At 39.7% G+C, this 72,089-nt stretch overlaps 1 long non-coding RNA gene and 1 pseudogene across 4 annotated transcripts; one reads left to right on the top strand and one right to left on the bottom strand.

Moving 5' to 3' along the window:
* Positions 1 to 58,103: 58,103 nt before the first annotated feature.
* Positions 58,104 to 59,137, top strand: LOC117091117 (annotated as a pseudogene).
* A 6,788-nt stretch (positions 59,138 to 65,925) lies between these two features.
* Positions 65,926 to 70,970, bottom strand: LOC117090579. 4 transcript variants are annotated; one of them, XR_004440066.1, is made up of 3 exons: positions 70,744 to 70,970; positions 69,741 to 69,867; positions 65,926 to 65,979 (listed from the first exon to the last, which is right to left on the bottom strand). It is a non-coding gene; the product is annotated as an uncharacterized LOC117090579 (long non-coding RNA). The 4 variants fall into 4 exon arrangements; XR_004440064.1 differs by lacking the exon at positions 65,926 to 65,979 and adding an exon at positions 67,764 to 68,066; XR_004440065.1 differs by lacking the exon at positions 65,926 to 65,979 and adding an exon at positions 68,861 to 69,219.
* Between the last annotated feature and the right edge of the window lie 1,119 nt (positions 70,971 to 72,089).

Below are 72,089 nucleotides of genomic sequence, written 5' to 3'. Positions count from 1 at the left end.
AAGGAAAGATCTGTAGATATCTATCAGGTCAACTTGGTCCAGAGCTGAATTCAAGTTATGAATATCTTTATTAATTTTCTGTCTCAAAGATCTGTCTAATATTGATAGTGTGGTGTTAAAGTCTTCCACCACTATTGTGTAGGAGTCTAAGTCTCTTTGTAGGTCACTAAGAACTTGCTTTATGAATCTGGGTGCTCCTGTATTGGGTGCATATACATTTAGGATAGTTAGATTTTCTTGTTGAGCTGACCCCTTTACCAATACATAATGCCCTTTTTTGTCTTTTTTGATCCTTGTTGGCTTAAAGTCTATTCTGTCAGAAACTAGGCTTGCAACCCCTGCTTTTTTCTGTTTTCCATTGCTTGGTAAATTTTCTTCCATCCTTTTATTTTGGGTCTATGTGTGTCCTTGCATTTGCAATGGGTCTCTTGAATATAGCACAGTGATGGATTTTGACTTTATTTAGCTTTCTACTCTATGTCTTTTAATTGGGGCTTTTAGCCGTTTTACATTTAAGGCTAATATTGTTATGTGTAAATTCGATTCTGATATCATGATGCTAGTTGGTTATTTTGCAGACTTGTTTACATGTTTGCTTCGTAGTGTCACTGATCTGTGTATTTCAGTGTGTTTTTGTAGTGGCTGGTAATGATGTTTCTTTTCCATATTTAATGCTTCCTTCATGAGTGCTTGCAAAGCAGGCCTGGTGGTGAAAAATTTCCTCAGCATTTGCTTGTCTGAAATATATTTTATTTTTCTTTCATTTATGAAGCTTAGTTTGGCAGGGTATTAAGTTCTAGGTTGAAAATTCTTTCTTTAAGAATGTTGAAAACTGGCCCCCAATCTCCTCTGGCTTGTACGTTTTCTATTGAGAGGTCTGCTGTTAGTCTGATGAGCTTCCCTTTATAGGTGACCTGGCCATTCTCTCTGGCTGGCATTAACATTTTTCCCTTCATTTCAATCTTGGAGAATCTGATGATTATGTGTCTTAGGGTTGATCTCATGGAGTATTTTACTGAGGTTCTCTGGATGTCCTGAATTTGATTGATAGCCTGTGTTGCTAGGTTAGGGAATTTCTCCTGGATTATATCCTGAAGTGTGTTTTCCAACTTGGTTCCGTTATCCCCATCTCTTTCATGTATACCTATCATTTGTAGGTTCAGTCTTTTAACGTAGTTCCATAGTTCTCAGAGGTTTTGCTCATTCCTTTCCTTCTTTTTTCACTAAGTCTGCCTTATTTCAGCAAGATAGTATTCAAGCTCTTACATCTTTCACTTGGTCTATTCAGCTATTGATACTTGTGTTTGCATTATGAAGTGTTCATGGTGTGTTTTTCAGCTCCATTGGGTGATTTATGCTCCTCTCCAAACTGATTATTCTGGTTAACAGCTCCTGTAATGTTTATCATGGTTCTTAGCTTTTTTGCAGTGCATTAAAACATAATCCTTTAGCTCAGCAAAGTTCATTATTACCCATCTTTTGAGTCCTACTTCTGTCAATTCATCCATCTCAGCCTTAGCCCAGTTCTGTACTCTTGCTGGAGACATGTTACTACCTTTTGGAGGAGAAGAGGCACTCTGGCTTTTTGAGTTCTCATCATTTTTGCAATGATCCTTTTTCATCATCATGGGTTTCCCTACCTTTGATCTTTGAGGCTGCTGATTTTTGGAAGGGGTTTTGGTGGCATCTTTTTGTTGATGTTGTTACATTTTGTTTGTTTTTCTTTTAGTAGTCAGGCATCTCTTCTTTAGGGCTGCTGCAGTTTTCTTGGGGTCTACTCCAGCCCCTATTCACTTGGGTCCTTCCTGTCCCTGGAGATATTGTCAGTGAAGGCTGCAGACTAGCAAAGATGTCAGCCTGCTCCTTCCTGTGGGAGCTCTGTCCCAGAGGGGCACTGGCCTGATGCCAGCCAGAACGCTCCTGTACGAGGTGTTCTGGAGACTCCTTTTGGGAAGTCTCACTCAGAGAGGAGGAGCAGAGTCAGAGACCCACTTAAATAAGCAGTGTGTCTGACCCTTGACAGGGTGGGTGTAATGAACTTGGAGAAATTACCTTCATCTGGGCTGCCCTGACTCTCCAGACCCAGCAAACAGAAAAGACTAAGATAATTGATCCATGATACTGCAGCTGCCCCTCTTCCTAGGGGCTCCCTTCAGAGTTGCCAGTGTTCTGTCCATAAATCACTGGCTGGGGATGCTGAGATTCCCCACAAGGAGGCCCCACCCAGTGAGGAGGAGTGGATCTTCCCCATCTCACTTGTGCCAGTGGTGAGGGAAAGCAGCTGACTGGAGCCACATGGTGGCAGCTGCCCCTCTCCCTGGGGAACTCAGTCTTCTTAGGCAGTTTCTAGCTGGCAGTGCTGGCTGAGGGAGGATTCTAAGCTAGCAGGTTCTGGCTTGCTTCTATGGAAGCAAGGCCACTTGGCTCCTTGGCTTCGGTCCCTTCCTTATGAGAGTGGACAGATATCTTCCTCATGGGATTTCTGAGAGCTGGAGTATGCTAACACTACTGTGTCTCAGTGCCTGTTCAAAGTGGCCACCTACCCGAGCAGCTGCCATGATTCTGCATAGCTTTGTGCTTGGGATCCAAGGCTTTGGTAGCATGTGCTCAGGAGAGGACTTCTTCATCTGCAGGTTGCAAGGATCTGTAGGAAAAAACTCATTTTCAGTGAGGGAAAAGACAGTTCCTCACTGTCTCCCTTGGTAGCGGGAGGGAACTCCTTTTGCATGTGCAGCTCCTGGGTGGGATCTTGCTTCACCCTGTTGTTGCTTGCTCTCCACCCAGCCAGTCCCAATAAGAGAAGTTTAATACCTCAATTCAAGATGCAGAGTTCACTCACAGTTTCCATCTTATATGGTTTGGCTATGTCCCCACTCAAATCTCAACTTGAATTGTATTCCCAGAATTCCCACGTGTTGTAGGAGGGACCCAGGGGGAGGTAATTGAATCATGGGGACTAGTCACTCCCATGCTATTCTCATGATAGTGAATAAGTTTCACGAGATCTGATGGGTTTATCAGGGGTTTCTGCTTTTGCTTTTTCCCATTTTTCTCTTGCCACTGCCATGTAAGAAGTGCCTTTTGCTTCCCACCATGATTCTGAGGCCTCCCTAGCCATATGGAACTGTAAGTCCAATTAAACCTCTTTTTCTTCCCAGTCTCAGTTGTATCTTTAACAGTAGCACGAAAACAGATGAATACAATAAATTTCTGCTGGTGGAGTGGGGCATTGCTGAGAAGATACCAAAAAGTGTGGAAGTGAGTTTGGAACTGGGTAACAGCAGAGGTTGGAACTGTTTAGAGGGCTCAGAAGAAGACAGAAAAATGTGGGAAAGTCTGGAACCTCCTAGAGACTTTTTGAATGGCTCTTCCCAAAATGCCAATAGCAATATGGACAATAAGGTCCAGGCCGATGGAGATGAGGAACTTGTTGGAAACTAGAGTACAGGTGATTCTTGTTATGTTTTAGCAAAGAAACTGGAGGCATTTTGCCCCTGTCCTAAAGATTTGTGGGACTTTGAACTTAAGAGATTATTTAGGGTATATTGTGAAAGAAATTTCTAAGCAGCAGGGTTCCAGTTCCAAGATGGCTGAATAGGAACAGCTCCAGTCTACAGCTCCCAGCATAAGTGATGCAGAAGATGGGTGAATTCTCCATTTCCAACTGAGGTAGTGGGTTCATCTCACTGGGGCTTGTCGGACAGTGGGTGCAGCCCACGGATTGTGAGCCAAAGCAGGGTGGGGCATCACCTCTCCTGGGAAGTGCAAGGGGTCGGGGAATTCCCTTTCCTAGCCAAGGGAAGCCAAGACAGATGGTACCTGGAAAATAGGGAGACTCCCTCCCAATACTGCACTTTTCCAACGGTCTTAGCAAACGGCACACCAGGAGATAACATCCTGCACCTGGCTCGGAGGGTCCAATGCCCACAGAGCCTCACTCACTGATAGCACAGCACTCTGAGATCGAACTGCAAGGTGGCAGTGAGGATGGGGGAGAGACACCCACCATTGCTGAGGCTTGAGTAGGTAAACAAAGCAGCCGGGAAGCTTGAACTGGGTGGAGCCCACCGCAATTCAAGGAGGCCTGCCTGCCTCTGTAGACTCCACCTCTAGGGGCAAGGCATAGCTGAACAAAAGGCAGCAGAAACTTCTGCAGACTTAAACATCCCTGTCTCACAGCTTTGAAAAGATAGTGGTTCTCCCAGCATGGAGTTTCAGATCTGAGAACGGACAGACTGCCTCCTCAAGTGGGTCCCTGACTCCCAAGTAGCCTAACTGGGAGACACCTCCCAGTAGGGGCCGACTGACACCTCATACAGCTGGGTGTGCCTCTGAGATGAAGCTCCCAGAAGAAGCTTGAGGCAGCAACATCTGCCATTCTGCAATATTTGCTGTTCTGCAGCCTCCACTGGTGATACCCAGGCAAACAGAGTCTGGAGTGGACCTCAGCAAACTCCAACAAACCTGCAGCTGAGGGTGCTGATGGTTAGAAGGAAAATTAACAAACAGCAAGGACATCCACAACAAAACCCCATCTGTATGTCACCATCATCAAAGACGAAAGGTAGATAAAACCACAAAGATGGGGAGAAACCAAGGAGAAAAGCTGAAAATTCTAAAAATCAGAGCACCTCTTCTCCTCCAAAGGAACACAGCTCCTCACCAGCAATGGAACAAAGCTGGATGGAGAATGACTTTGACAAGTTGAGAGAAGAAGGCTTCAGATGATCGGTAATAAGAAACTTCTCTGAGCTGAAGGAGGATGTTTGAAACCATCGCAAAGAAGCTAAAAACTTTGAGAAAAGATTAGTCGAATGGCTACCTAGAATAAACAGTGTAGAGAAGACAAATGAACTGACAGAGCCAAAAACTATGGCATGAGGACTATGTGATACATGCACAAGTTTTAGTAGCCAATTGAATCAAATTGAAGAAAGACTATCAGTAATTGAAGATCAAATGAATGAAATGAAGCGAGAAGAGAAGTTTAGAGAAAAAAGAGTAAAAAGAAATGAACAAAGCCTCCAGGAAACATGGGACTATGTGAAAACACCAAATCTACATCTGATTGGTGTACCTGAAAGTGACGGGCAGAATGGAAGCAAGTTGGAAAACACTCTTCAGGATTTTATCCAGGAGAACATACCCAACCTAGCAAGGCAGGCCAACATTCAAATTCAGGAAATACAGAGAATGCCACAAAGATACTCCTCAACAAGAGCAACTCCAAGACACATAATTGTCAGATTCACCAAAGTTGAAATGAAGGAAAAAATGTTAAGGGCAGCCAGAAAGAAAGCTCGGATAACCAACAAAGAGAGGCCCATCAGACTAAAAGTGGATCTCTCAGCCAAAACTCTACAAGTCAGAAGAGAGTGGGGGACAATATTCAACATTTTTAAAGAAAACAATTTTCAACCCAGAATTTCATATCCAGCCAAATTAAGCTTCATAAGTGAAAGAGAAATAAAATCCTTCACAGACAAGCAAATGCAGAGAGATTTTGTCACCACCAGGCCTGCTTTACAAGTGCTCCTGAAGGAAACACTAAACAAGGAAAGGAACAACCAGTACTAGCCACTGCAAAAACATGCCAAATTGTAAAGACCATCAATGCTAGGAAGAAACTGAATCAACTAATGAGCAAAATAACCAGCTAACATCATAATAACAGGATCAAACTCACACATAACAATATTAACCTTAAACATAAATGGGCTAAATGCTCCAATTAAAAGACACAGACTGGCAACTTGGACAAAGAGTCAAGACCCATCAGTGTGCGGTATTCAGGTGACACATCTCATGTGCAGAGACACACATAGGCTCAAAATAAAGGGATGGAGGAAGATCTATCAAGCAAATCAAAAGTAAAAAACAAAACAAAACAAAACGAAAAACAAAAAACAGGGTGTTACAATCCTACTCTCTGATTAAACAGACCTTAAACCAACAAAGATCAAAAGAGAAAAAGAAGGTCATTGATAATGGTAAAGGGATCAATTCAACAAGAAGCGCTAACTATCCTAAATATATGTACTCAATACAGGAGTACCCAGATTCATAAAACAAATCCTTAGAGACCTACAAAGAGACTTAGACTCCCACACAATAATAATGGGAGGCTTTAACACCCTACTGTCAACATTAGACAGATCAATGAGACAGAAAGTTAACAAGGATATCCAGGAATTGAACTCAGCTCTGCACGAAGTACACCTAATAGACACCTACAGAACTCTCCACCCCAAATCAACAGAATATACATTCTTCTCAGCACCACATCGCACTTATTCCAAAATTGACCACATACTTGGAAGTAAAGCAATCCTCAGCAAATGTAAAAGAACAGAAATTATAACACACTGTCTCTCAGACCACAGTGCAATCAAATTAGAACTCAGGACTAAGAAACTCACTCAAAACCACTCAACTACATGGAAACTGAACAACCTGCTCCTGAATGACTACTGGGTGCATGACAAAATGAAGTCAGAAATAAAGATTCTTTGAAACCAATGAGAACAAAGACACAACATACCAGAATTTCTAGGACACATTTAAAGCAGTGTGTAGAGGGAAATTTATAGCACTAAATGCCCACAAGAGAAAGCAGGAAAGTCTAAAACTGACACCCTAACATCAAAATCAAAAGAACTAGAGAAGCAAGAGCAAACACATTCAAAAGCTAGCAGAAGGCAAAAAATAACTAAGATCAGAGCAGAACTGAAGGAGATAGAGACACAAAAAACCCTTCAAAAAATCAATGAATTCAGGAGCTGGTTTTTTGAAAAGATCAACAAAGTGACAGACCGCTAGCAAATACTTATAAAGAAGAAAAGAGAGAAGAAACAAATAGATGCAATAAAAAATGATAAAGGGGCTATCATCACAGATCCCACAGAAATACAAACTACCAACAGAGAATACTATGAACACCTCTACGCAAATCAACTAGAAAATCTAGAAGAAATGGATAAATTCCTGGACACATACACCCTCCCAAAACTAAACCAGGAAGAAGGCGAATCCCTGAATAGACCAATAACAGGCTCTGAAATAGAGGCAATAATTAATAGCCTACCAACCAAAAAAAGTCCAGGACTAGACGGATTCACAGTGGAATTCTACCAGAGGTACAAAGAGGAGCTGGTACCATTCCTTCTGAAACGATTTCAATCAATAGAAAAAGAGGGAATTCTTCCTAACTCATTTTATGAGGCCAGCATCATCCTGATACAAACGCCTGGCAGAGACACACACAAAAAGAGAGAATTTTAAACCAACACCACTGATGAACATCGATGAAAAAATCCTCAATAAAATACTGGCAAACCGAATCCAGCAGCCCATCAAAAAGTTTATCCACCACCATCAAGTTGGCTTCATCCCTGGGATGCAAGGCTGGTTCAACATATGCAAATCAATAAACGTAATCCATCATATAAACAGAACCAAAGACAAAAACCACATGATTATCTCAATAGATGCAGGAAAGGCCTTTGACAAAATTCAACAGTCCTTCATGCTAAAAACTCTCAATAAACTAGGTATTGATGGAACATATCTCAAAATAACAAGAGCTATTTATGACAGACCCACAGACAATATCACACTGAATGGGCAAAAACAGAAAGCATTCCCTTTGAAAACCAGCACAAGAAAAGGGTGCCCTCTCTCACCATTCCTATTCAACATAGTGTTGGAAGTTCTGGTCAGGGCAGGACAATCACGAAGGAGAAAGAAATAAAAGGCATTCAATTAGGAAAAGAGGAAGTCAAATGGCCCCTGTTTGCAGATGACATGATTGTATATTTAGAAAAATCCCATCGTTTCAGCCCAAAATCTCCTTAAGCTCATAAGCAACTTCAGCAAAGTCTCAGAATACAAAATCAACGTGCAAAAATCACAAGCATTCTTAAACACCAATAACAGACAAGCAGAGAGCCAAATTATGAGTGAACTCCCATACACAATTGCTTCAAAGAGAATAAAATACTTAGGAATCCAACTTACAAGGGATGTGAGGATCTCTTTAAGGAGAACTACAAAACACTGCTCAATGAAATAAGAGGACAAAAACAAATGGAAGAACATTCCATGCTCATGGATAGGAAGAATCAATATTGTGAAAATGGCCATACTGCCCAAGGTAATTTATAGATTCAATGCCATTCCCATCAAGCTACCAATGACTTTCTTCACAGAATTGGAAAAAACTACTTTGAAGTTCATATGGAACCAAAAACAGCCCACATTGCCAAGAAAATCCTAAGCCAAAAGAACAAAGCTGGAGGCATCATCACTACCTGACTTCAAACTATACTAGAGGGCTACAGTAACCAAAACAGCATGGTACTGGTACCAAAACAGAGATATAGACAAATGGAACAGAGCAGAGCCCTCAGAAATAATACCACACATCTACAACCATCTGATCTTTGACAAACCTGACAGAAACAAGAAATGGGGAAAGAATCCCATATTTAATAAATCATGCTGGGAAAACTGGCTAGCCTAAGTAGAAAGCTGAAACTGGATCCCTTCTTTACACCTTATACAAAAATTAATTCAAGATGGATTAGAGACTTAAATGTTAGACCTAAAACCATAAAAACCCTAGAAGAAAATCTAGGCAATACCATTCAGGACATAGGCATGGGCAAGGACTTCACCAAAAGCAATAACAATAAAAACCAAAATTGACAAATGGGATCTAATTAAACTAAAGAGCTTCTGCACAGCAAAAGAAACTACCATCAGAGTGAACAGGCAACCTATAGAATGGGAGAAAATTTTTACAATCTACCCATCTGACAAAGGACTAATATTCAGAATCGATAAACAACTTAAACAAATTTACAAGAAAAAAATCAAACAACCCCATCAAAAAGTGGGCAAAGGATATGAACAGACACTTCTCAAAAGAAGACATTTATGCAGCCAAGAAACACACAAAAAAATGCTCATCATCACTGGCCATCAGAGAAATACAAATCAAAACCACAATGAGGTACCATCTCACACCAGTTAGAATGACGATCATTGAAAAGTCAGGAAACGGCCGGGCGCGGTGGCTCAAGCCTGTAATCCCAGCACTTTGGGAGGCCGAGACGGCGGATCACGAGGTCAGGAGATTGAGACCATCCTGGCTAACACGGTGAAACCCCGTCTCTACTAAAAAAAATACAAAAACTAGCCGGGCGAGATGGCGGGCGCCTGTAGTCCCAGCTACTCGGGAGGCTGAGGCAGGAGAATGGCGTAAACCCGGGAGGCGGAGCTTGCAGTGAGCTGAGATCTGGCCACTGCACTCCAGTCCGGGCAACAGAGCGAGACTCCGCCTCAAAAAAAAAAAAAAAAAAAAAGAAAAGTCAGGAAACAACAGGTGCTGAACAGGATGTGGAGAAATAGGAACACTTTTACACTGCTGATGGGATGGTAAACTAGTTCAACCATTGCGGAAAACAGTGTGGTGATTCCTCAAGGATCTAGAACTAGCAATACCATTTGACCCAGCCATCCCATTACTGGGTATATACCCAAAGGATTATAAATCATGCTGCTATAAAGACACATGCACAGATATGTTTATTGTGGCACTATTCACAATAGCAAAGACTTGGAACCAACCCAAATGTCCATCAATGATAAACTGGAGTAAGAAAATGTGACATATACACCATGGAGTACCATGCAGCCATAAAAAAGGATGAGTTCCTGTCCTTTGTAGGGACATGGATTCAGCTGGAAACTCATTCTGAGCAAACTATTGCAAGTACAGAAAACCAAACACTGCATGTTCTCACTCATAGGTGAGAACTGAACAATGAGAACACTTGGACATGGGATGGAGAACATCACACACCGGGGTCTGTCAGTTGGGGGCAGGGGATGGATAACATTAGGATATATGCTTAATGTAAATGACAAGTTAATGGGTGCAGCACACCTTCATGGCACATGCATACATATGTAACAAATCTGCATTTTGTGCACATGTAGCCTAGAACTTAAAGTATAATAATTAAAAAAAAATTCTAAGCAGCAAAGCATTCAAGAGGTGACCTGGGTACTGATAAAGGCATTCAGTTTTATAAAGAAAGCAGAGCATAAAAGTTTGAAAAATTTGCAGAAAAAAAAAAAACAATTTTTTGAGAAGATATTCAAGCCAGCTGCAGAAATTTGCCTAAGTAGCATGGAGCCTAATATTAATACTGAAGACCTTGGGGAAAATGTCTCAAGGCCATGTCAGAGGCCTTCATGACAGACCCTCCATCACAGGCCTGGAAGCCCAGGAGGAAAAAAGTGGTTTTGTGGGCCAGGCACAGGGTCTCCATGCTGTGTGCAGCCTAGGGACTTGGTGTCCTGTGTCCCAGCCACTCTAGCCATGGCTGAAAGGGGCCAACATAGAGCCCAGGCTGTGGCGTCGGAGGATGCAAGCCCCAAGCCTTGGCATTTTCCATGTGGTATTGAGCCAGTGGGTGCAGAGAAGTCAAGAATTGAGGTTTGGGAAGCTCTGCCTAGATTTCAGAAGATGTGTGTAAATGCCTGGATGCCCAGGTAAAAGTTTGCTGCAGGGGTGGGGCCCTCATGGAGAACGTCTGCTAGGACAGTGTGGAAGGGAAATGTGGGGTTGGAACCTCCACACATAGTCCTATAGTACCATCCTACAGGGTAGCACCTGGTAAAATGGTGACAAGAGAGCCACCATCCTCCAGACCCCAGAATGGTAGATCCACTGACAGCTTGCACCGTACACCTGAAAAATCCACAGACACTCAATGCCAGCCCATGAAAGCAGCCAGGAGGGAGGCTATACCCTGCAAAGCCAAAGGAGCAGAGCTGCCCAAGACCAAGGGAATCCACCTCTCGCATCAGCATGACCTGGATATGAGACCTGGAGTCAACAGAGATTATTTTGGAGCTTTAAAATTTGACTGCCCCACTGGATTTTGGACTTACGTGGGCCCTGTAATCCCTTTGTTTTGGCCAATTTACGCCATTTGGAATTGCTGTATTTACCCAATACCTGTACCCGCATGGTGTCTAGGAAGTAACTAGCTTCCTTTTGATTTTGCAGGCTTATCAGCAAAAGAGACTTGCCTTGTCTAAGATGAAACTTTGGACTGTGGCCTTTTGAGTTAATGCTGAAATGAGTTAAGACTTTGGGGGACTGTTGGGAAGACATGATTGGTTTTTAAACATAAGGACATGAGATTTGGAAGGGTCGGGGTGGGAAGATATGATTTGGCTTGTCCCCACATAAATCTCAATTTGAATTGTATCTCCCAGAATTCCCACATGTTGTGGGAGGAATCCAGGGAGAGGTAGTTGTATCATGGAGGCCAGTCTTTCCTGTGCTATTCTCGTGATAGTGAATAAGTTTCATTAGATCTAAAGGGTTTATCAGGGGTTTCTGGTTTTGCTTTTTCCTCAGTTTTCTCTTGACATTGCTGTGTAAGAAGTACGTTTTCCCTCCTGCCATGATTCTGAGGTCTCCCCAGTCATGTGGAACTGTAAGTCCAATTAAACCTCTTTTTCTTCCCAGTCTTGGGTATGTCTTTATCAGCAGCATGAAAACAGACTAATACACCATCCTTCTCAGTGGGAGCTTTAGAGCAGATATGTCTTTATTTGGCCATCTTTGCTCCATCCCCTTTTATTACCTTTTTTCTACTAATTTTGAGGTTGGTTTGCCCTTGCTTTTCTAGTTCTTTATGGTGCACCATTAGATTGTTTATCTGAAGTTTCCTCTCTTTTTTTAATGTAGGCACTTATAAATTTCCCTCATAGTACTTCTTTTGCTGTATCCCATAGGTTTTGGTGTGTTGTGTTTCCGTTATCTTATGTTTCAAGAAAATTTTACATTTTCTTAATTTTTCCATTGACCCACTAGTCATTAAGGAACACGTGGCTTAATTTCCATGTATTTATATGGTTTTCAAAATTCTTCATTATTGGTTTCTGGTTTTATTCCTTTGTTGTCAGTGAAGATGCTTAGTATTATTTCAATCTTTAAAAAATTTTTAAATTCTTATGTTGGAAGAAATGTTCTGTAAATATATTTTAGATCCATTTGGTCTATGGTGCAGATTAAGTCTGATATTTCTTTGCTGATTTTCTGTCTGGACGATCTGTCCAATGCTAAAAGTGAGATTTTGGTCTCCAGCTATGATTGCATTGGAGCTTATCTCTCCTTTTAGTGCTAATAATATTTGCTTTATATATCTGACTACTCCCATGTTGGGTGCATATATATTTAAAATTTTTACATCCTCTTGCTGAATTGACCACTTTGTCATCATATAGTGACCTTCTTTTTCTCTTCATACAGTTTTTGCCTTGAAATCTATTTTGTCTGGTATAAGTGTAGCTACTCCTGCTCCTTTCCAGTTTCCAGTGGCATGAAATATGATTTTCCATTTCTTTATTTTCAGTCCTCTGGTGTCTTTACAGGTGAAGTGCATTTCTTGTAGACAACAGATCAATAGGTCTTGTTTTTTCATCTATTCAGCCAGTCTATGTCTTTCAATTGGAGAGTTTAGTCTATTTACATTCAATGGTATTATTAATAAGTGAGAACTTACTCCTGCCATTTTGTTGTTTTCTGGTTATTTGTGGCCTTTTCTTTCTTCTTTCTTTCCTTTAATGAAGATAATTGTCTCTGGTGATAGGATTTAGTCTCTTGCTTTTCTTTTTTTTTTTTTTTCTTTTTCTTTTTTTCTTTTTCTTTTGGTATTGCTTGTGTGTTTTCTTGTTTGAAGTTACCATGAGGCTTGCAAATACTCTTATAACCCATTATTTTAACCTGATAATAACTTACCACTGTTTGCATAAACAAGCAAGCAAAAAGAAAAAAAATTCTATGTCTTAACTTCATCCCCCAACTTAACTTTTTCTTGTTTCTATTAATATCTTTTCGTCTTGACTATGTCTTGAAAAGTTGTCATAGTTATTATTTTTGATTGGTTCATTGTTTAGTCTTTTTAATAAGGATAAGAGTAGTTTACAAAATACACTTGCAGTGTTATAATATTCTGTGTTTTTCTGTGTATTTACTATTACCAGTGAGTTTTATACCTTCATATGATTACTTATTTCTCATTATGTTTTTTTTCTTTCTGATTGAAGTACTGTCTTTAGCATTTCTTATAAGACAGGTATATCGTTGATTTAAAAAACCTTAAACTTCTCAAAGTTCTGTTTTTCTAATTTAAAAAACTGATAAAGATGACATTGGAAAATTATCCTGATAAAATGTAATTTTTTTTATTAGGCTGGTTACCAAAAAAGCTTAAAAAAATAAAAAAGAATTTGAAAAACTAAAACAAAAACTCCTTCACTGTGATTGCTTCTCCTTATGGGAAGCCCATTTAGATATCCTTGAGGTTGAATCTGACGAAGAAGGCACTTGATTTTAATCAGATGTGGGAATAATGATGTTCAAAGCTATGAGTGTACCACGTATTATAGAGGAATGTAAACAAGGAAACTATTATCTTGAGCAGGGGGATACATGGATTTTCAGAACAGTATGGGAAGTATCCTGGATACATGGAACAATTTAAACATTTTTTTAAAAAGCCACTAGTACTGAATCAAATTGAGGAAAAACTTTGAGATTTTGGCTTTTTTATACAATTCAGTCAGTTCTAGCTAAAATGTAAACATTAAAAATGTAACCCTATAGTTATTTAAAATTGAAAAAAAGCATAAAAATAGGCTGCTAAAAATCAAACAGCTATGGAATCTGCTTTACCCCAAATTTTGGTCCATTAACTTAATTAGGACAACTGATGTTTTCCATGTGAACAGGCCCCATTTTGTCAAAAATATAAATTGGATCCAACTGCTTTTCTTTTCTTTTTTTTGAGAAAGGATCTCACTATGTTGGCCAGACTGAACTCAAACTACTGGGCTCAAGGGAGATGCTCATCTCAGCTTCCTTAGAAGCTGAGACTATAAGCATGAGCCACTATATCCTATATCCAGTTTTTTTATCCAACTGCCTTTTGTAAACCAGTAAGTTTGTTTTACTGTCTTGTGGCTAAAATTCTAAAATAAAAGCTGTAATATATTTGTGTGAATGTATGTGTGTTTAGGTGTGTTTATCCATGTGTACATGTATTATGTCATATATTGTGTTTACATGGTAAAATCTGATATAGTCAGCCAGAAATATCTTAAGAAATTTTACTCAGATTGTCTTAGATAAATGATTGCTCATATAAAGGCAAACATTTTAGCATCAGTCCATAATAGCAGAGTTAGAACTGGAGAAAAATAGTTGCGGGAGCTGACAAAAAAGTTGAAGGGGAGATTTATCACCCCAGCTAATTAAAACAAACATCTTTTCAAGGGGAGAAAGAGAAAGAGCAAAAGGCAGTGAGGCATCCAAATCATATGCAAGGAGGTACTTTATGTTTGGTTGACTAGTCAATGCAGATGGAGAAGCACTTTAAAAGTTATGTTTGTCTGTTTGTTTGTTTGTTTTGCTTTGTCTGTTAGTCCCTGTGTGGCAGACAAAGCAATTTTTGTGGCAGACAGATACAGTTTACATTATTTCTCTGAGCTCAAGATTTTGATCTGTTTAATCTGAGAGCCTAACTTTTTGTAAATGTTTGTCTGGTTCTTTTTTTTTTTTTTAGAGCATTAATTATTCAACTAACTGTTCCATCACCCTGTCATACATTGGTCATACAAGCCTAACTAAATATTTACATTTTCAAAAGGTGTTTAGATTGTTGGTTATAGTGAAGCTGTTGTAATTTGTAGAGCCATTAAGTTGAAAGCTTTTTAAGACTTTTTAAAAAGTCTTGGCTGGAGCACCATAAGCCATCCATTTTATCTCAACACCAATAGAAGAGTTATCAGATTCAAAGTAGGCAGGAAAAAAAAGTAGAGATAGACACAAAATTTAGAAAGCTTTACATGTTTGCTCCATAGTTGTGGAGTTTGCTTGTTGTTTGTTTTTTGTTTCTTGAGAGAGTTCAAATAATGAACATTTGACCTCAGAATTTTTCTTGCTGCTCTCTTCTCTCTGGGATCTGTAAGTAATACACTGCTTCTGTTATTTCATGTGTTTTGTTGTGTTGGCTCCTCTGTTTCTTACCTGACCAATACACCTGAACTGAACACTACTCCCAGGCAGGGCTCTCTTAGGGAGTTGCTATCTTAGTAGGAATAAACTGGACACAGATGAGAGAAGTGTGCAAGAACATCTGCTAGCTTAAAAAAGTTTCCTGCCGGGCGCAGTGGCTCAAGCCTGTAATCCCAGCACTTTGGGAGGCCGAGACGGGCGGATCACGAGGTCAGGAGATCGAGACCATCCTGGCTAACACGGTGAAACCCCGTCTCTACTAAAAAATACAAAAAACTAGCCGGGTGAGGTGGCAGGCGCCTGTAGTCCCAGCTACTCGGGAGGCTGAGGCAGGAGAATGGCGTAAACCCGGGAGGCGGAGCTTGCAGTGAGCTGAGATCCGGCCACAGCACTCCAGCCTGGGCGACAGAGTGAGACTCCGTCTCAAAAAAAAAAAAAAAAAAGTTTCCTGTGAGAGGAACACCTGGTGAAGGGACAGACATTTAGGCAATGAGTTGCTTTCCAGGATAAAAAAGTGTCTCATGAAAGACACACTGTAAACACCCACTGCAACCTCTTCTGGAACAAAAATTTGAGGAAAATCACAACAGCTGGTCTTCAATGGCAGTTGAAAATCAAAGATATCAAAGAGATCACCTACCAGGATCTTTCTTTTCAAAAGAAACATAGAAGGAATAGCCAGATCTATGTAAGAAAATCCAGGAGGAGGTGAGACCCCATAGCCAAAAAAAAGAAATATTCAAAATGTTAATTCAAATCATATTAACACATCAGATAAAATAAAGATTGAAAAGACTCATTTGGATTTGTAGAGTGCAGGTCAATAATGAACTTGGTGAGAAGAGTTTCAGTGAAGCTATTTTTCCTTTTTGTGAAATATGAATAAATGATGTATTACAGATTGTGATATTGTGAGCTGAAGGACAGCACTGAGGGCCCAGGTGAGGATAGGGAGAGTGATTTAAAGTGTGTTCTATCTGCTCAGCTGTGTTGTTTTATCCAGCAGTGATCACAGCCAAAGGAGGAAAGCAGAATGAGAAACAGGATCCCAGTGAAATTTAGCTATGATGTCTCTCTGGGTCACCCACTCACAACTTCCCCATCATTGTGTAACAGTTCATCATTCTTATTAATTCCAGAAAAAAGTATACTGTAACCCTGCCAAGAAAGAGCTACTTCCCATTTTTTCTGTTCCACTTTACTGTCTGAAAAGATTTCTAGTCCCTGTGAAATATTCTAACAGGAATGCTATAGATGACAAGTTCTTCTGGTACTCTTAACCATTCACTGCAGTTCCCAAAAGCAGAGACAGTAAAAGTTTTCCTAAAATGAAAGTCAAATGTCAGTGTTTTCAGAAAGAGGAACAGTATGTTTCTTAAAGGAATGTCAGATTGTTTACTTTGTGTCAACTCAGAAATTAAAAACAAGAAAGATAACTTTAACATAACCTACCATAAGAAAAGCAAACAGAGAAAAACAGCAGTGCAGACCAACAAGAGTTCCTACATCCTGTGATGATTTCAGTCCTCCATAATCACAGCACGCCTGTATATAGTTCCAAGGAGCAGTGAAAAACAAGAAAGAATGTATTGATTTACCCAATGCTCTTTGCTGAAAATTAAATGAAATCTCTATGAACATGAGTTTGAATTCTGGCCCTGCTAGGTTGAACTGATAAAGTGGAAGAAGGAGAAGTGTGGGCCTTGCTGTTCTGTCATAGTATTTGAAAGAGCATTCAAATTATTTGCATCTCAACAAAATATCTTGGAGAACACTTCCAAGATGGCCGAATAGGAACAGCTCCGGTCTGCAGCTCGCAGCAAGATCAATGTAAATGACGGATGATTTCTGCATTTCCAACTGAGGTACCTGGTTCATCTCACTGGGACTCGTTGGACAGTGGGTGCAGCTCATGGAGGGTGAGCTAAAGCAGGGCAGGGCATTGCCTCACCTGGGAACTGCAAGGGGTCGAGGGAGTTCCCTTTCCTAGCCAAGGGAAGCTGTGACAGTCTGTACCTGGAGAAATGGTACACTCCTGATGAAATACAGCATTTTCCCCACAGTCTTACAACCAGCAGACCAGGAGATACCCTCCTGTGCCTGACTCAGTGGGTGCCATGCCCATCGATTCTTGCTCACTGCTAGCGCAGCAGTCTGAGATTCACCTGCGATGCAGCAGCTTGATGTGGGGAGGGGCGTCTGCCATTGCTGAGGCTTGAGTAGCTTACAGTGTAAACAAAGAGGCCAGGAAGCACGAACTGGGTGGAGACCACTGCAGCTCAACAAGGCCTACTGCCTCTATAGATTCCACCTCTCGGGATGAGACATAGTAGAACAAAAGGCAACAGACAGTTTCTGCAGACTTAAACGTCCCCGTCTGACAGCTCTAAAGAGAGCAGTGGTTCTCTCAACACAGTGTTCGAGCTCCAAAAATGGACAGACTGCCTCCTCAAGTGGGTCCCTGACCCCTGTGTAGCCTGACTAGCAAACACCTCCCAATAGGGACCGACAGACACTGCAAACAGGTGGGTGCCCCTCTGGGATAAAGCTTCCAGAGGAAGGATCAGGCGACAATATTTGCTGCTCTGCAGCCTCCGCTGGTGATACCCAGGAAACAGGGTCTAGAGTGGACCTCCAGCAAACTCCAACAGACCTGCAGCTGAGGGATCTGACTGTTAGAAGGAAAATTAACAAACAGAAAGGATTAGCATCACCAACAAAAAGGACATCTACACTAAAACCCCATCTCTAGGTCACCAACATCAAAGACCAAAGGTAGATAAAACCACAAAGATGGGGAGAAACCAGGGCAGAAAAGCTGAAATTTCAAAAAAAATAGAGTGCCTCTTCTCCAAAGTATCGTAGCTCCTCGCCAGCAAAGAAACAAAACTGGACAGAGATGAGTTTGACAAGTTGACAGAAGTAGGCTTCAGAAGGTTGGTAATAACAAACTTCTCTGAGCTAAAGGAGCATATTCTAACCCATTGCAAAAAAAAACCAAAAACGTTGAAAAAAAGGTTAGACAAATGGCTAACTAGAATAAACAGTGTAGAGAAGATTTTAAATGACCTGACAGAGCTGAAAACCATGGCACAAGAACTTCGTGATGCACGCACAAGCTTCAATAGCTGATTTGATGAAGTGGAAGAAAGGATATCAGTGATTGAAGATGAAATTAATAAAATAAAGTAAGAAGACAAGATTAGAGAAAAAAGAGTAAAAAGAAATGAACAAAGCCTCCAAGAAATATGAGACTATGCGAAAAGACCAAATCTATGTTTGATTGGAGTACCGAAAAGTGACAGTGAGAATGGAACCAAGTTAGTTAATATCCAACTCTTCAGGATATTATCCAGGAGAACTTCCCCAACCTAGCAAGGCAGGCCAACCCTCAAATTCAGGAAATACAGAGAACATCACAGAGATACTCCTCAAGAAAAGCAACCCCAAGACACATAATTGTCAGATTCACCAAGGTTGAAATGAAGGAAAAAATTTTAAGGGCAGCCAGAGAGAAAGGTCAGGTTACCCACAAAGGGAAGCCCATCAGACTAACAGTGGATCTCTCTACAGAAACTCTACAAGCCAGAAGAGAGTGGGGGCCAATATTCAACATTCTTAAAGAAATTGCAACCCAGAATATCATACCTAGCCAAACTAAGCTTCATAAGTGAAGGAGAAATAAAATTCTTTACAGACAAGCAAATGCTGAGAGATTTCATCATTACCAGATGTCGGGAGAACCCGCTCCTGATGTTTAATGTGGGTTCCTTTCTATTTCCTAAGTGTCTTGGCTGGTTTGAGAAATAAAGGGAAAGAGCACAAGAGAGAGAAATTTAAAGCTGGGTGTTCGGGGGAGACATCACATGTTAGCAGGATCCATGATGTTCCCCAAGCCGTAAAACCAGCAAGTTTTTATTAGCGATTTTCAAAAGGGGAGGGACAGCATGAATAGGGTGTGGGTCACAGAGATCACATACTTCACAAGGTAATAAAATATCACAAAGCAAGTGGAGGCAGGGCAAGATCACAGGACCACCAGATGGGGTGAAATTAAAATTGCTAATAAAGTTTCGGGTACGCATTGTCATTGATAACATCTTATCAGGAAACAGGGTTTGAGAGCAGACAACCTGTCTGACCAAAATTTATTAGGCGGGAAATTTCCTCCTCCTAACAAGCCTGGGAGTGCTACAGGAGACCGGGGCTTATTTCATCCCTTTGGCTTTGACCATATCCTTGCTGAGAAAAAGAATTCAACGACATTTCTCCTATTTGCTTGTGAAAGAGGAGAAATACGGCTCTGTTCCGTCTGGCTCACCGGTGGCCAGAAGTCTTATCTCTTTTGTTTCTTGAACATTGCTGTTATCCTTTTCTTTTTTCAAGATGCCCAGCTTTCATATTGTTCAAACACATGCGCTCTACAAACAATTTGTGCAGTTAACACAATCATCACAAGGTCCTGAGGCGACATTCATCCTCCTCAGTTTACAAAGAAGATGATGGGATTAAGAGATTAAAGATAGGTATAGGAAATCATAAGGGTATTGATTGGGGAAGTGATAAGTGTCCATGAAATCTTCACAATTTATGTTTAGAGACTGCAGTAAAGACAGGCATAATAAATTATAAAAGTATTAATTTGGGGAACTAATAAATGTCCATGAAATCTTCACAACTTATGTCATTCTGCCACAGCTTCAGCCGGTCCCTCCATTCAAGGTCCCTGACTTCCCGCAACAACCAGGCCTCCCTTACAAGAGCTCCTGAAGGAAGCACTAAACATGCGAAAGAACAACTGGTACCAGCCACTGTAAAAACGTGCCAAATGGTAAAGACCATCAATGCTATGAAGAAACTGCATCAATTAACAGGCAAAATAACCAGCTAACATCAAAATGACAAGATCAAATTCAAATATAACAATATTAACCTTAAATGTAAGTGGGCTAAATGTCCCAATTAAAAGACACAGACTGGCAAATTAGAAAGAGTCAAGACCCATCTGTGTGCTGTATTTAGGAGACTCATCTCACGTGCAGACACACATAGGCTCAAAATAAAGGCATGGAGGAATATTTACCAAGCAAATAGAAAGAAAAAAAAAAAGCAGGGGGGTGGTTGCAATCCTAGTCTCTGGTAAAACAGATTATAAACCAACAAAGATCAAAAGAGACAAAGAAAGCCACCAGATAACGCTAAGGGATCAATGCAACAAGAGCTAACTATCCTAAATATATCTGCACCCAATACAGGAGAACCCAGATTCATACAGCAAGTCCTTAGAGACCTACAAAGGGACTTAGATTCCCACACAATAATAATGAGGGACTTTAACACCCCACTATGAATAGTAGACAGATCAACGAGACAGAAAGTTAATGAAGATATCCAGGACTTAAACTCAGCCCTGCACCAAGTGGAACTAGCAGACATCTACAGAACTCTCTACCACAAATCAAAAGAATATGCATTCTTCTCAGCACCTTATCACACTTATTCCAAAACTGACCACATAATTAGTAGTAAAACACTCCTCAGCAAATGTAAAAGAACAGAAATCACAACAAACTGTCTCTCAGACCACCGTGCAATCAGATTAGAACTCAGGATTAAGAAACTCACTCAAAATTGCACAACTACATGGAAACTGAACAGCCTGTTCCTGAATAACTACTTGGTAAATAGCGAAACGAAGGCAGAAATAAAAATGTTCTTAGAAACCAATGAGAACAAAGACACAACATACCAGAATCTTGGAAACATTTAAAGCAGTGTGTAAATGGAAATTTATAGCACTAAATGCATACAAGAGAAAGCAGGAAAGATCTAAAATGACACCCTAACACTACAATTAAAAGAACTAGAGAGGCTGGGCATGGTGGCTCACATCTGTAATCCTAGCACTTAGGGAGGCCGAGGTGGGCAGGTCATGAGGTCAGGAGTTCACAAGCAGCCTGGCCAACATGGTGAAACCCCGTCTCTACTAAAAATACAAAAATTAGCCAGGTGTGGTGGTGGGCACATGTAATCCCAGCTACTCGGGAGGCTGAGGCAGGAGAATCACTTGAAATGGAAGGTGAGTGTCACAGTAAGCCCAGATCACACTACTGCACTCCAGCCTGGGTGAAAGAGCAAAACCCCATCTCAAAAAAATAAATAAATAAATAAAAAGTAGAGAAACAAGAGCAAACAAATTCCAAAATTAGCAGAAAGAAAGAAATAACTAAGATCAGAGCAGAACTGAAGGAGATAGAGACACGAAAAATCCTTCAAAAAATCAATGATTCCAGGAGTTGGTTTGAAAGGATCAACAAAATAGACCACTAGCAAGACTAATAAAGAAGAAAAAGAAGAATCACATAGATGTAATAAAAAATGATAAAGTGGATATCACCACCAATCCCACAGAAATACAAACTACCATCAGAAAATACTATAAACACCTCTACTCAAATAAACTAGAAAATCTAAAAGAAATGGATAAATTCCTGGGCACATAGCCCCCCCAAAAAAGCCTGTGTAGCCAAGACAATTCTAAGCAAAAGGAACAAAGCTGGAGGCATCATGCTACTTGACTTCAAACTACACTACAAGGCTACAGTAATGAAAAGAGCATTGTATTGGTACCAAAACAGATATATAGACCAATGGAACAGAACAGAGGCCTCAGAAATAACACCACACATTTACAACAAATCTGACCAAAACAAGCAATGAGGAAAGGATTCCCTATTTGATAAACGATGCTTGGAAAACTGGCTAGCCATATGTAGAAAGCTGAAACTGGATCCTTTCCTTACACCATACAAAAAAATTAACTCAATGTGTATTAAAGACTTAAATGTAAGACCTAATACCATAAAAACCCTCGAAGAAAACCTAGGCAATACTATTCAGGACATAGGCATGGACAAAGACTTCATGACTGAAACACCAAAAGCAATGACAACAAAAGCCAAAATAGACAAATGGGATCTAATTAAACTAAAGAGCTTCTGCACAGCAAAAGAAACTACCATCAGAGTGAACAGGCAATGTACAGAATGAGAGAAAATCTTTGCAATCTATCCATCTGACAAAGGGCTAATATCCAGAATCTACAAGAAACTTAAACAAATGTACAAGAAAAAAACAACAACCCCATCAAAAAGTGGGCAAAGGATATGAACAGACACTTCTCAAAAGAAGACATTTATGCAGTCAACAGACACTTGAAAAAATGCTTATCATTACTGGTCATCAGAGAAATGCAAATCAAAACCACTATGAGATACCATCTCATGCCAGTTAGAATGGCAATCTGTAAAAAGTCAGGAAACAGGCCGGGCGCGGTGGCTCAAGCCTGTAATCCCAGCACTTTGGAAGGCCAAGACGGGCGGATCACGAGGTCAGGAGATCGAGACCACCCTGGCTAACAAGGTGAAACCCCGTCTCTACTAAAAAATACAAAAAAACTAGCCGGGCGAGGTGGCGGGCGCCTGTAGTCCCAGCTACTCCGGAGGCTGAGGCAGGAGAATAGCGTGAACCCGGGAGGCAGAGCTTGCAGTGAGCTGAGATCCGGCCACTGCACTCCAGCCTGGGTGACAGAGCAAGACTCCGTCTCAAAAAAAAAAAAAAAAAAGTCAGGAAACAACAGCTGCGGGAGAGGATGTGGAGAAATACGAACGCTTTTACACTATTGGTGGGATTGTAAATTAGTTCAACCATTGTAGAAGACAGTGTGGTGATTCCTCAAGGATCTAGAACTAGAAATACCATTTCACCAGGTGATCCTATTACTGGGTACATATTCAAAGAATTATAAATCATAATACTATAAAAACACATGCACACATATGTTTATTGCAGCACTATTCACAATAGCAAAGACTTGGAACCAACCCAAATGTTCATCAATAATAGACTGGATTAAGAAAACGTGGTATATATATGCCATGGAATACTATGCAGTCATCAAAAAGGATGGCTTCATGTCCTTTGCAGGGACATGGATGAAGCTAGAAACCATCCTTCTCAGCAAACTATCACAAGGACAGAAAACCAAACACCACATGTTCTCACTCATAGGTGGGAGTTGAACAATGAGATCACTTGGACACAGGGCAGGAAACATCACACACCAGGGCCTGTTGGGGGTTGGGGGACTAGGGGAGGGATAGTGTTAGGAGAAATACCTAATGTAAATGATGAGTTGATGGATGCAGCAAACCAACATGGCACACATATACCTATGTAACAAACCTGCATGTTGTGCACATGTACCCTAGAACTTAAAATATTAAAAAAGAAAAAAATAGAAAATTTAATTCTACACAAAACCTGCACATGGATGTTTATAGCAGCTCTATTCATCATTGTCAAAATTTAGAGGCATCCAAAATGGGATGAATGTATAAACGAACTTGGGTACATTCAATCAATGGAATTTTAGTAATAGGTGAATGAATAAAGGGACTTGGATATATTCAATTATTGGAATTTTATCAGCACTTGAAAGAAATGTGCTATCAAGTTATAAAACACAGAGAAACCTTAAGTGCGTATTACTAAGTAAAAAAGTTCATATAAAAAGTAAAAAAAAAAAAAAAAGAAAGAAACAATAAATGCTTGAGGTAATGGATATTCCATATATCCTGTTATGATTATTATGCATTGTATCGCTGTATCAAAATATCTCATGCACCCCATAAATATATACACCTACTATGTACCCACAAAAATTAAAATTTTTTTTAAAGAAGAGGTTGGAACCTGCCTGTCTGTTTTCTTCTTCTCTCACCATACGATCTCCTCACACTGCTCTCCTTAGCCTTCCCCCATGAGTGGAAGTAGTTTGAGGCTCTTATCAGAAGCAGATGCCCAATGTTTCTGGCCATAAGAATTGTGAGCCAAATAAACTCTTTTTCTTAAAAAAAAAAAAAAAAAGAAAGAAAGAAAGAAAAGAAAAAGAAAAAGAAAAATAGACAACATCTTTTAAATCTCCAATTGTATTTGAGGCTTATATTATCATTAAGTCCCCAAAACACTAAATCTTAGTCCTCAGAATGTAGGAAACTTTATAATTTAGAATACATGGTTGTTTACTTTTATCTTTAATTTATAAAAATGGTTCTACAGATTTTTTATTTGCATTTTTCTTTATTCCATCTTTTCAAAAGTTGACAAATCAAACATGACTTCTACTTTCTAGTCATTTGTTACCAAAGTATTCCCTATAACTTATGTTATTTCTTTTTTCTTTCCTTTTATTTATTTATTTATTTTTCAGATGGAGTCTTGCTCTGTCACCCAGGGTGGAGTGCAGTGGTGTGATCTCAGTTCACTGCAACTTCCGCCTCCGAGTTTCAAGTGGTTCTCCTGCCTCGGCCTCCCAAGTAGCTGGAGCTATAGGCATGAGCCACCACACCTGGCTAATTTTTGTATTTTTAGTAGAGATGGGGTTTCACCATGTTGGCCAGGCTAGTCCTGAACTCCTGACCTCAAGTGGTCCACCTGCTTCGACCTACCAAAGTGCTGGGGTTACAGGTGTGGCCACCACCCCTGGCCAACCCATTTTCAAGGGTTGCTGGCAAGATAGTCAAATAGGAACAGCTCTGGTTGGCCGCTCCCAGCAAGATCAACACAGATGTGGGTGATTTCTGCATTTCCAACTGAGGTACCTGGCTCATCTCATTGGGACTGGTTAGACAGTGTGTGCAGCCCACAGAGGGTGAGTTGTAGCAGGGTGGGTTGTTGCCTCACCCAGGAAGCACAAAGGGTCAGGGAACTCCCTCCCCTAGCCAAAGGAAGCCATGAGGGACTGGGCTGTGAGGAATGGTGCTCTCCGGCCCAGATACTATGCTTTTCCCATGTCGCAACCCACAGACCAGGAGATTCCCTCAAGTACCTATGCCACCAGGGCCCTGGGCTTCAAGCACAAAACTGGGCAGCCATTTGGGCAGACACCGAGCTAGCTGTAGGAGATTTTTTTGTTTTTTGTTTTTTTTTCTATACCCCAGTGGCGCCTGGAATGCCAGCAAGAATAGGAACATTTACTCCCCTGGAAAGGGGGCTGAAGTCAAAGAGACAAGTGGTCTACCTTAGCAGATCCCACCCCCATGGAGACCAGGAAGCTAAGATCCACAGGCTGGAAATTCTTGCTGCCAGCACAGCAGTCTGAAGTCAACCCGGGATGCTCAAGCTTGGTAGGGGAAGGGGCATCCACCATTACTGAGGCTCGAGTAGGCTGTTTTCCCCTCACAGTGTAAACAAAGCCACAGGAAAGTTTGAACTGGGTGGAGCCCACCGGAGCTCAGCAAAGCTGCTGTAGTCAGACTGCCTCTCTAGATTTCTCCTCTCTGGGCAGAGCATCTCTGAAAAAAAGGCAGCAGCCCCAGTAAGGGTTTACAGGTAAAACTCCCATCTCCCTGGGACAGAGCACCTAGGGGAAGGGGTGGCTGAGAGAACAGCTTCAGGAGACTTAAATATTCCTACCTGCCACCTCTGAAGAAAGCAGCCAACCTCCCAGCACAGTGCTCAAGCTCTGCTAAGGGACAGACTGCCTCCTCAAGTGGGTACCTGACCCCCGTGCCTCCTAAGAGCCACCTCCCAGCAGGGGTCGACAGATACTTCATACAGCGGAGCTCTGTCTGGCATCTGGCAGGTGCCCCTCTGGGACAAAGCTTCCAGAAGAAGTAACAGGCAGCAATCTTTACTGTTCTGCAGCCTCCACTGGTGATACCCAGGCAAACAGGGTCTGGAGCAGAACTCCAGCAAACTCCAGCAGACCTGCAGCAGAGAGGCCTGACTGTTACAAGGAAAGTGAACAAACAGAAAGGAATAGCACCCACATCAACAAAAAAGACATCCACATAGAAACCCCATCCAAAGGTCACCAACATCAAAGACCAAAGGTAGATAAATCCACGAAGATGAGGAAAAACCAGCACAAAATGGCTAAAAATTCCAAAAACCAGAACTCCTCTTCTCCTCCAAAGAATTACACAAAACTGGATGAAGTATGAGTTTGATAAATTGACAAAAGTAGGATTCAGAAGGTGTGTAATAACAAACTCCTCCGAGTTAAAGGAGCATGTTCTATCCCAATGCAAGGAAGCTAAGAACCTTGAAAAACAGTTAGAGGAATTGCTAACTAGAAAAACCAGTTTAGAGAAGAACATAAATGACCTGACGGAGCTGAAAAACACAGCATGAGAACTTCATGAAGCATACATAAGTATCAATAGCCAAATTGATCAAGGAGAAAAAAAGCGTATCAGAGATTAAAGATCAATTTAATGAAATAAAGCATGAAGACAAGATTAGAGAAAGAAAGAATAAAAAGAAACAAATAAAGCCTTCAAGAAATATGGGACTATGTGAAAAGACCAAACCTATGTATGATTGGTGTACTAAAAGTGACAGGAAGAATGGAATAAAGTTAAAAAAAAGTCTTCAGGATATTATCCAGGAGAAGTTTCCCAACCTAGCAAGACAGGTCAACATTCAAATTCAGGAAATACAGAGAACACCACAAAGACACTCTCTGAGAAGAGCAACCCCAAGACACATAATTGTCAGATCCACCAAGGTTGAAATGAAGGAAGAAAAGGGCAGTCAGAGAGAAATGTCAGCTTACCCACAAAGGGAAGCCCATCAGACTAACAGCAGATCTCTCTGCAGAAACCCTACAAGCCAGAAAAGAGTGGGGACTAATATACAACATTCTTAAAGAAAATAATATTTAACCCAGAATTTCATATCCAACCAAACTAAACTTCGTAAGTGAAGGAGAAATAAAATCCTTTCCAGACAAGCAAATGCTGAGGGATTTTGTCACCACCGGGCCTACTTTGCAAAAGCTCCTGAAGGAAGCACCAAACATAGAGAAAAAATGGGTACCAGTCATGGCAAAAATATACCAAATTGTAAAGACCATAGACACTATGAAGAAACTGCATCAACTAACAGGCAAAATAACCAGCTAGCATCATAATGACAGGATCAAATTCACACATAACAACATTAACCTTAAATAAAAATGGGCTAATAGCCCCAATTAAAAGACACAAACTGGCAAACTGGATAAAGAGTCAAGACCCATTGGTATGCTGTATTCAGGAGACCCCTCTCATGTGCAAAGACACACATAGGCTCAAAATAAAGGGATGGAGGAATATTTACTGAGCATATGGAAAGCAAAAAAAAAAAAAAAAAAAACAGGGTTACAATCCTAGTCTCTGATAAAACAGACTTTAAACCAACAAAGATCAAAAGAGGCAAAGAAGGCCATTACATAATGGTAAAGGGATCAATTCAACAAGAAGAGCTAGAAGAGCTAACTATCCTAAATATATATGCACCCAATACAGGAGCACCCAGATTCATAAACGAAGTTCTTAGAGATCTACAAAGAGACTTAGTCTTCCGCACAATAATAGTGAAAGACTTTAACACCCCACTGTCAATATTAGACAGATCAACAAGACAGAAAATTAACAAGAATATTCAGGACCTGGACTCAGCTCTGGAACAAGAGGACCTAATACACATCTACAGAACTTCCCATCCCAAATAAACAGAAGATACATTATTCTCAGCACCACATCACACTTATTCTAAAATTGGCCACATACTTGGAAGTAAAACACTCCTCAGCAAATGCCAAAGAAAAGAAATCATAACTAACAGTCTCTCAGATGACAATACAACTAAATTAGAACTCAGGATTAAGAAACACACTCAAAGCCACACAACTACATGGAAACTGAACAACCTGCTCCTGAATGACTACTTGATAAATAACAAAATTAAAGCAGAAATGAATAAGTTCTTTGAAACCAATGATATGTACCAGAAACTCTGGGACACAGCTAAAGTAGTGTTTAGAGGGAAATTTATAGAACTAAATGCCCCTAGGAGTAAGCAGGAAAGATCTAAAATCAACAACCTAACATCACAATTAAAAGAACTAGAGAAGCAAGAGAAAACAAATTCAAAAGCTAGCAGAAGACAAGAAATAACTAACATCAGAGTGGAACTGAAAGAGATAGAGACAAAAAAAAAAACCCTTCAAAAAATTAAATCAATCCAGGAGCTGGTTTTTTGAAAAGATTAATAAAATAGATAGACCACTAACCTGACTAATAAAGAAGAAAAGAGAGAAGAGTCAAATAGATGCAATAAAAAATTATCAAGAAGATATCACCACTGATCCCACAGAAATAGAACTATCATTAGAGAATACTATAAACACCTCTACGCAAATAAACTAGAAAATCTAGAAAAAGTGGATAAATTCCTGGAGATATATACCCTCCCAAAACTAAACCAGAAAGTAGTTGAATCCCTGAATAGACCAAAAACAAGTTCCGTAATTGAGGCAGTAATGAATAGCCTACCAACCAAAAAAGCCCACGATAAGACAGATTCACAACCAAATTCTACCAGAAGTACAAAGAGGAGCTGGTACCATTCCTTTTGAAACTATTTCAAACAATAGAAAAGAAGAGACTCCTCCACAACTCTTTTTATGAGGCCAGTATCATCCTGATACCAAAACCTGGCATAGACACAACAAAAAACAAAATTTCAGGCCAATATCTCTGATGAAGATCGATGCAAAAATCCTCAATAAAATACTGGCAAACAGAATCTAGCAGCAAATGAAAAAGCTCATCCAGCACAATCAAATCATCTGTATCCCTGGAATGCAAGGCTGGTTGAACATACACAAATAAATAAACACAATCTATCACATAAACAGAACCAATGACAAACACCATGTTATTATCTCAATAGATGCAGAAAAGGCCTTCAATATAAGTCAACACCCTTTCATGCTAAAAACTCTCAATACACTAGGTATTGATGGAAGATATCTCAAAATAATAAGAACTATTTATGACAAGCCCATAGTCAATATCATACTGAATGAGCAAAAGTGGAAAACATTCCCTTTGAAAACCAGCACAAGACAAGGATACCCTCTCTCACCACTCCTATTCAACATAGTTTTGGAAGTTCTGGCCTGGACAACTAGGCAAGAGAAAGAAATAGAGAGTATTCGATTAGGAAAACAGGAAGTCAAATTGTCTCTGTTTGCAGATGACATGATTGTATATTGAGAAAACCCCATCGTCTCAGCCCAAAATCTCCTTAAGCTCATAAGCAACTTCAGCAAAGTCTCAGGATACAAAATGAATGTGCAAAAATCACAAGCATTCCTATACACCAATAACAGACAAACAGAGAGCCAAATCATGAGTGAACTCCCATTCACAATTACTACAAAGAGAATAAAATACCTAGGAATCCAACTTACAAGGGATGTGAATGACCTCTTCAAGGATAATTACAAACTGCTGCTCAAGGAAATAAGAGAGGACACAAATAAATGGAAAAATATTCCACGCTCACGGATAGGAAGAATTAATATCGTGAAAATGCCCATACTGTCCAACGTAATTTATAGATTCAATGCTATCCCCACCAAGCTACCAATGACTTTCTTCACAGAATTAGAAAAAAATTACTTAATTTCATATGGAACCAAAAAAGAGCCCGTATAGCCAAGACAGTCCTAACCAAAAAGAACAAAGCTGGAGGCATAATACTACCTGACTTCAAACTATACTGACTACAGTACCAAAACAGCATGGTACTGTTACCAAAATAGATATATAGACCAATGGAACAGAACAGAGGCCTCTGAAATACTGCCACATATCTACAACCATCTGATCTTTGACTAACCTGACAAAAACAAGCAATGGGGAAAGGATTCCCTAATTAATAATGGTGTTGCGATAACTGGCTAGCCATATGCAGAAAACTGAAACTGGACCAATTCCTTACACCTTATACCAAAATTAGCTCAAGATGGATTAAAAACTTAAATGTTAGACCTAAAACCATGAAAACCTAGGTAATATCATTCGGGACATAGGAATGGGCAAAGATTTCATGACTAAAACACCAAAAGCAATGGCAACAAAAGCCAAAATAGACAAATGGGATCTAATTAAACTAAAGAGCTTCTGCACAGCAAAAGAAACTATCATCAGAATGAACAGGCAACTTACAGAATGGGAGAAAATGTTTGCAACCTATCCATCTGACAAAGGGCTAATATCCAGTCTACAAGAAACTTAAACAAATTTACAAGAAAAAAAAACCCATTAAAAAGTGGGTGAAGGATATGAACAGACACTTCTCAAAAGAAGACATTTATGTGGCCAAAAAAACAAAAAAAGCTCATCATCAGAGGTCATTAGAGAAATGCAAACCAAACCCACAATGAGATACTATCTCATGCCAGTTAGATGGCAATCATTAAAAAGTCGGGAAACAACAGATGCTGGAGAGGATGTGGAGAAATAGGAATGCTTTCACACTGTTGGTAGGGGTGTAAATTAGTTCAACCATTGTGGAAGACAGTGTGGCCTAAAACCGGAAATGCCATTTGACCCAGCAATCCAATTACTGGGCATATACCCAAAGGATTATAAATCATTCTACTATAAAGACACATACACATGTACGTTTATTGCAGCACTGTTAAGAATAGCAAAAACTTGGAACCAACCCAAATGCCCATCAATGAGAGACTGGATAAAGAAAATGTGGCACATATACACCATGGAATACTATGCAACCATAAAAAAAGGATGAGCTCATGTCCTTTGCAGGGACATGGATGAAGCTGGAAACCATCATTCTGAGCAAACTATCACAGGAACAGAAAACGAAACATCTCACGTTCTCACTCGTAAGTGGAGTTTAACAATGAGAACACATGGACACTGGGAGAGAAACATCACACATGGGGGCCTGATGGGGGTGGGGAGCTAGGGGAGGGATCGCATTAGGAGAAATACCTAATGTAGATGAGGGGTTGATGGGTGCAGTAAACCACCATGGCACATGTATACCTATGTAACAAACCTGCACATTCTGCACATGTATCCCACAACTTAAAGCATAATTTTAAAAAGCTATTATAAATAATAATTCAGTTTAGTAAAGTTGCATGTAAAAGATAAACCACACAAAATTGTATTTCATGTTCTAACTCCAGCAATAAAAAATAAATAAAAATTTAAAAAGAAAAAAATACGTTTTCAAAAGTTTAGACAATTACTTTTAGGTATTGAAAACCTCACCTCTGCATGAGAAGGTATTTCTAAAATTTAACCATCTGGATGAAATGATTTTTAAAATATGCACGGATTTTACCCTTTCATACACAGGAGTAAAATATATATGCTTAGAAAGCAACTCTGCCTGGGAAAAATGCTCAGAAAGCAACTCTGCCTGGGAAAAATGATATCTGAATTAGAAAATATTATTGGGGAAAAAAACCTAATGAGCTGTTTCTGAGATAACACAAATATTATATCACAGAATAACATATGAACCCATTAATACATATTAATAATCTAACAGAGATTTCTTTACCAAATAAGTTGTTAAAAGCTTGTGAAACTCACAGGGAGGGCAAAGGAAAGCACAGTTTTAAAAAGTCAAGAATTTAGAAATGAAATATAGAGGAAGATAGGACTCTGTCATGAAGGTCCCTAAGGAGAAATGCAAGGGATATAAAATACCAACAGACATCTAGAACGTGAACCCTAGAATGAAGTTATCAAAAAGAAAATTTAAATTTATAAAATAATTCAAAGGATAAAACTACCTACCATTCCATATGCCACATAATATTAACCCTGCCACATAATATTAACCCTGGCACATAATATTAAGCACTGAATGAAAGCTTGTTTATGGAATAAATGAATGAATCTACTTTAGTTTTAGTTCAAAAAGTATTTTATACACATCCCCTCATTTGAGTCTTGCTCTAAAATAATGTCTGGGTGTACCACGGAGAAAATTTTTATTTAAAGTATCTATTTGTCCCTTCATTCTTTAACTTAGTTCATGTAGCTTAGTTAATGCATGCTAGAAACTGTGATAAGTGCAAGGAATAAAATAAGCATGATCCCTGCCCTCAAAGAATTTACCATGTTATCTGGGGACTAGACAATTACAAATGATGTTATAAGATTTACATAAAGAATGATATTATGAATATATATAAAAAAGAACCTATTAACTCTGCTCTCAGTATTCTAATTGAAGGTTCAAAACAAATTCCAGTTCAATAATGTCAGATAGTCCTATTTTAAATACTTATATAAGTAAATAAGTGATACAGAATAAAAACCTGTAAGTATTTAAGCAGAGGATAGTATTATAAGTATTATATTATAAGCCCTCAGAGATCCTCTCAAATGGTGGTTTCACTGCATTTCCACAAGTGTCTTCTAAACCATGGTGGGGTTTTTTGTTTTGTTTTGTTTTTGCTTTTTTTTTTTTTTTTTGGCTTTAGCAACTGAATTATTTCATGGTCCAAGTGGCACACAATAAGAAGTTCAATTTTCAATGCACTTTAAATCCAAGAATTTAAAGTTAAAAGAACAAAAAAGCAGGATATAAAAGACTACTTAAAAGTAGGTCCAGTAAATAGTGACGAAATTAGAATGACTGAAGTCGGGGGAAAGCACAGACTGATCAGATTACAGAGACTGCTTAGGACATGAGAATGTTTCCTTTAGTGTTAAAAATAGAAACAGGATATGAGGCAGGAGTGGAACCCAGTTGTAGTGATCAGGCAAAAATGTAGGACAAAATGGCACACCTCTGGTTCATCAAAATGCTGATGCTATGCTTGTATAAGAAAGCAGGATTGCCACCATAAGTTTGTAACTTCAATAATGGCCAAAGGGAAAGAATATTCAGGAGAGAAAATGGGCATTGCAGAAGTCTTTTTACTTCTTCAAAATCATAAAGTCTAGAAAGTATGTATCAAAGTTGTAAAAAATTAGACCTTTAAAAATTAAGAAGTCACTTTAAAAATCAGATATTAGGGCTGGTGGGGGGGTGGCTCATGCCTATAATTCCAGCATTTTGGGAGGCCAAGGCAGGCGGATCACCTGAGGTCAGGCGTTTGAGACCTGCCCGGCCAACACGGTGAAACCCCATCTCTACTAAAAATACAAAAATTAGCCGAGTGTGATGGTGCATGCCTGTAAATCCCAGCTACTCTGGAGGTTAAGGCAGGAGAACCTCTTGAACCCGGAAGGCGGAGGTTGCAGTGAGCCGAGATAAAGCCATTGCACTCCAGCCTGGGTGACAGAGTGAGACTCTGTCAAAATAATAATAATAATAATATATTAAACATGAAAAAGGAAAATATAGCTTCAGAGCAAAAAAGCACAAATACCAGATTCTAACATATAAAAGAACAAAATAAAGAAAACTAAGGCCTTTGCAGAAGTCAAGCCAATCCTGTCTACTAACAATGGCAGAGGACCCATTCTTTACCCAGGGGATGTGCTGTGCATTTTCAGGCACCTGGCCTCCTTTCATCTTGCCAGGCACTTTGTAAAATCATTAATAATTTCTGCATCTTGCAGATAAGAACACTGAGGCTTAAATAAGTTAAATGCTTTACTCAATATTGTATTATGTAGAAGAACAAGGATTGAAACAGTGACACATTGACTCCATGCCCTTTTCCTTTCCATTTAACATATTCTATGCTTGGATTAGAAGACTTTTTATAAAAAGATCCCAGAAAACTTTAAGGCAAAGGAAAGTAAATTGCACAGTGAATTTTCATCATAAAGAACACAATCCCAGAGACCAGAAATTTTCATTTAGGCTGAAGAAGTTGGAAAAATGAAAAAAACATGTAAACTCTAAGCAAAACTTAAATCCATAGTGAAAGTGCCAGTACAAATGGGCAAAGATATCATAGTGGGCCTGAGAAATATTTGTATCATTTCTTTATTGTCAATGCTCCAGGTGGAAGAATGTTACCACATATTTATAGTATGGAATCATTTCTCTTATTCTCTATAGAAAAAAAAAAAGGAGTAATAAGTCAGATAACAACCAAATTTATTATTTCTCTTAAATTCCAAAAGTGGTATGTGGGATTTATGGTCATCCTTGTTAAGCTTCTTTAAAGCTTATGAGCATAGAGATGAGTGTTTTCATAAACGGATTTTTAAAGGAAGAGCGTAATGTGCTTCCCTTTTTTAAAAGTAGCTGCTTGCAAAACCCAGAAACAGTACATCCAGTTACTTGCTGAAAACCTCAGCCTTTTACATCCACAATAAAAATTGAGTACAGGCCGGGCGCGGTGGCTCAAGCCTGTAATCCCAGCACTTTGGGAGGCCGAGACGGGCGGATCACGAGGTCAGGAGATCGAGACCATCCTAGCTAACACGGTGAAACCCAGTCTCTACTTAAAAATACAAAAAAAAAAAACAAACTAGCCGGGCGAGGTGGCGGGCGCCTGTAGTCCCAGCTACTCGGGAGGCTGAGGCGGGAGAATGGCGTAAACCCGGGAGGCGGAGCTTGCAGTGAGCTGAGATCGGGGCCACTGCACTCCAGCCTGGGTGGCAGAGCGAGACTCCGCCTCAAAAAAAAAAAAAAAAAAAAAAAAAATTGAGTACAGAATGTACAAAGCATAGATTTTCCCCATGTGCTTATTATTAAATCCTTAAGTCAAAAATATTTAAGAATTTATTAATAGGCATTGATCCTAAGGAAACAAGTGAACAAGATACATATGCAGAGTTATTTATAGTAGTGAAAATTTTGAATAAATGTGTATCCAATAAGAGGATAAAATTTTCAATAAAATTTAGGACATCGATTCAACAGACTATTATGCAGCTATTAAAGATAATAATGTCACTCTAGGTACTGATATAGAAAATCAGTATTATTTTATAAGTTAGGAAGGTTGCAGAACATTAAAATATATAATTACATTTTACAAATACCTACACATATTTATATTTTTACACATATATGTATATATTAAAAGGTCTGAAATGATAAAAATTAAACTGTACTTATTTCTGACTGACCTGTACTATATATTTTATTTTATATTAAAAGTAAAGAAATGGCCGGGCGCGGTGGCTCAAGCCTGTAATCCCAGCACTTTGGGAGGCCGAGACGGCGGATCACGAGGTCAGGAGATCGAGACCATCCTGGCTAACACGGTGAAACCCGTCTCTACTAAAAAAAAAATACAAAAAAAAAATTAGCCAGGCGAGATGGCGGGCGCCTGTAGTCCCAGCTACTCGGGAGGCTGAGGCGGGAGAATGGCGTAAACCCGGGAGGCGGAGCTTGCAGTGAGCTGAGATCGGGGCCACTGCACTCCAGCCTGGGTGGCAGAGCGAGACTCCGCCTCAAAAAAAAAAAAAAAAAAAAAAAAAATTGAGTACAGAATGTACAAAGCATAGATTTTCCCCATGTGCTTATTATTAAATCCTTAAGTCAAAAATATTTAAGAATTTATTAATAGGCATTGATCCTAAGGAAACAAGTGAACAAGATACATATGCAGAGTTATTTATAGTAGTGAAAATTTTGAAATAAATGTGTATCCAATAAGAGGATAAAATTTTCAATAAAATTTAGGACATCGATTCAACAGACTATTATGCAGCTATTAAAGATAATATGTCACTCTAGGTACTGATATAGAAAATCAGTATTATTTTATAAGTTAGGAAGGTTGCAGAACATTAAAATATATAATTACATTTTACAAATACCTACACATATTTATATTTTTACACATATATGTATATATTAAAAGGTCTGAAATGATAAAAATTAAACTGTACTTATTTCTGACTGACCTGTACTATATATTTTATTTTATATTAAAAGTAAAGAAATGGCCGGGCGCGGTGGCTCAAGCCTGTAATCCCAGCACTTTGGGAGGCCGAGACGGCGGATCACGAGGTCAGGAGATCGAGACCATCCTGGCTAACACGGTGAAACCCCGTCTCTACTAAAAAAAAAATACAAAAAAAAAATTAGCCAGGCGAGATGGCGGGCGCCTGTAGTCCCAGCTACTTGGGAGGCTGAGGCGAGAGAATGGCGTAAACCCGGGAGGCAGAGCTTGCAGTGAGCTGAGATCCGGCCACTGCACTCCAGCCTGGGCGACAGAGCGAGACTCCGTCTCAAAAAAAAAAAAAAAAAGTAAAGAAATAACTTTTTAAAATAGCATATGGTTCCCTAAGTGTAATTTATCAGGGGAATATGATTACGTTTGAAACACAGAAAGATAACTGAGAAGGAGAATAAAAAGTAAAATGAAAAGCAAAGTGTGTATTCGAAGTGGATATGAAATCTCCCGATATCTAAAGTTAATCTTTAGTTTAGCTGGGCCCAGTGGCTCACTGTAATCCCAGCATTTTGGGAGGCCAAGGCAGGAGGATTGCTGAGGCCAGAAGTTTGAGATCAGCCTGGCCAATACAGTGAGACCCCATCTCTACAAAAAAATAGAAAAATTAGCCAGGTGTGGTGCTGTGTGCCTGTAATCCTAGCTATTTAGGCAGCTGAGGAGGGAAGATTGCTTGAACCCAGGAGTTCAAGGTTGCAGTTAATCATAATTGTGCCACTGCACTCCAACCTGAGTGACAGAGCAAGATCCTGTCTCAAACAAACAAACAAACAAACAAAAAAACCACCACCAACAACAAAACTCTTCAGTTTAATAGTAAATTATCTGTAATTTGAGTCCTTATCCTGTGGTCCTGCAGAAAACTCAGTCCTTGTGCCTAGAATCTCCAAAACTCTCCCGTGGATGTTTACATGATTTGGTCGCTTCTCAAAGTATCTCTTCTCCCTTCTCTAGGATCACCTCTGTTCTCATACATTTTTCTTCCTAATATTGCTGCTAATAACCATGAAGATTTAAAGAATTCATGAGGAAAACAAGACAAAACAGAAAACTTAAAAGTGAATATCAGATAATCCTTGCCCTGTGACCATTAACACTGCCCTGTCACAGAGGTTCTTTAGTGGCGAACCAACAACTCCCTTTTTAGCCCCAACCTTCTCATGTTTCTGGGACTTGCTTCTACTCAAAGCAGAGGATTCTCTTTGTCATTACATCTTTACCACGGCCCCTACAAGTAAAAATAAAATAATCTGTCATTATTTAATATATAGTAACCCTGACACTGATAAAAATAATCATTTTGCTTTATTTTGCAGAACTTTTCCTCCTAGTTTTGGCTAAGTGCTTTCACCTGGCATAATCGAGGATAATTGAGTCCTCCCAAACAAAAGAGCCCCTAAACATGACTTCTGCAATTCCTAAATGTTGAAGTAACTAGGAACAGCTTATAAATCAGTAATTTTTTGCTGTTTGTGGTGCAGGAGTTATTCAAGAAAGAAATGATAAGGCCCCGAATTAATGCAAGGGCACATTAAGAGAAGATATTTAATAGATATTAGAATAAAGAAGTAAATAAACTTGGTTAATGGATGCAGGCACTAATGGAGTGGTGTAGATGACTTCAAGATTTTTTGCCAAGTAACTAGGTTGGAGAAGATCAGAGGGATCTTCAACGTGGTTACAAATATTGGTACACAAGTTTTTGGGTACACGAGTGTTTTAGAGTTCAATATGAATTTGAGATTATTCTGAAAAAGTTAATCCTAAGGTGTCTGGCATTATGGGGAGGCACTGAAAAAAGAAAGTAAAAATCTTCAAAGGGTGAATAAGAAAAGAGAAGAATCATTCATATATTTCATGACTTCCCAAAAAGTTCAATGTACAAGTAGGCAGAAAAACAAGTGCCCAACAGTAATGACCAAGGGTCAGTTGATAAAAAGGAAAAATGTGGCAGGTAGGTTAAAAAGACATTTGTTATTTAAGAAAAGTGGCTTATTATTCTGTGACAGTTTTTATGAACAAGATAAATGACATCTATCATTTTGAACACCAAATCAAGAATGTGACTTAGATGCTAAGAGAAAAATTGTTAGAGAGCCAGTATGAGCAACGATTCAAGAAATATGCCAAGATGGATGGCTATGTAAGTCTGAATGGGGTATTTCTGGGGACCGATTCTAATTCAGATTGGAGCTCAGCTTTAATCCTTTCTCCACTCCATAAAGAAAATGAAAAAGGCAACCTGAAACAGGCAGCAAAATCTCTGGGAACAACTTTGTTAATCTAAGTATAATTAGACATTACAAGATATAAATGGGAAAAATCCACGTATTACCAATATAGATCCTAGGTTTTCACTGTCACATACATGAAAAGGATATTGTTGGCAACACCACCAATTTTCAGTGTTCAGAGCAAAATTCCTGGGGTCATCCTTGATCCCTGTCTTACTTCCATGTTCCATATCCAGTTCTTCAGGAAATCCCATTTGCACCACTTCCGAAATACATCTACATCCATTACCGTCATTCTGATCAGGGTCACCATAGTTCCCTGCCTGGAATCCTGCTCCAGCCTCCTAACTACCTTTGCCTTTCCCAAGTATCGATTCTCATCAAGAACACTAGGGTAAACTTTTTAAATTTTGTGTCAGATCATGTTACTGGTTAATTCAAAACCCTTCAAAGGGTCCCTATCTCATTCAGAATAAAAGCTAAGTTACTTAAAATGGTCAGTCTATAGGGAAGTAACCAGCTCACCCCACCACTACACCACTCTCCTTACCTCTCTGAGTCTTCTTAGACTATTTCCCTACTCATTAATTTCCACCCACACTGGCCATCTTGCTGTTCTCAAGCACCCCAATTCTAGTCCTGCTTTAGGGCCTTTGCACTGGCTGTTCCCTTTTCCTTGAATATTGTTTCCCCAAACAGCCACTGGGGCTAATGCTCTCACTCCCTTCAAATCTTAACTCAGCTTCTCAGCTAGTCTTTTCCATAATTATTTTTAAAAACATTTCCCCTATCCTTGTAACTCCATTACTGTATCACTTTTCTTTTTGTTTGTGGAATTTTTACTTTCTAACATACTATATAATTTATTTATTGATTTGGTCTATTTTTACCTGGGGGTACATCTCTCCCCTTCTCCACATTCCACATCTAAAAATAGGCTCCAGGCCGGGTGCGGTGGTTCAAGCCTGTAATCCCAGCACTTTGGGAGGCCGAGACGGGCGGATCACGAGGTCAGGAGATCGAGACCATCCTGGCTAACACGGTGAAACCCCGTCTCTACTAAAAAATACAAAAAACTAGCCGGGCGAGGTGGCGGGCGCCTGTAGTCCCAGCTACTCGGGAGGCTGAGGCAGGAGAATGGCGTAAACCCAGAAGGCAGAGCATGCAGTGAGCTGAGATCCGGCCACTGCACTCCAGCCTGGGTGACAGAGTGAGACCCCGTCTCAAAAATATATATATAAAAATAAATTAAAAATAAAAATAAAAATAGGCTCCATAATGGGTGGGGATTTTGTTTTCTGATACATCCTAAGCACTTAGAAAAATATTTTATACATATTTTTTAGTAGACTAATGAGAATCAGTTATGACTGTTTCTAAATCAGTTAGTGCCATGTATCCCAGTCACTGTAGTTCATAAACAAGTTTTCCCCCACATGGAACAACTGATTATGTTCATTGGTACTAACACTCGGTGGGAGGTGATGAAGAGACCCACATATCATGGCACCTTACTCTTATTTTTGGAACTTTTTTTTTTTTGAGAAAGAGTCTCACTCTGTCCCCCAGGCTGGAGTACAGTGGCACGATTTTGGCTCACTGCACCTTCAGCCACCAGGTTCAAGCGATTCTCTTGCCTCAACCTTCCAAGTAGCTGGGATTACAGGCGCGTACCACCACGCCCGGCTAATTTTTGTATTTTTAGTAGAGACAGGGTTTCATCATGTTGGTCAGGCTGCTCTTGAACTTCTGACCTCGTGATCTGCCCACCTTGGCCTCCCAAAGTGCTGGGATTACAGTCATGAGCCACTGTGCCTGGCCTGGAACATTATTACAATTTAATATTTTAAATACTACAATTAATAATATCTCATTGGACCTCCTTTCAAATGTATTTATTTAGAGAAACCAACACAAGTTGAGATATTCCAGATCATGTACCCTTTAGGAATTGTCTTGTGCATAGTTAAATAAATAAAATTTCACCAATAGATCAAATATGAATTAAATTAAGAGTTGTTTCTATAAAGATCAAGTGAGTATTTCAGGAAAAAGAGTCACTAAAAGTAATTAGATTAAATGTAAGAAAATTTAAAAATATCAAAAAATTCTAAATATCTAGAGAGATCCTACACAGCGATTTGCTTGAAAAAATGTCTTTAAGTTCTGACTCTAAAGAATCTGAAACTAGTTATCTTAGATAATGCTTTATATATAAGATTATTCAAGAATAAGGAGGCAGAACTACAGGTGGTTAAACCAATTAAAAATGAATTATTCATTTTTGCCTTATATAAAAGGATAGGGGAAAGAATGTATGTTTATATGTTCCCAGTTATGTTTCAATAATGGCACTTACATAACATCTGAAATGATTCTCTCACACCCATTTTCTTCTCTCAACCCAAAGCTGACAACATGATGTCCATTTTATCCTAAATAATTTATTAAAATAGGCAAGTATTTTCTTGTTTCCTTGTGTTTTTCTAAAAGTAAGGACATTTTCTTTTATAACCATAGTAGGAATATCAAAATCAGGAGAAATTTCTAAAATCAAGAGATTAGTATGGATGCTAACTCTTATGTATTTAATTCATATATCTTAATCAGATTTTGCTAATTTTTTCAGTGATGTCTGCTACAGCAAAAGTAAATCCTAGACCATCTGTTTTTTTGATTATTTGGCTAAGTGGTGTCTATCAGTTTTCTTCATTGTGTCACTATACTATGTTTCCTTCTACATAAGTCATTTGTGGAAATATACTTTAAGAATATGCAAATAACTTCTTCTCCCACCACAACTACCAAGCCCAATCTACTTAAGTTAGTTGGCTTTTCAAAAAAAAAATTACATTTTTTATTTAACAATTATTTACAAAGATTTTATTATGATTATGTTATTTTGATTATGCACTAATAAACATTAAAATTGTATTAAATCCAGAAGATTCAGGTTAGGCATTTTTAAATCCTTCATAGTCACTATATCAGGGACAAAGGATGTTTGTCTTTCTACTAGTGAGGTTCAATTTGATCCTTTGATTAAGGCTTCTGTGTATTCCAGGATTGAATAAATATACTGGGAGACATTTGTCACTATGGAAGAAGAGAGTTACAAATATGGAATGAGAGAAATTAGAATGAATCCTGTGATACTGGATTGGATTTCGGAGATGTCAACATGATTTTGTGGTTTTTGATTGATAGATAAATGCATAGATATAGATTGTATGTGTGTGTGTATGTTAAGTAGCTCTGACTGCTTAAATAACCGGCAATGATATCCCAAAATCAAGTATCTCACTTAGTGTTTGTATGCTGGTTTCTAAATGCTATTCTCCACAAAATGAATCAGAGTTCCTTTGAGAAATGGCTAATTCCAAGACTAGGAAAGTACAAGTTAAGTTTGCTATTGTTTACTTCATTTAAAATTTTTGCTTTACTTTAATTTTTAATTCCAGATGACAAATTTTGTTCTAGGTTTAGTTATGATTACAATTATTGGCACATACTCAAAACAACATAATTATATTTAAATGTTGGGAAATAGTTCCTAAACATAAGAAGTACAGTTTTGGAGTTTCAAGATGGTGGAGGCTGAGGGATGAACAGAGAGGCTGAGTTGAAGACCTTACAAAGTAAAAGAAGCCAGGATACTGTGGATAAAGGCAGTCGGGAGGCAGGACTAGATTGCAGCTCCAAACAGAGCAGCGTGTGGGTGCTCTCATTGTGAATTTTAGCTCCAGATCGACTGCAAGAACAAACCAGCAATCCCAAGAGGACCCACAGACACTCTGAAGGAAGCGGACTGCTCCTGCAGGAACTGGGAGACCACCCCCAAAACTGTGAGTCCCTCAACTGTGGAATTGGGACTGGGAGACCCTCCTCTTCTGAAAACACACCCCCACTGGAGAAACTGAAGGTCTCTTTGCAGGAGAAGCTTCCAACTTTACCTGGAGTCGAATCAATTTGGAGAGCCAAGTGAACTACAGGGGTAGAGGAAGCAGCAGAGAGGCCCTGCACGCTGGGTCCCCAAGCAGGCCATTCCTGCCTGGCACCACAGGGATCCAACAGGAGAGGAGCAGGAAGTAAAACTACACAGGAAGAAGGAAATCTCTAGCCAAAACTTTGTAATAATTTGAATGCAATGAGAAGCCTCCTTGCCAGTACCTGGGGGAGGGTGCAAACCCAGTGTGCAGACTTTGCAGGTCAGGGAAGAACCAAGTCCTTTTCTTTCCCAGCTGGGAGGTGAATAGCCTGGGACAGGTTTTCAAGTCCATACAGCACTCTGCCTGGAAACAGACTGGGGGTTGTTGGCAGGGGCACTGTGGGAGAGAGACGGTCCCTTTGGTTTGCATGGGAGCTGGGTGAGGTCTGTGACTGCCAGCTTTCCCCCACTTCCCTGGCAACCTGCATGACTCAGCAGAGGCAGCCATAATCCTCCTAGGTACCCAACTCCAATGACCTGGGACTCTCTCCCCCATCCCCCACAGCAGTGGCAGCAAGACCTGCCCAAGAAGAGTCTGAGCTTAGACACACCTAGCCCCGCCCCCACATGATGGTCCTTTCCTACTGACTCTGGTAGCAGAAGACAAAGGACATATAATCTTGGCAGTTCTAGGGCCCCACCCACTCCCCCATACTACCACAGCTGATGCTATCTGGAAAGCACCACCTCCTGGCAGGAGACCAATCAGCACAAAAATAGAGCATTAAACCACCAAAGCTAAGGACCCTCACAGAGTCCATTGCACCCTCCACCACCTCAACCAGAACAAGCACTGGTATCCATGGCTCCATAGATAGTTCACATCACAGGACTCTGTGCAGATAACCCCCAGTACCAACCTGGAGCTGGGTAGACTTTCTGGGTGGCTAGATCCAGAAGAGAGACAACAATCACTGCAGTTCAGCTCATAGGAAGCCACATCCACAGGAAAAGGGGGAGAGTAGTACATCAAGGGAGTGTTTGGACAAACGGAGGCAAGATGGCGCAGTTCCGGGTTCTTCACCGTCAACTTTCCCACGCCGGGGGAAAGACACAGGTGGACTGGGCAGGCGCAACCAGACCTCCGGAGAGGGAAAAAAACCAGAACCCACCTAGCCACGCCTACCGCCCAGCCCCCGACCCGCCTATGTCCCGCCCACTGCCCTCCCACTCCCAGGCCCAGGACATAAAAGCCACTGGGGATGGGGGGGCCTGCGGGGCAAACTTCCTCAGCCCCCACTCCTGTCAGGACTGCATTAGGAACCTCGCCAGAGAGCTCCACCGGGTGACTCCCTTGGCCTCCCCTACCGGAGACCAACGGACCTCACCCCTCCCCCACAAAGCTGGCTGACCAAAAAATAAATTTGCAGTTTTGCTCCTAGCCTTGCCTACTCGCTGGTCCTTTATTTTATTTTATTTTTTTACTAGAGACGGGGTTTCACTGTGTTAGCCAGGATGGTCTTGATCTCCTGACCTCATGATCCGCCCATCTCGGCCTCCCAAAGTGCTGGGATTACAGGCTTGAGCCACCCCCTGGTGAGCCTGGAAAGCAAATCAGTTTCCTGGAAAGCAAATCAGTTTCCTAGAAAGCAAATCAGTTTCCTGGAAAGCAAATCAGTTTCCTGGAAAGCAAATCAGGGAGCATCCCATGAGACAAAAGAATCTGAACAACAGCCTTCAGCCCCAGACCTTCCCTCTGATAGAGCCTACCCAAATGAGAAGAAACCAGAAAATCAACCCTGGTAATATGACAAAAAAAGGCTCTTCAACACCATTTAAAAAATCACACTAGTTCATCAGCAATGGATCCAACCCAAGAAGAAATCCCTGATTTACCTGAGAAAGAATACAGGAGGTTAGTTATTAAGCTAATCAGGGAGGGACCCGAGAAAGGCAAAGCCCAATGCAAGGAAATCCAAAAGGCGATACAAGAAGTGAAAAGAGAAATATTCAAGGAAATAAACAGTTTTTAAAAAATAAAAAATTCAGAAAACTTTGGACACACTTTTAGAAATGTGAAATGCTCTGGAAAGTCTCAGCAATAGAATTGAACAAGTAGAAGAAAGAAATTCAGAGCTAGAAGATAAGGTCTTTGAATTAACCCAATCCAACAAAGACAAAAAAAAAAAAAAGATAAGAAAATATGAACAAAGCCTCCAAGAAGTCTGGGATTATGTTAAATGACCTAACTTAAGAATAATCGGTGTTCCTGAGAAATAAGAGAATTCTAAAAGCTTGGAAAACATATTTGGGGGAATAATCAAGGAAAATATCCCCAGCCTTGCTAGAGACCTAGCCATCCAAATACAAGAAGCACAAAGAACACCCGGTAAATTCATTGCAAAAGACCTTTGCCTAGGCACATTGTCATTACATTATCCAAAGTTAAGATGAAGGAAAGAATCTTAAGAGCTGTGGGACAGAAGCACCAGGTAACCTACAAAGGAAAACCTATCAGATTAACAGCAGATTTCTCAGCAGAAACCCTACAAGCTAGAAGGGATTGCGACCCTATTTTCTGCCTTCTCAAATGAAACAATTATTAGCCAAGAATTTTGTATCCAATGAAATTAAGCATCATATATGAAGGAAAGATACAGTCTTTTTCAGATAAATAAATGTAGAGAGAATTCACCATTACCAAGCCACCACTACAAGAACTGCTAAAAGGAACTCTATATCTTGAAACAAATCCTGGAAACCATTGTGTTTAGACAAACGGAGGCAAGATGGTGCAGTTCCGGGTTCTTCACCGTCAACTTTCCAGCGCCCGGGAAAGACATGGGTCGACTGTGCAGGCGCAACCCGACCTCCAACGGAGAAGAACCGGAACCCGCCTAGCCATGCCTACCGTCCCGCCCCCGACCCACCTATGTCCCACCCACTGCCCTCCCACTCCCAGGCCCAGGACATAAAAGCCGCTCCCAGCGGGCGCCCGGTGGGAACTTCCTTGGCCCCTGCTCCTGTGGGGACCTAGGAACCTCGCCCGAGAACGCTGGAGCGACTTCGTCGGCCTCCACCGCTGGAGACCAGTGAACCTCGCTCCCTCCTTCACATTGGCTTGTAAATAAAGTTTTTTTGCCTTGCCTACTTGCCTTTTCTCTGGCATTTGCTCTGGGGGTCGCATTAAAGCAAATCACATTGAAACAGAGCCTCTTAAAAGCATAAATCACACAGGACCTATAAAACAAAAATACAAATTAAAAAGCAAAAACAAAAAACAAACAACAACAACAAAAAAAGTACACAGGCAACAAAGAGCATGATGAATGCAATAGTACCTCACATTTCAATACTAACATTGAAAGTAAATGGCCTAAATGCTCCACTTAAAAGATACAGAACTGCAGAATGGGTAAGAACTCACCAACCAACTATCTGCTGCCTTCAGAAGATTCACCTAGCATGTAAGGACTCACATAAATTTAAAGTAAAGGGGTAGAAAGAGGCATTTTATGCAAATGGACACCAAAAGGAAGCAGGAGTAGCTATTCTTATATCAGACAAGACAAACTTTAAAGCAACAGCAGTTAGAAGAGACAAAGAGGGGCATTTATAATGGGTAATAGGCCTTGTCCAAAAGGAAAATATCACAATCCTAAACATATGCGCATCTAACACTGGAGCTCCCAAATTTATAAAACAATTACTAATAGACCTAAGAAATTAGATAGACAGCAACATAATAATAGTGGGGGACTTCAATACTCCATTAGACAGGTCTTCAAGACAGAAAGTTAACAAAGAAACAATAGATTTAAACTAAACTTTGAAACAAATGAACTTAATGGATATATATGGAACATTTCATCCAAAAATTGAAGTATGGACATTGTACTCAACAGCACATGAAACTTTTTCCAAGATAGACCATATAATAGGCCATAAAATGAGCCTCAATAAATTTAAGAAAATTTAAATTATATCAAGCACTCTCTCAGACCACAGTGAAACAAAACTGGAAATCAACTTCAAAAGGAACCTTCAAAACCATGCAAATACATAGAAATTAAATAACCTGCTCCTGAATGACCATTGGGTCAAAAATGAAATCAAGATGGAAATTTAAAAATCCTTCAAACTCAACAACAATCATGACACAACTTATCAAAACCTCTGGGATAAAACAAAGGCAGTGCTAAGAGGAAAGTTCATAGTCCTAAATGCCAACACCAAAAATACTGAAAGAGTGCAAACTGACACTCTGAGGTCACAACTCAAGGAACTAGAGAGAGAAAAAAAAAAAAACTAAACCCAGTAAAGAAAAGGAAATAATCAAGATTAGAGCAGAACTAAATGAAATTGAAACAAAAAAATACAAAAGATAAATGAAACAAAAAGCTGGTTCTTTGAAAATATAAAATTGATAGACCAGTGGCAAGATTAACCAAGAAAAGAAGAGAGAAAAATCCAAATACCCTCACTAAGAAGCAAAACAGGAGATATTACAGCTGACACCACTGAAATACAAAACATCATTCAAGACTACTATGAACATCTAAAACCTAGAAGAGATGGATAAACTCCTGGAAAAATGCAACCCTCCTAGCTTAAATCAGGAAGAATTAGATACCCCAAACAAACCAATAACAATCTGTGGGATTGAAATGGCATTTCAAAAATTAGCAACAAAAAAAGTCCAGGACCAGATGAATTCACAGCAGAATTCTGCCAGACATTCAAAGAAGAATTGGTACCAATCCTTTTGACACTGTTCTACAAATAGAGAAAGAATGAACCCTCCCTAATTCATTCTATGAAACCAGTATCACCCTAATACAAAAATCAGGAAAGGACATAACCAAAAAAGAAAACTACAGACCGATATCCTTGATGAACATAGATGCTAAAATCCTTAACAAAATACTAGCTAACCAAATCCAACAACATATCAAAAAGATAATCCACCCATGATCAAGTGGGTTTCATACCAGGATGCAGGGGTGGTTTAACATATGCAAGTCAATAAATGTGATACATTTGGTGGTGGCTCATACCTGTGATTCCAGCACTTTGGGAGGTCAAGGAGGTCAAGGTGGGTGGATCACTTGAGACCAGAAGTTCAAGACCAACCTGGCCAACATGGCAAAACATGGCCAACATGGCAAAACCCCATCTCTACTAAAAATCCAAAACTTAGCCAGGCATGGTGATGGCCACCTGTAATCCCAGCTACTCAGGAGACCGAGGCATGAGAATCACTTGAACCTGGGAGGCAGAATTTGCAGAGAGATCAGCCTTGGCAACAGAGCGAGACTCTGTCTCAATAAATACATAATAAATAAATAAATAAATAAATAAACAAATAAGTGATACATCCACAAGCAGAATTAAAAACAAAACCACATAATCGTTTCAATAGATGCAGAAAAAGCATTCAACAGAATCCAGCATTGCTTTATAACTCTTGGCAAAATCAGCATGCAAGGGACATACCTTAATGCAATAAAAGCCATCTATGACAAACCCACAGCCAACATAATACTGAATGGAGAAAAGTTGAAAATATTCCCTCTAAGAACTGCAACAAGACAAGGATGCTCACTCTCATCACTCCTCTTCAGCATAGTACTGGAAGTCCTAGTCAGAGAAATCAGACAAGAAATAAAGGGGATCCAAATCATTAATGAGAAAGCCAAACTGTCACTGTTTGCTGATGATATGATTGTTGACCTTGAAAACTCTAAAGACTGCTCCAGAAAACTCCTAGAACTGATAAAAGAATTCAGCAAAGTTTCCGGATACAAGATTAATGTGCACAAATCAGTAGCTCTTCTATACACCAACAGTTACCAACTGGAGAATCAAAACAAGAACTCAACCCCTTTCACAATAGCTGCAAAAAACAAAATAAAAATAAAATACTTAGAAACATACCTAACCAAGGAGGCAAAAGACCTCAAAAAGGAAAACTACAAAACATTGCTGAAAGTAATCATAGACGACACAAACAAATGGAAACACATCCCATGCTCGTGGATGGGAAGAATCAATATTGTGAAAATGACCTTACTGCCAAAAGCAATCCACAAATTCAATGCAATCTCCATCAAAATACCACTATCATTCTTCACAAAATTAGAAAAAAAAATTCCAACATTCATATGGAACTAAAAAAGAGCTCCCATAGTCAAAGCAAGACTAAGCAAAAAGAACAAACCTAGAGGGATCACATTACCTGATTTCAAACTATACTGTAAGACCATAGTCACCAACACAGCATGGTACTGGCACAAAAGTAGGCATGTTGACCAATGGAACGGAATAGAGAACCCAGAAATAAACAGAAATACTTACAGCCAACTGATCTTTGACAAAGCAAACAAAAATATAAAGTGGGGAAAGGACACCCTTTTCAACAAATGGTGCTGGGATAATTGGCTAGCCACATGTAGGAGAATAAAACTGGATCCTCATCTCTCACCGTATACAAAAATCAACCCAAGAAGGATTAAGGACTTACACTTAAGACCTGAAACTGTGGCCAAGCATGATGGCTCATGCCTCTAATCCCAGCACTTGGGGAGGTCCAGGTGGGTGGACCACCAGAGGTCAGGAGTCAAGACCAGCTTGGTCAACATGGTGAATTCCTGTCTCTACTTAACAAAAAAAATACAAAAATTAGCTGGGCATGGTGGTGAGTGCCTGTAATCCCAGCTACTTGGGAGGCTGAGACAAGAGAATCACTTGAACCTGGGAGGCGGTAGTTGTAGTAAGCTGAGATCACACGATTACACCTCAGCCTGTGTGACAAGCATGAAAATTCACACACACACACAAAATAATAAAATAAATAAAAAATTTTTAAAAAACCTGAAACTATAAAAGTTCTAGAAGATAACATTGGGGAAACTCTTCTAGACAATGGTTTACGCAAGGATTTCGTGACCAAGAACCCAAAAGCAAATGCAATAAAAACAAAGACAAATAGCTGGGACCTAATTAAACTAAACAGCTTTTGCACATCAAAAGTCACAGTCAGCAGAGTAAACAGATAACCCACAGAGTGGGAGAAAATCTTCACAATCTACACATCTGACAAAGGACTAATATCTGTAATCCACAATGAACTCAAACAAATCAGTTAAAAAAAAAATCCCATCAAATAATGAGCTAAGGACATAAATAGACAATTCTCAAAAGAAGATATACAAATGACCAACAAACACATGAAAAAATGCTCAACATCACTAATGATCAGGGAAATGCAAATCAAAACCACAAGGAGATATTACCTCACTCCTGCAAGAATGGCCATAATCAAAACATCAAAAAACAGACATTGGCGTGGATGTGGTGAACAGGGAACACTTCTTTTTTTTTTTTTTTTTTTTTTAGACGGAGTCTCGCTCTGTCACCCAAGCTGGAGTGCAGTGGCCAGATCTCAGCTCACTGCAAGCTCCGCCTCCCGGGTTCACGCCATTCTCCTGCCTCAGCCTCCCGAGTAGCTGGGACTACAGGCGCCCGCCACCTCGCCCGGCTAGTTTTTTGTATTTTTTTTTTTTTAGTAGAGACGGGGTTTCACCGTGTTAGCCAGGATGGTCTCGATCTCCTGACCTTGTGATCCGCCCGCCTCGGCCTCCCAAAGTGCTGGGATTACAGGCTTGAGCCACCGCGCCTGGCCAAACAGGGAACACTTCTACACTGCTGGTGGGAATGTAAACTAGTACAGCTACTATGGAAAACAATGTGGAGATTTCTTAAAGAACTAAAAGTAGAACTAGCATTTGACCCAGCAATCCCACTACTGGGTATCTACCCAGAGGAAAAGAAGTCATTATTTGAAAAAGATACTTGCACACGCATGTTTATAACAGCACAATTCACAATTGCAAAATCATGGAACCAAGCCAAATGTCCATCAATCAATGAGTAGATAAATAAACTATGGTGTGCATATATATATATATACTATGCAATGATGCAATGGACTTTGGGGATTTGGGGAGAAGAGTTGGGGGGAAGGGATAAAAGTCTACAAATATGGTGCAGTGTATGCTGCTTGGGTGATCGGTGCACCAAAATCTCAGAAATCACCACTAAAGAACTTCCTCATGTAACCAAATACCACCTATACCTCAATAACTTATGGAAAAAACAAAACAAAAATCTTCAAGTGGGGGAAAAATCAGTTAAAAGCAAATAAATACATTAAATAAATAAAATGAACAAAGTAAAAGAAGTCAGGAATCATCCATTCTCCCAGTCCTGGCACCACAATAGAAGTGTTTTGTTTTTGTTTTTTAATAAACAAGTAAACTATACAAATTATCAACATGGGACAGAAATCTGCATCATCCACCGAGTGGAAAATTTATTTATTTATTTTTTATTTTTTTGTAGAGGTGGAGTCTCGCTATGTTTCTCAGGCTGAACTCAAACTCCTGACCTCAAGCGACCCCACCTAAGCCTCCCAAAATGCTGAGATTGCAGGTATGAGTCACTGCACCCAGTTAAGACTGGAAAATTTATGAACCCCACAGACTAAGGCTGAAAGAAAGCTAGAAAGGAAGAATTAAAGAACAAAAAACAGTGCATGATGGTATGAGTTGCAGTTTTAAAAATGAGGGATCCCAAACAGATTATCTGGAATATGGAGAAATTAGATGTAAGAAGTTTAATGCAGTGCAACAGTTACAATTAAATGAGAAAGTAGAAAGCTGTATGAAAACTTTGAATATACTCTACGACTCTATGAAAAAGAGAATCTAAATATTTACAAAGAATCAAGAAAGCTAGAAGGAGACTATGAACAGAAGAGGGCTCAACTTAGCCAATATTTTATTGCTGTCAAGAATGCTCAGCATGTGGAAGTGGAGAGTATTCCTCTGGGAAGTGGAGAGTATTCTTTTGCCAGATATGTCACATGCTACTTCCATTTTGATCCAGGACATTCCACTTCCTGGTGCCCAGACACCCTTTAACCTTAAGAAAACCTCAGCCTGTGGACCTCCAACTCAGGCAGTTTCTATACTTCCTCTTCTTGGTCATGATGTTCCACATTTATGTCCTGGCCTTCCTCCTGGTTCACCTCCTCCTCAAGTGTTGCAGATTTATGGCTCGAAAGTGGGCTTTGCCCCAGATCTTCCTCCTTGTAGGTGAGACGAAGACATGTTACATAGTCCTGAACTTGCCCAGCAGGGTCACAATGATGATGTTTCCAGCACCAGTGAAAATGATGGCTCTCCTGAGGACATGGATCAAGATAAGCATGATAACAGTACTGATGACAGTGACACTGACAGATCAGATGGAGAATGTGCGGGGTGAATTTGTGCACCATGATGATGATGACGAGAGAGACAAGACTGAAGAAGTCAGGTCTGAGTGCGTGTTCTAACCCAATGCAAGGAAGCTAAGAAAATCTTGAAAAAAGATTTTCTAGGTTCATCTAACCTTGAAAACAGGTTAGATAAATTGCTACCTAGAATAACCAGTTTAGACAAGAACATAAACGACCTAATGGAGCTGAAAAACACAGCATGAGAACTTTGTGAAGCATACACAAGTATCAACAGCTGAATTGATCAAGCAGAAGAAAGGATATAAAAGACTGAAGATCAACTTAATGAAATAAAGCATGAAGACAAGATTAGAGAAAAAGAATGAAAAGTAATGAGACAAAGCCTTCAAGAAACATGGGACTATGTGAAAAGACCAAATATACATTTGATTGGTGTACCTGAAAGTCACAGGGAGAATGGAACCAAGTTGGAATATCTTTAGGATATTATCCAGGAGAATTTCCCCAACCTAGAAAAAGAGACCAACATTTCAACTCAGGAAGTACAGAGAACACCACAAAGATACTCCTCAAGAGGCGCAACCCCAGGACATATAATCATCAGATTCACCAAGGCTGAAATGAAGGAAAAAATGTTAAGGGCAGCTAGAGAGAAAGGTCAGGTTGCCTACAAACGCAAGCCCATCAGACTAAGAGCAGATCTTTCTGCAGAAACCCTACAAGCCAGAAGAGAGTGGGGACCAATATTCAATGTTCTTAAGGAAAAGAATTTTCAACACAGAATTTCATATCCGGCCAAACTAAGTTTCATAAGCAAAGGAGAAATAAAATTCTTTACAGATGAGCAAATGCTAAGAGATTTTGTCACCATCAGGCCTACCTTACAACAGCTCCTGGAGAAAGCACTACAAATGGAAAGGAACAACCAGTACCAGTCACTGCAAAAGCATGCCAAATTGTAAAGACCATCAATGCTAGGAAGAAACGGCATCAGCTAACAAGCAAAATAACCAGCTAACATCATAATGACAGGATAAAATTCACACAAAACAATATTAACCATAAATATAAATAGGCTAAACCCCAATGAAAAGACAGACTGGCAAATTGGATAAAGAGTCAAGACCCGGCCGGGCGCGGTGGCTCAAGCCTGTAATCCCAGCACTTTGGGAGGCCGAGACGGGCGGATCACGAGGTCAGGAGATCGAGACCATCCTGGCTAACAGGGTGAAACCCCGTCTCTACTAAAAATACAAAAAACTAGCCGGGCGAGGTGGCGGGCGCCTGTAGTCCCAGCTACTCCGGAGGCTGAGGCAGGAGAATGGCGTAAAACCCGGGAGGCGGAGCTTGCAGTGAGCTGAGATCCGGCCACTGCACTCCAGCCCGGGCGAAAGAGCAAGACTCCGTCTCAAAAAAAAAAAAAAAAAAAAAAAAAAAAAAAGAGTCAAGACCCATTAGCGTGCTGTATTCAGGTGACACATCTCACGTACAAAGAAACATATAGGCTCAAAATAAAGGGTGGAGGAAGATCTACCAAGCAAATAGAAAACAAACAAACAAAAAAAAGCAGGGGTTGCAATCCTAGTCTCTGATGAAACAGACTATACACTAACAAAGATCAAAAGAGACAAAGAAGGCCATTACATAATGGTAAAGAGATCAATTCAACAAGAAGAGCTAACTATCCTAAATATATCTGCACCCAATACAGGAGCACCCAGATTCATAAAGCCAGTCCTTAGAGACCTACAAAGAGACTTAGACTCCCACACAGCAATAATGGGAGATTTTAAAACCCCACTGGAAACATTAGACAGATCAATGAGAAGAAGTTAAAAAGGATATCCAGGTCTTGAAGTCAGCTCTGCACCAAGAAGACCTAATAGACATCTACAGAACTCTCCACCCCAAATAAACAGAATATACATTCTTCTCAGCACATCACACTTATTCCAAAGTTGACCACATAGTTGGAAGTAAAGCACTCCTCAGCAAATGTAAAAGAACAGAAATTATAACAAACTGTCTCTTAGACCACAGTGCAATCAAATTAGAACTCAGGATTAAGAAACTCACTCAAAACTGCACAACTACATGGAAAGTGGATAACCTGCTCCTGAACGACTACTGGGTAAATAACGAAAGGAAGGCAGATATAAAGATGTTCTTTGAAATCAATGAGAACAAAGACACAATATACCACAATCTCTGGGACACACATAAACCAGTGTGTAGAGGGAAATTTATAGCACTAAATGCCCACAAGAGAAAGCAGGAAAGATCGAAAACTGACAAGCTGACAGCACAATTAAAAGAACAAGAGAAGCAAGAGCAAACACATTCAAAAGCTAGGAGAAGGCAAGAAATGACTAAGATCAGAGCAGAACTAAAGGAGATAGAGACACAAAAAACCCTTCAAAAAAAATCAATGAATCCTGGAGCTGATTTTTTGAAAAGATCAACAAAATAGATAGACCACTAGCAAGACTAATAAAGAAGAAAAGAGAGAAGAATAAAACAGATGCAATAAAAAATGATGAAGGGGATATCACCACCGATCCCACAGAAATAAAAACTACCATCAGAGAATACTATAAACACCTCTCTGCAGATAAACTAGAAAATCTAGAATAAATGGATAAATTCCTTGACACACACACTCTCCCAAGACTAAACCAAGAAGAAGTTGATCCCTGAATAGACCAATAACAGGCCCTGAAATTGAAGCAATGATTAATAGCCTACCAACCAAAAAACGTCCAGGACCAGACAGATTCACAGATGATTTCTACCAGAGGTAAAAAGAGGAGCTGGTAACATTCCTTCTGAAACTATTCCAATCAATAGAAAAAGAGGGAATTCTCCCTAACTCATTTTATGAGGCCAGCATCATCCCGATACCAAAGCCTGGCAGAGAATACAACAACAAAAAAGAGAATTTTAGACCAATATCCCTGATGAACATCAATGCAAAAATCCTCAATAAAATACTGGCAAACCGAATTCAACAGTACTTCAAAAAGCTTATCCACCATGATCAATTTGGCTTCATCCCTGAGATGCAATGCTTGTTCAACATACACAAATCAATAAATGTAATCCATCATATAAACAGAACCAAAGACAAAAGCCACATGATTATCTCAATAGATGCAGAAAAGGCCTTTGACAAAATTCAACAGCCCTTCATGCTAAAAACTCTTTTTTGTTTTTTTTTGTTTTTTTTTTTTGAGACGGAGTCTCGCGCTGTTGCCCAGGCTGGAGTGCAGTGGCCGGATCTCAGCTCACTGCAAGCTCCGCCTCCCAGGTTCACGCCATTCTCCTGGCTCAGCCTCCCAAGTAGCTGGGACTACAGGCGCCCGCCACCTTGCCCGGCTAGTTTTTTGTATTTTTCAGTAGAGACGGGGTTTCACCGTGTTCGCCAGGATGGTCTTGATCTCCTGACCTCATGATCCACCCGTCTCGGCCTCCCAAAGTGCTGGGATTACAGGCTTGAGCCACCGCGCCCGGCCTAAAAACTCTTAATAAACTAGGTATTGATGGGACGTATCTCAAAACAGTAAGAGCTATTCATGACAAATCACATTCAATATAATATGAATGGACAAAAGCTAGAAGCATTCCCTTTGAAAACTGGAACAAGACAGGGATGCCCTCTCTCACCACTCCTATTCAACACAGTGTTAGAAGTTCTGGGCAGGGTAATCAGGCAGGAAAAAGAAACCAAGGGTATTCAATTAGGAAAAGAGGAAGTCAAATTGTTCCTGTTTGCAGATGACATGATTGTATATTTAGAAAACTCCATTGTCTCAGTCCAAAATCTCCTTAAGCTGATAAGCAACTTCAGCAAAGTCTCAGGACAAAATATCAATGTGCAAAAATCACAAGCATTCCTAAACACCAATAACAAACTGAAAGCCAAATCATGAGTGAATTCCCATTCACAATTGCTTCAAAGAGAATAAAATACTTAGGAATCCAACTTACAAGGGATGTGAATGACCTCTTCAAGGAGAACTACAAACCATTGCTCAGTGAAATAAAAGAGGACACAAACAAATGGAAGAACATTCCATGTTCATGGATAGGAAAAATCAATATCGTGAAAATGGCCATACTGCCCAAGGTAATTTATAGATTCAATGCCATCCCCATCAAGCTGCCAGTGACTTTCTTCACAGAATTGGAAAAAACTACTTTGAAGTTCATATGGAACCAAAAAACAGCCCGCATTGCCAAGAAAAATCCCAAGCCAAAAGAACAAAGCTGGAGGCAACATGCTACCTGACTTCAAACTATACTACAAGGCTACAGTAACCAAAACAGCATGGTACTGGGACCGAAACAGAGATATACACCAATGGAACAGAACAGGGCCCTCAGAAATAATACTACACATCTACAACCATCTGATCTTTGACAAACCTGACAAAAACAAGAAATGGGGAAAGTATCCCCTATTTAATAAATGGTGCTGGAAAACTGGCTAGCCATAAGTAGAAAGCTGAAACTGGATCCTTCCTTACACCTTATACAAAAATTAATTCAAGAAGGATTAAAGACTTAAATGTTAGACCTAAAACCATAAAAACCCTAGAAGAAAACCTAGGCAATACCATTCAGGACATAGGCATGGGCAAGGACTTCATAACTAAAACACCAAAAGCAATGGCAACAAAAGCCAAAATTGACAAATGGGATCTAATTAAACTAAAGAGCTTCTGCACAGCAAAACAAACTACCATCAGAGTGAACAGGCAACCTACAGAATGGGAGAAATATTTTGCAATCTAACCATCTGACAAAGGGCTAATATCCAGAATCTACAAAGAACTTAAACAAATTTACAAGAAAAAATCAAACAACCCCATCAAATAGTGGGCAAAGGATATGAACAGACACTTCTCAATAAAAGACATTTATGCAGCCAACAGATAACATGAAAAAATGCTCATCATCACTGGCCGTCAGATAAATGCAAATCAAAACCACAATGAGATACCATCTCACACCCATTAGAATGGTGATCATTAAAAAGTCAGGAAACAACAGATGCTGGAGAGGATGTGGAGAAATAACACTTTCACACTGTTGGTAGGAGCGTAAACTAGTTCAACCATTGTGGAGGACAGTATGGCGATTCCTCAAGGATCTAGGACTAGAAATACTATTTGACCCAGCAATCCCATTACTGGGTATATACCCAAAGGGTTATAAATCATGCTGCTATAAAGACACAGGCACACATATGTTTATTGAGGGACTATTTACAATAGCAAAGACTTGGAACCAACCTAAATGTCCATCAATGATAGACTGGATTAAGAAAATGTGGCATATATGCACCATGGAATACTATGCAGTCATAAAAAAGGATGAGTTCATGTCCTTTGTAGGGACATGGATGAAGCTGGAAACCATCAATCTGAGCAAACTATCACAAGGACAGAAAACCAAACACCGCATGTTCTCACTCATAGGTGGGAAGTGAACAATGAGAACACTTGGACACAGAATGGGGAGCATCACATACCAGGGCCTGTTGTGGGGTCGGGGGACAGGGGAGTGATAGCATCAGGAGATATACCTAATGCAAATGATGAGTTAATGGGTGCAGCACACCAACATGGCACATATATACATATGTAACAAACCTGCACATTGTGCACATGTACCCTAGAATTTAAAGTATAATTTTTAAAAAAAGAAAAAAAAAGAAATATGTCTCTTTATTAGGAAAACATAACTTTTATCCAAGCTTATTTTTCTTGTTTTAAAAAAAGGAAACATAACTTTTGTTGGAATCAATTTAAAAAGGATATATGCATCAATGGTAGAATGGAAAAGAAAATGTGATACATCTACACTATGGAATACTATGCAGTCATAAAAAAGGAATGAGATCATGTCCTTTCCAGGGACATGGATGAAGCTGGAAACTATCATCCTCAGCAAACTAACACAGGAACAGAAAACCAAACACCGCATGTTCTCACTCATAAGTGGGAGCTGAATAATGAGAACACATGGACATAGGGAGAGAAACAACACATGCCAGGGCCTGTTGCAGGGTTGGTGGGTGAGGGGAGGGAAAATAGAGCATAGGTCAACAGGTGCAGAAAACCACCATGGCACACATATACCTAAAAGTAACAAATCTGCACATTCTGCACATGTATCTGGGAACTTAAAGTAAAATAATAATTTTAAAAAAGAGGTTGGGGGATGGGATCTATGAGCTAATAGTAGTAGTATATTAAGTTGGGCTCCTATCTCAAGTGATAGCATTATAGCCCCAGCAATAATTTGTTTCCAGGTTAAATACTTTAAGTGTGTGTCAACAGTAGGTATGTTGTATCTCTGAATAGAATTATCACTGGCTTTTTAACAATTGTAATTGTAACACTAGCATTTTATACTTTCCTTATTTCATATGTAAGACATGCATGTTTTTTAGTTGTTTTGGCTGAGGGTATCTAGAAGGAACTGGAAAGAACAGGTATAAATACCTGACATCTTTGGTCTCAAGATATTAGGACTGTTTACACCACCAAAAGTGATAAGCATTTTCAGCGCAATCCCATCAAAATTCCAGTGACCTCTCTGCTTCTCCCATTCGACAAATATCCAATTTTCTCATGCAGCACCAGCCCTCTTCCTGAGACACCAGAGTGAAAGTGAAGGCTGGAGTAAATGGATTTGGCCATATTAGATGCCTGGTCATCAGGGCTGCTTTTAATTCTGGCAAAGTGGATATTGTTACCACCAATGGCCCTTTCATTGATCCCAACTACATGCTCTACATGTTCCATTATGATCCCACCCATGGCAAGTTCCATGGTACCATCAAGGTTAAGAATGGGAAGCTTGTCATCAATGGAAATCCTGTCACTATTTTCCAGGAGTGAGAGATCACTAAAACCAAACAAGATAATGCTGGTGCTAATTATGTCATGGAGTCCACTGGCATCTTCACTACCTTGGTGAAGACTAGGGCTCACCTGGAGAGGGAAGCCAAAAGGTTCATCATCTCCATCTTTTCTGCAGATGTCCCCATGTTTGTGATGGGCATGAACCATAAGCATGAAAACAACCTCACAATCATCAGCAATGCCTCCTGCACCACCAACTGCTTAGATCCCCTGGCCAAGGTCATTCATGACAACGTTGGCATCAGGGAGGGACTCATGACCACAGTCTACACCATCACTGCTACCCAGAAGACTGTGGATGGCCCCTCCAGGGAACTCTGGCATGACAGCCATGAGGCTTTCCAGAACACCATTCCTGCATCTACTGGTGCTGTCAAGTAAACGGGCCATGAGAGGGCAAGGTCATTCCTAAGCTTAACGGGAAGCTCACTGGCATGGTCATCTGTGTTCCCAACACCAATGTTGGTTGTGGAACTGACCTCCTGTCTGGAGAAACCTGCCAGACAGGTTTCTTCAGACATCAAAAAGGTGGTGAGGCAGGCACACAAGGACCCCCTCAAGGGCATCCTGGGCTACAGTGAGCACCAGGTTGTCTCTTCGGAATTTAACAGCAAAACCTGCCTTTCCACCTTTGAGGCTGGGGCTGGCATTGCCATCAATGACCACTTTGTCAAGCTCATTTCCTGGTATGACAATGAATTTTGCCTACAGTAACAAGGTAATGGATCTCATGGTACACATGGCCTCTAAGGAGTAAAATCCCCCAATCACTAACCCCAGGGAGAGCACGGGAAGAAGAGAGGGACCCTCGGCTGCTGGGGATTCCCTGCTGCACTCAGTCCCCCACCACACAGAATCTCCTCTCCTCACAGTTTCCAGACCCTCTGAAGAAGGAGAGACCTAGGGAGCCCCACCTTGTCATTTAACATCAATAAAGTCCCCTGTACTCAGAAAAAAAAAAAAAAAAAGATATTTTTCGTAGAAATAGAAAAACAATTCTAAAATTTGTGTGAAACCACAAAATGCTTCAAGTAACCAAAACAATGTTGAGGAAAACAAACTTGAAGGCATCACACTTCCTAATCTCACATTATATCATTAAAAAAGGCATAATGAAGTAGTATGAAAACAGACACAACAGACATATAGGCTGGGCACGATGGCTCATGACGGTAATCTCAGCACTTTGGGAGGCCAAGTGGGGTGGATCACCTGAAGTCAGGAGCTCAAGACCAGCCTGGCCAGCGTGGTGAAACCCCATCTCTATCTATTAAAAATACAAAAATTAGCCAGGCATGGTGGCAGGCACCTGTAATACCAGCTACTCAGGAGGCTGAGGCAGGAGAATCTCTTGAACCTGGGAGGCGGAGGTGGCAGTGAGCCAAGATTGCACCACTGCACTCCAGCCTGGGTGACAGAGTGAGACACCATCTCAAAAAAAAAAAAAAAAGAAAAGAAAAAAAGAACAGGCATATGGACCAAAGGAACAGAATAGAAGAATAGAGAGCCCGTAAATAAATCTAAGCATATACAGTCAATTAATTTTTGACAAAGCTACCAAGAAGACACAATGAGGAACGGATAGTCTCTTTAATACATGGTGTTTGGAAAACCAGATATCCACATGAAAAAAGGATGAAACTGGACCCTCGTCTTACACTGCACACAAAAATAAACTAGAAGGATATTAAAGACCTGAAACCATTAAATTCCTAGAGGAAAACAGGAAAATCTCAATATTGGCCTTAACAACGGTTTTCTTTGATATCTCACCAAAAAGAACAGGTAATAAGAATGAAAGAAACAGGTGGAATTATATCAAACTAAAACACAACACAGCAAAGAAAATGATCAAAATGAAAAGACAGCCAATGGATTGGGAGAAAATATCTATGAAGAATGTATAAGAAAAAGGGTTAAGATCCAAAATATATAAGGAACTCAAACAATTCTGTAGCAAAAGAAACAAATAATCCTATTAAAATTTAGGCAAACAACCTGACCAGATATTTCTCCAAAGAAGAAGTAAAAATGGCCAACAGGTGTAGCGAAAGGTGCTCAACATCATCAAACATCAGGGAAATGGAAATGGCTACTATCAAAAAGACAAGAGATAAAACAATGTTGGTGAGGATGTGGAGAAAAGGGAACCCTTGTACACTGTTGGTGGAAATGTAGATTGGTGCAGCCATTATGGAAAAAAAATATGGAGGTTTCTAATGGAATTTTTTTAAAAAGCCACCATGTATCCTAGCAATCCCTCTTCTGGGCATATACTCAAGGGAAATGCAATCACCACCTTGTAAAGACACTGTGCTCTTGTGTTCATCACAGCATGATTCACAATAGCCAAGAGGTAGAAACAACCTGTCAATGGAAGAATGGATAAAAAAATTGTGGGACACACACACACACACACACAAACACACACACACAGAGAGGAATATTCTTCAGTTTTAAAAAAGAAAAAGACCCTGCCACTTGCAAGAATATAGGTGAACCTAGAGGACATCATGCTAAGTGAAATAAGCCAAACACAAGGAAAATATACCATGTGAACTCACATGTGGAAGATTATTTTTTAATTACAAAAACTCAAATACACAGAAACAGAGTAGAAAGATGGTTACCAGGGGCACAGGTAATGGTGGGGAAAATGAGGAGATGGAAGTCAAAGGATACAAAGTTTCGGTTACGTAGGATAAATAAACCTAGAGCTCTAGTGTGCGGCATGTAGACTGTAGTTGAATACTGGAAATTTGCTAAGAGATAGATTTTAGGTACTTTAGACACAAAAAAATGAAATATGAGATGATGGGTATATTAATTTGCTTGACTATACTAATCACTCCACTTGTATATGTATATCAATACTTCATGTTGTAATACTTTAAATATATACAATTTAAAAATTACGACTGTCCAGATCTATCCAGTGTTTGAAATTACATTTTCTGTCCCACAAGTTATCAGAAAACTACTAGAATAAAATAATATATCTAACAGCAAATGTCTTAGTCGTGAAAGGGCAATATAATTAGTTTCCTCCTTTTTCTCTGAATAATATTTCTGTTATTTTTCCTGGTAATTGGAGGTAACATTAACTGAGAATTTGGAGGAGATTGTGAAAATTTTGGATAGTACACCAAAGGATCAAGATCCACTGCTCAGACCTGTGCTTCAGCTCAAATAATGTTAGTTGCTATGATGAGGACAATTAAATTACCTAAAATGTTGTTATGTGGACTCTAGCTAATTATGCGTTCTGGTATTGGGTGGGTGAAATCATGTTTTACACAACAACAATCTTCTATTTTATGATTATGTTTACAATTGTCTCATTAATCTCTCATCCTTTTCCTACTTTCTATTTCTGCCTCAAGAATACAAAGTCTGTACCTATATTTACCTGAGAAAACTGGGAAGCCACCATTCTATTCTATTTTCTCTGGTTTTGAAGGAAACCAATGTGATATCCTTTTGAAAACTATGATACCAAAAGTACTGATAGGTGGTAGAAAATGAATTGAAATGTGTCCACATCTTGTATGAATAATGGCAATTAGTTATAATTTTCAAAATATTCCACAAATTGAATGTGTGAAAACCAGACAGTAAGCATTGAATGGCAATTTACTTAAGTCCAGCTGGGCTAAAGTAAAGTAATATCCTCCAGAAATTGGAACTGCATAAGAAGCAGTGCACATCAAACTGTCCTCCCACTGTAGATATGAGGAAGTAAACATGAGCAAAACCTATATGTATATACTTTACCTACTGAAGGAACAAAAACAAAATCAGCAATATATTTACTAAAAATTAATAGGTAAGACAAGGACTGTCAACATGAAGGGCAAGTAACATCCAAGGAAAGGAAGGAGGCAGAAAAATCGTTAGATGTTTTGTCATCCTCAATAGGTTTACACATGTTGTGACCTTTATGAGACATAAACAAACACACATGGGAAGAGAGCAAGATAATGTAAATATAGGAAGAGTTGGAATGGGCGCTTGGTGAAGTTGAAAAGCCTTGTGGAACATTAAAAATGTTAATAGTATAATTAAAATCTGTATTAGAACAAGTAAAGATAACCAACAGTCCAGAAAAATAAATGTATAAAAGGAAGATGAAACTGAGAAACTCCACTAGACTATTGAGGAGTAAGACAAAAATCATCTATAGGGGGCAGATATGAATAATACAACCAGAGGAATAGAGCTCTTCCCTAAGTATGACTCACAGTAAATGGAATAAAACAAATAATCAAGAATTTGATTGGAATAACAAAAGTTTTCTAAATGGAGAAAGATAAATTAAACATGTAGATTTAAAAGGATCTTTGTATTTTGGGAAATAAATAATGAAAAGAGACTTATTTGTATTATTTGGCAACATTTTAAGTATATAAGAAAAAATATGAGAAAAAATCATAAATTTTAAAAATAGGTAAACTATAACATAAAGGAACAAAATTATACCGGCCTAAGACTTATTTTCTGCAACAGGTGACAATGAACATAGAATAATGGATTATTGTAAGAATATGTTTATGACCCAGTAGTTCTCAACCAACCCGTCTGTCATGTGTGAGGATGGGAGGACATTTTAGATTTGCAATGTTTTAGAAAACATACACCTGCACACAGTGTCCAAAATTACTTCAGAAAGACAAAAACATAATGACTAAGAAAGATATGGGAAAGCAGAAGAGGGAGGAAAGCAAGGGGAGCGAGAAGAAAATGTGTGTCAGCAGGACGTACCAGGCAAGTCCCTTTGGAATCAGCAAAACAGCGTGAGAGGAAATGCTGAGTTTATTATTTAGGAGAATCTGAGGTTGCATTTTTTCCCTCTTGCCATGTTCTTCCTTCCCCAGTCCTTCCCTGGCTACTGTCTCTAGGGCCAGCAAAGGAAGGAGAAAGTAAGCATGAAGAGGAAGTAAGTTTAGAAGGAATGAAGAAATGTAGTCAATGTAAGGCCTATGACCTTTTCCCAAACAGAGCAAGGAAGTAAATTCTGAAGTACAGCAATGAAAATGAGGATTTCAGTGTGTTCAGGAAAGTTCATATGATTCAGAAGGCTATGACTTTGGGTTGAAGGACCATTAATTTTCTGTGTCAGTTTTTGCCCTTGTGACCATGATATATAATATTTGTTTGACCTTACTTGAATGCTAGTGATTCTTACACAGACACGGAGGATAAAAAAGAAATAGTAGCTAGAGTTGTATGAGAGACAGATTAAAACTTTCAGGGTCTTTTAAGCGCTGAACACCTTATGGTGCTCTTCCGTATAAGTGATTAAATACAGTTAAGCACTCCAATATGAATAAGGAAGTCCAACAAGACTCTAGATTTAAAATCTGGTACCTATGCACAATGGAGTACTATATAGCCATAAAAAGGGAATGAGATCCTGTCATTTGCAATAACATGGATGAAACTGGAAATCATTATGTTAAGTGAAATAAGTCAGGCACAGAAAGACAAACATCGTACGTTCTCACTTATTTGTGGGATCTAAAAATGAAAACGATCAAACTGATGAACATACACTGTAGAAGGATGGTTACCAGAAGCTGGGAAGGGTAGTGGGGGACTGGGGTGGAGGTGGGGATGGTCAATGGGTAAAAAAAAATACTTAGAATGAATAAGGCATACTATTTGATAGCAAAACAGGGTGACTATAGTCAGTAATAACAATTGAACCTTTAAAATAACTAAAAGCATGGAATTGATTTGTTTGTAACACAAAGGATAAATGCTTGAGGGGGTGGATACCGCATTTTCCATGGTGTTCTTATTTCACATTGCATGCCTGTATCAAAACACCTCATGCAACCCATAAACATATGCACTTACTATGTACTCATACAAATTAAAAATAAAAACATTTTGAAAGATTCTAGATTATGTCCCAACAATTACTCCTTCAATGGTTTACTGTTATTTGAAATATGAAAAGTTTCCCTGATTGCCTTTGAATGCCATAATTAGACATCCTTTGTCTTTCTGTTAGATAAGCTTTCACTGATGTTGTAGCTCCTGGGTCTCATCTTGTCAAACACGTGTGTGTGTGTGTGTGTGTGTGTGTGCATCTCTTCCTTGATTCCTACTGGTGTAGCTTTCTATTGGTGTAGCTCCCAACAGCTAAGGCTGCTTCATAACTTCCTTCTCTCCAGAATTTCCTGATTGTTTACCCACACTCTCTTATGTTTCCCAGTTGATGTATTCTGTCCTCTTTTGCACCTTTCACATTCTTCACTTCTCAAACAGGTCATACTCCTGTTATTTTCTTGTGCATCTTGGATTTATTCTATGCAGGCTTGTTTACCCCTTACTTCACTCTCTTAGACCTACAATTGGACTTACCAGTGAAGGTAACTTGTTTTCTGCCTCCTTTTCTATATCTATATGTAAATGAGAAAGAGATTAATAAATTGACCTTGTCCTATACTGGTGCTTCTCTGTATCATTCCTGCTTTATTGAAAGTCTCTTAAGATTAAATGAGGCAATATTTATAAAATGCTTACTATGTTCTCTAAGACATATTAGACAAGCATTAAACTGTAATCTTAATTACATTTTAAGAGTGATATTGGAGATGTTGGGGTAAATTGTTATATGCCATTAATACTCTCCTAGTTTTGTTTTATATACTCTTTATACATTGTATATAAAACAGGGTGTATGGTCAAACTATAAAAAAGAATAATGCTGAATTCACAGAGAAGCTATTCAAAATTAACTTTTGCAACATCAATAATTTAAAAGTATACATCCTGAAAATTTAAGAAATTTACCTATTTTACTTCCTTTCTTATCTCCTCACCCTATTGCATTTTTGGTTTCTAAAATAAAGATCTCTGAATCACACTGTTATTATTATTGCTGTTATAATCACTAATTTTCTCTAGGTTTTCAATTACTCTTTTAAGGATTAGTTATTACATTCATGCTGTTTTGTAACTCTGTTAGGTTAATTAATTTAGATTTAATGCCCATGCTTAACTAGATTTAGTGTGCACCATCAAACCTTGGATAATTTTTTTCTAGATTTATATGCATCTTTTTTACTTTAGTATCTGGTTGACCCAAGTGTACCTTTCAGTTCAATTTTTAATTTTCCAGCTTTTACACAACCATACTTACACTTTATATAAAGTCATCATGTTCTCTTACTCATATATCAAATAGGTTTTTATATATAAATCAATAATTGAAAGTATTTCATGATTATACATCCTAGTAAGTATCATAGTCAATGCCACTAGCTTCAGATAGATGCTTTTGTTGGTATACTTATTTAAATATTTTTCAGTAATTTTCTTTTATTGCATTTATAAAAGACAACCTGGGTCGAGTAGGGACTTGGAGAACTTTTCTGTCTTACAAGAGGATTGTAAAATGCACCAATCAGCACTCTGTAGCTAGCTAGCGGTTTGTAAAATGGACCAATCAGCAGGACATGGGTGGGGACAAATAAAGGAATAAAAGCTGGCCACCCCAGCCAGCAGTGGCAACCCGCTCGGGTCCCCTTCCACGCTGTGGAAACTTTGTTCTTTCGCTCTTCACAATAAATCTTGCTGCTGCTCACTCTTTGGGTTCACGCCACCTTTAAGAGCTGTAACACTCACCATGAAGGTCAGAAGCTTCATTCTTGAAGTCAGCGAGACCACGAACCCACCAGAATGAACCAACTCCAGACACAATACATCAAAAGACCTGTACAAAATAACCGCAACAGCTTTATTCATAATAGCGCCAAACTAGAAAACACCAGCAGTAAGGTGAATACATAAAGTGTAGTCTATTCACACAATGGAGTGCTATACAGTAACGAGAATGAAAAAACCACAACCACAGCCAAAGAGATTATACATGGATCTCACAAACAATATATAAAATGAAAAATCCAACAGAAGATTATACCCTTTATGATCCTATTTATATGGAGTTCCAAAGGACACTGGAAACTATATTGTGAGATGTTTACCTACTGGTTATGTGATGGAGGATGTTAACTGAAAGAATGTACAAATGGGATTGGGGGTGTCAGTAATGTTTTTTTCTTGATCTGGATGACAATTACATGACTGTGTTCAATCTATGAAAGGTGTGGAAGAAAACAATGTAATTGTATGGTTTTTTTGTATGCATTCAAACTTCAAAAACAACTTTAAAGAGTACTAAAAATTCTACTGAAGAAACTAGAAAAATAGTTTTAAGTAACCTAGAATGTGAGAAATATTTTAGTATCTGAATGGATCCTACCCCCCACCCCTTCCATTTTACTTTCAAGGCATTTCCCTTTCTGAAGTTGAGCAGCAGCTAAAATCCTTACTTGGCCTTGATAGAAAATGTAAGGCTTCAGGCTCTATGGAATCCTCACAGAGATAGTTGATGCAAGATTGTCATTTCTCTGTGTTAATGAGAGTTTATTTGCAGAGGCTCTGGGGCAAGGGTGAAGCACAGTGAATTGTAAAGTAACTGTGACCCCAGGGCTAGGGGAGAACCCTGCTTCCTGGGAGCATGGCTTGTTCCTTGGGCTTCAACCCATCTGAAGAGGAGTGTTGCAGATTGGATTTCTCAGAAGCAGATGGTAAAACAAAGTGGCGGTGGCAAAACATTTATTAGGAGTTAATAACTTTGAAAGGAAGCAGAGCTGGGGAATGAGGAGAGAGCAAAATGTGATACAAGAAGAATTTGAACTGTGATCCAGGCACAACAGAGACCAAACTGAGTACCTGGACCAAACTGAGGGTCGGGCTGCTATTTCTCATGGCCCAATAACAAGATGCCAATGTACTGGGGAGGAAGAGAGTTTTTATCTCTGTAACCGGTTACAGGGAAAAGGCCCGGAAATTATCACCAGACCAACTCAAAATTACAAAGTTTTCCAGAGCTCATATACCTTCTAAGCTGTATGTCTACGTGTAAGTGTGCATTCATCTAAAGACATAAGTGATTAACTTCTTTTAATCTGTAACTAAGGTCTGAGTCCTGACGACCTTCCTCTGGAGCCTTAGTAAATTTGCTTAATCGAAATGAGTCTAGGTGCTGGGGTACTTACCCTTATCTTGTCTCCTGCTAAATCACAGAGGTTTGGGGAGTTCCTTCAGACTTCCAATAAACGTGTTTCATCATGCTTTAAAGTTCAGGAAAGGCCTAGGTAAAACTCTTGCTGGGCTTTTGTTACATTCCAACCTTTGTATAAGAGCACTGGCTTTTAATTGTTAACCACTGTGAAACAGTTGTTATGGAGGCCTGCATTAGTGAGACCTGGCCTGCCACAAAGTCATCTTGGTAGGGAGGGCTGGAGGTGCTGACTGAGTATTTCAATAATAAATTGTTCTTTTTTTTTTTTTCCCCTTTTGAGATGGAGTTTCACTCTTGTCATCCAGGCTGGAGTGCAATGGCATGATCTCGGCTCACTGCAACCTCATTCTCCTCCCTCAGCCTCCTGAGTGGCTGGGAGGACAGGCGCACACCACCAGACCTGGCTAATCTTTTTGTATTTTTAGTCGAGACAGGGTTTTGCCATGTTGGCCAGGCTGGTCTCGAACTCCTGACCTCAGGTGATCCATCTACCTCAGCCTCCCAGAGGGCTGGGATTACAGGCGTGCCCAGCCATAAATTGTTCTGATCATATATTTCTGGTTCATAGAAAGGAAAAAAAATCACAGGAACCACAGAGGTCACAGTAAGTACGATGAGGGGGGAAAAGGCTACTCTTCACACCATCAGAAGTATAATTCAAGGCAATAACTTTCATTTTCTGCACTCAGAGCTGTGTTTGCTACTTAAAATATCTGCGAACCAAGGAAAATTTCAAATGAGCAGCAGGATGTAAAGCAAATGAGAAATTTAAGCTGTTCTCCCAGTAGAAGGCAATTATTACTAAATATATGTACCACAGCATTATCATCATCACACACATGAAACAAATTATCACTCTAAGCAACCACAATTTCAGTTATCTTATTTTCCTTGGGAAGTCTACCATCACTCACTGGATTTTTACCTAAATGAATTATTATTAATGTCAAAGAACAATCGTTTATTATACCAACATTTGTAGCTATCATAGCATTACTTAGTTTATATTTTTATGTATGACTGATTTACTCCACATCACTTACAATATTGCCAACCACCAACAACATAAAAACAAAATGCCAGGTCAAGAATACAGATAAAATAGCCTTTCTATCTCCACTTAGGATATTATCAACCTTTCCTTTTCCCCCTTGCACAAATATTTTTAGCATTGGATTAGGAATTTAGGTTAGCCAGAACAAGAACCCTTGAAGTCTTAAGCAAGTATATCATCCTTAATTCCTGAAAAATAAGGATTGTAAAACTTTATATCACATTAAATAAATGAAAATTAAACACTTTTATTAAACTAAAACCTCATTAGACTCGTAAGCTCCAACCCCATGGTACCATTTTGCATTTAAACAATAAGAAATTTTTAGTTACTCCTTCTCCTTGCCAGGATGTGGTATTGTAAAGTCTTTTTATTTTAGCTATTCTAATCATTGGGTATTGGTATTTGGTTGTGGTTTTAATTTGCATCTCTCTAATGATTAGTGATGTTAATTTCAGGTGCTTATTTTCTTTTCTTTTTTTTTTTAATTTTTAAACAGGTGCTTATTTTCTGAGTATCTTCCTTGGGGAAGTGTCTGTTCAAATCTTTTTGCCTATTGTTTACTCTTTAAAATTGAGTTCTGAGAGTTCTTTACGTATTCTAGATACAAACATTATCAAATATATGATGTGCAATTATTTTCTTCCAGACTATGGCTTGCCTTTCAATCTTTTAAGGGTCTTCTGAAGAAGTAAAATTTTTAATTTTCATAATATCTACCTTATCAGTTTGTCCTTTGGTGTTGGTCTTATGTCCAAGAACTCCCTGCTTACCCAAAGTGACAAAGATTTTTCTTTTAAATTTTCTTCTTCCTAGTGTTGGTGATGAGAAATTGGAAGTCAGTATAATTGTATTTCCTTTGAGAATTATGTGTTTTTCCACTCTGAAGTTTAGATGAGGATTTATGTTTTAGCTAAATCCTGAAAATGTCTCATCTGTTGTAGTTATAATTTTTATTGATTGTCCTCTACTCCATTTAATATTTCTATAACTTGGATGCATATTGAAATTTCTGTGTGTGTATCCTCCATTTCTGTTTTATACTCTTTGTCATTATTCCCATTTTACTGTATTTTGGGAGAATTACTTATTTAGGTCTCTCAGGTCAACAATTTTTCTGGCGTTATCCATTCCGTTCTTCACTTATTATCTTAAAGGTTTTCTTTCTATTTTCATAGGGCAAATTTTTATTTTTATAATCTATGGCTTTTAAAATTAATAAAATATCGTTTAATGTCTCTTTGAATATGTTACTTATAGTTCTTTTCTATATCTTCTCTGTTTTATAAAACATGTTTCCTTGAGTGTAAAGTATTTCATTTGTTGTACTTACTGTCTTGTTTTCATGGTCTTGCAAATCAAAAATGAAGATTTCTTCCTTCCCAGGGTATTCAAGGAAGAAGCCTCTCACTCGTGAGCCCCCAAAGCTGAAATTCTATTTAAGCCATTCACTGCATTTTCTACATGAGAAAACAAATTATTTTCATGTGCCATATCACTACCAAAAACAAATATTAAATACAGTTCTATTATGTACGTGGTGTGTTAGTGCCCTTCAACATTTAATAATCTACTACTACTGTACATAATCGTATGAATGCATATATGTAATTGTACGTGGAAGAATATACTCCCTACATGTCAAGTGCAAGTGCCTGGGCCGGCAATTTCCAAAGCACCTCTTCAGGTAGTCTGTTTCCATCCTGGGGACCAAGTTCAACTTTCAGGGTGTTTTTTTGTTTGTTTTTTTGGTTTTTTTTTGAGACGGAGTCTCGCTGCAGTGGCCGGATCTCAGCTCACTGCAAGCTCCGCCTCGCGGGTTTACGCCATTCTGCTGCCTCAGCCTCCCGAGTAACGGGGACTGCAGGCGCCCGCCACATCGCCGGGCTAGTTTTTTTGTATTTTTTTAGTAGAGACGGGGTTTCACCGTGTTAGCCAGGATGGTCTCGATCTCCTGACCTCGTGATCCACCCGTCTCGGCCTCCCAAAGTGCTGAGATTACAGGCTTGAGCCACCACGCCCGGCCAACTTTCAGGGTTTTTTCATTTGGTTTGGTTTTTGGGTTTGTTTTGTTGCTGCTGTTTGTTTTGAGACAGGGTCTCACCATCCTGGCTGGAGTGCAGTGGCGTGATTTTGTGTTGTTGCTGTTGTTGTTGTTTTGTTTTCAGATGGAGTCTCGCTCTGTCGCCCGGGCTGGAGTGCAATGGCGCGATCTCTGCTCACTGCAACCTCCGCCTCGCGGGTTCAGGCGATTCTCCTGCCTCAGCCTCTCCAGTAGCTAGGACTAGAGGCATAAGCCACCGCGCCCGGCCCCCAAGTTCCAGTCTTGATTCTACCTCTTGTTAGCTGTGAGATCTCAGCCAGTCACTCCGTCTCTCCTAACCTGGATTTCCTCATCCATCAGTCCCGCCTCCTCTTTGCTGCGCGCGCCAACGGGAGGCGACGCCCGGATTGACATAGAGAGTAGGCGGGTGCATTGAGTGAACGCGCAGGACAGAAGCGGTTTTAACCGTTGGGCCTTGTCAGTTGCTTAGGACTCGCCTGAGTCTCCAGTCAGCTGCCGGAGGCGACTCCCGGATTGAGCGTACGCGCGTGCGTAGGGTGCGCGCCCACCACAGAGGCTGTTCTGACCGTTGGGCCCTGTGAGTTGATTAGGACGCACCAGGGTCTCCAATCAGTGCCGAGTTCCTCGTCCCCCTCCCACTCCTCCTCCTGGGTGGAGAGCGCCGCCGCACCTGCGGAACAGGGGGAGCCGCTTCCAGAAACCCGAGGGCTCCAGGTGCAGCGTTGTCAGATGCAATACAGTACCGCATGCACAGTCAACTTTGAATTTCAGATAAACTAGTTACTTTTGAGTGAAAATATAGTTTCATGCAAAGATATTTGTTGGTTATCTGAAACTCAGAGTTACCTGGGAGTGCTGTGTTTATTTGCTGAGTCTGGCACAGCGGCCCGGGCCCCCTCCCTGTCCACTCTGGTTGGGTCTCCCAGGCTTGGGCAAGGAGCCTCCTTCTATCTCCTGTGGCAACTTCTTCAGGCTGGAGGCAGCTGTTTCTGTGGAAAGCGGCTTTCGTATGTTGAGCGAAGATGCCTATTGGTGTATATGAAAAATAACACTACTAAGCCGGGCGCAGTGGCTCACGCCTGTAATCCCAGAATTTGGGGAGGCTGAAGCGGGCAAATCACGAGGTCAAGAGATCAAGACCATCTTGGCCAACATGGTGAGACTCCGTCTCTACCAAAAATACAAAAATTAGCTGGGCGTAGTGGCGCGCACCTGTAGTCCCAGCTACTTGGAAGACTGAGACAGAAGAATCGCTTGAGCCTGGGGGGCGGAGGTGGCAGTGAACCGAGATCGCGCCACTGTACTCCAGCCTGGTGACAGAGCGAGACTCCGTCTCAAAAAAAAAAGAGAGAGAGAAAGAAAAAGAAAAAAAAGAAAAGAACGCTACTTAAAATGGGGAAGATACGTTATTTTCGTCGTTCATGGACAGGAAACAAGTCCTCAGTGAGATGACAAGCCTTGCCCCACTTCCCGCTGATATGCCCAGAATTCCCACACAGAACCTCGACTTGGCCCAACCCTTAGGCCGGAAGTTTTCCCGTTAGAGATAATGGTCCCCTTCTCATGTTCATCTTACTGGCGCCGCAGCAGGAGTCTGTTCCCATTTTTATGTTATTT

The sequence above is a fragment of the Trachypithecus francoisi genome, unplaced genomic scaffold, assembly GCF_009764315.1.
Source record: "Trachypithecus francoisi isolate TF-2019V2 unplaced genomic scaffold, Tfra_2.0 Lachesis_group11, whole genome shotgun sequence".
In the NCBI taxonomy this organism is placed as follows: Eukaryota; Metazoa; Chordata; class Mammalia; order Primates; family Cercopithecidae; genus Trachypithecus; species Trachypithecus francoisi.
Note: the sequence above shows the minus strand (reverse complement) of the source record. Positions and strands in the feature narration are given on the sequence as shown.